The following is a 72,089-nucleotide window of genomic DNA, read 5'->3' as shown; positions in this document are numbered from 1 at the left end:
AAAGAACTCGATTTTTTTTGCATCATGATTATGATGGATAAATATGAGGTATTCAGCAAATCATGTGTATACTAAGACGTGTAAGCTTCTTGATAAGTATCCCTAAAGCCAGAATGCCTATCCACTCTTACGGTAAAAAGGAATAAGGAGGGAGACATAAGTTTTAGCAAGTAAAAGAAGCAAGGTGAAGAAGGGTACGAGGCACCCAGTTAATGAATATTATCAGTATTACAGTTCCGGCAGAAAAATTCAAGCATTATGAGTTACCCTTAACAGTAATAGAGGTATGTACAGTTGGCCACACCGATTTAAGTTATTCCCTATGGGAGCTAACAGAACTGGTATAAGAAAAGGATGGATATTAGGATCCGACTGGGGTTAGAGTAACCCAAACTGATGGATGGATTGTTTGTGTTAGTTGACATTTCTGAAGGATATTGCAAATGTGCTAATACATCTCCTCGTGAGATACCCAGATGATGCATTCTAAAATAGTATATCTAGATATAAGCATTACAAATATAGGCACTGGAAGCCTTGAACAGATAAATATTACCTTAGTATGGCTCCCTTCCCTAGTAAATGGAGAATGTTAGACAACCCGAAGAGCTAGTAGGTGGGGCAAGGGGAGGTAAAAGAAAAAGAATGTCTTGTAAAAATTTTCAGAATAATGTGATAGATAGAAATATTAGAAGGGAAGTACAAAGAGGGATATCGAAGCATTATGAGTGAGATGTGATACATGGATGACAGCGGTAGAGTGTGACAGAATCTATAGTCAAATGAAGAAAGAGACGAAAGGTGATGGGCATTAAGACAACAAAAGAGTATAGGCCATACAATCACATCCTCATTTCGAGAAATAAGCTTGCAACTCTAACGTGATTAATAGAAGGAAAAGTTAGACCTCGGAGTAATAGAAATCAATATGGACTGGTGAACAAGATAAATTAAACATGAATTAAGGACTGAGTGATTTGATAATATTCTGTATCATGAGAATTTTAGATCGCATTCCGACAATAATAGAATGGACAATAGAATAAGAACCGTGATGAATTCAATGAATGGTCATTCAGGAAGACGCTTCCTTAAAGCAACCAATGCGAGCAGAGTTAAGCTTAAGGGACTATATGTGCCAGTTACACTAAGTGTCGCCATCGGAGTAAGGAATTTTTTATCATTAGTACAAAATGATCACCACAAGGATATTAAGGGTCATGGATGATGTAAATGGACGCCAAAGATAAAGAGGAAAAACATCTATAAGCAGATCGTCATAGCTCCAACTCTTAGTACTCCCCTAAAGGGGGGAATATGGAATGAGGTGGCATTAAGTCAGAATTAAGTGGATCTAGTAACTATGGAATGATAAATGAAGAATGCGATAAAAATAAGAAAGGGATGAGATTGCACTTATTCAAATGCTACAGATATGCTATGATTCCAGAACATTATGTAAGCACGACGTCAACAAAAGGAAGTAAGGATTCCTGCCCGGGATGTTATTGAAGATAAGGAGCCACTACATGAGGTAAGTTAAGGCAAAGGAAATAACCCAAGAAAGATACCGCGGAATATTGATATGAGAATGGTCCAACGAGTAGTTAATAGTTGAGATGAGATGATTTAGACAAATCAATAGATTGTGAAAGATAAACATAGTAAACCCTAACATAGTGAATCCAGTATCGTAGATAATGATATCATGATCCTAGAAAAATATTCAGATAGAAGTTAGGATAGTTAAATATTTTGTATGAGTGATAAGAAAATAAAAGTGAATGCCACTAGGAAATAGTCAAAAATTAAACACATGAGCAACCCTACAAGCTCAAGGGCGTGGAATTAAGCAACTACGGATAATTATAGGCAAGGAAGGACATCACAAGGTCCGTAATAAGCTCATAGCTTTACAAGAGTGAAGGGTTCTCCCTAAGTACTTCAACGAAAGACTAGTTGAGGAACTAAGGAAGAAGACTTCAACCTAAGCACAATGACCTAAAGTGGAAATGGTCGTGTAACAATAGTCTCACAACAACATTGTAAGTACTCCAAAGGAAAGTGGCACCTACCATGGCTAAGGAACTGGAAGAAAAATCAAAAGTAATATTCGAGACCATATGAGTTGCACAAAAATTTCGGCATGTGTGAGAACTAAGATAAGCTAAGTATATACACAACAGAGGGACAGAAAGACCAGGAAAAATAATAGCTTACGTTTAAAGTAAGCTCAGAGGGAACAAAACGGATTATGCACTTAAGACTTTAGAGTGATATCTATGCACCATATATATTGTTATTCATACAGACGTAGAAGACTCCGAAATAAGTTAAAAGAAAAAACAAATTGAGCCCACGTAATAGACAAAGGATTGAATTATTAAATAATGGAATCATGAATATTCCAGAGGATCCATGAAAGGATAAAGTAATAATTAATACCATGAGCCGCAAATTGGAAGATAGCTTAAGCCTAAAGATTGTTCAGAAGGAAGAAGAAAATAAAGAGTTACATGAACGAAGTAAATCAGGAGTCTAATTATTGGACCTAGAAAATTATAGACCTCATGATTGAGAATATTGCAGGATCACTCTTAATATCATATGTATAAGACAGATAGTACAACAACCATATTCTATAACGGCTCTACAATAAAGCTAGTTAGAAGAGTACCAGCCTCATCAGAAGTCAGTATGAAACTTCTATCGAATTGTGTATACACCAGAGGTGCAAATATTATAATAGAGCTTCAAGTTGTTGATGTGAATTATATCTATATGCAAGGGAGGTCATGAAAGAGATAGAATATGTGGTGTGAGATTTTAAGTTAAGTAAGATAAAGCTAATCAATGTACGAGATACTCAAAGGCCGAAGGTGGTGAATAATCTATACTTTAGGTAAAAGGCTGAAAATGCTGGGATTCAGTATCCAGGAATGATAGCGGCATCACCAGTGGCATATCTTCCAACCTATGGATTTTAAATAGCAAGAGGAATAGCTAAGGGAGTGAAGGAGAGTTAGAGAGGATGCGATGTCTCGCTTGATGTTCCAAAATAACACAAGAAAATCTATGGTGCAAGGAAGTTGAAGGAATGCTGCGAGTAGCATAATGGATATGTATGGGTCACAAGCTAAAGTATGGTAGAGCGACAAGATTGTAGGAAGACAGGAGTATTGATAAGAAAGGGAGAGCGAGAAGGTGATGAAATGGATAAGTCCTCAGGATTAAGCCTATGAAAACAATAAGATCTGATGGTTTCTCTAAGTCATACAAAGCTCAGTATAGCCTGAATGAACTCAAAGGAGTCAAAGACAAATGGCATTTAGAAGAGGTAGAATGTTGCCCTGGTAATAGAATAAGGGTGTAATTGTTGTAAATAAAGGATAACGTTCGGGCCTTCGATTGAATAATGATTTGAATAGGATTTCACGAATTCTACGGAATTAAAATACCCACGTAAGGTGAATCACATTGGAATGCTATAAAATATGATTATTAAAGTATAGTATCACCCCCAAGTGGATTAGGAAAATCACCTCAAATATTCCTCGATGCAACATAAGCCCTAGTGGCAATGTATTACGTAGGAAGTTTGAAGTTATCAATGGAAGATTGTAGATCAATGTTGAGGTGAATCGGCAATGGATGGTTAAAAGTTATAAAGTACGAGATGAGATTTGGTCATAAGTCTTAAGATGGATAGTAATGTAGAAGCGTTAAAAGACTTAGCTTTATGCATATAGGATAACCAATGGGAGTAACCTAGTGTTTGGTCGTAGACCTTAGTAACAATAAATAGAAGTAAGTGTCATTGTATAGTATGACCCATCTAGATGCAGTAAAGTCATACGGATGGATAAACGGATCTGTGAAATAAGGTATAGCAATATTCGTAAGTTCAACAAAGTACCGAGCGAAGAACTTCAATATACCTATAGATGCCTAAAGAGGCATCATATTAAGCTTTGTATATGTTTACAAAGCAAGGCCTAGAGATTGGCTAAATGTTGGAGGAAAAAGGAGAGAAGAGTCACATAGGCACACTGATAATGTCAGTATCGTAGAGGTTGCATGATAGGAGGTAGCAATAGTTACGAGATTGGAAGGAATTCGATCGCAAATCATGACCTGGGAAAGAGGCCCAAGAGGGGGAATACCCTGGTCTTTGGATTTATTCACATAACAACTACCTAAATGGCAAGGAGAGTACTAAGGTATTCACGCAAGCTATAAGTAATGAAAATGATAAGAGCATTAGTTAACATTCGAGGATGAATGTTACAAAGGGGGTAATGATAGTACGCCCCGTAATATTAAAGATATTACGTCCCGTAGTATTATATTACGATGATGTTACATTTTGCAATATTATATTACGATGATGTTAAGCCTTGCAGAATTACATTACGATGATGTTACGCCTTGCAGTATTATATTACGATGATGTTACGCTTCACAATATTAAATTACTATGATGTTGCACCCTGCAGTATTGTACGTTGAATTTGTCGTACGGTAAGTGACATCAGTCCAAGGAAAAGATTATTTGGAGATTATAAGGATTTTGCTATTTCACAAGTGATGAGTAAATTTGTGAAGATGAGATGGAAGCAAGTCAAAGAAAATGAATTTTTGTCCAAGTTTGGTATTTTGGGATAAAATACGGCCCGAGTTAAATACCTGGTATTTATAGACTAGTACCATGCAAGGTACCACATGGACATGATAGTAAGGTGTATAAAGTTTATTAAAAGTTAGTAGTATTTTAAGTAAATTGACATAATTCTTAATTATGTGAATATTTGGTTAATTGTGGATTTTTGGTGGAAAATTAACCATGCAATTAAGAAAATGGGTGGATAAAATTTGGGTAGGTTTAAACCCACCAAAACGTGGCAGCAACCCATGTCTTAAGTGATGACTATTGAATTACAAAGCAATGTATCATATTTGGAGGAAATTGTTAGCCAAGTAAGCCACAAAGTGTGCCCCATAATCTTACAAATTTAAGAGACTTTCTTACTTTATCAAGATGGTATACAAAATTGCTATGTTAAGGACGAGGGTTGAAATTTTATGTTTGAAACTTCATAAAATGTCTAGAACGTGAAATAGCATTTTGGATTATTTGAACTTTAGACATTCAAGTAGTAATTTGACAATGATTTCCTATTGAAAAGGTTACAAAACAAAGAGATTCAAAACATCAACCAAAATTCCAACGAGATTTCATAGCACCTTAGCAACGTGAGATTTTGTGATTCTAAGGGAGTACGGTGCAACCTTTTCCAAGAATATCATACGGATTTTTCCCTATTCCAGGTATTTTAAGACTATCCCTTCATTCTTTTAGCATGATCTACACAACACAAACGAAACGAGCAAATGCACAACTTCCATAAATTACTCTATTCATAGAAATGCTAGAGGTGCATATGTTCTTAATTCCCCATGTATCCTATTATTCTATCATTTGTTCATGGGTATCTGAAAATACTTAAGTTGATAAAGTTTATTCCATGATATTAATCAAAGTCATAATGGTCTTATGACATTCCAAGAGATTTTATTGACGTACTTCTCATGCATTGCATTCATGTACATTGACCCATGACAAGATGGAGTTATATACGCGTATATATATATATATATATGGGATATGGGAAAAGGTTACGGAGTTATATACGCACCACCACCTAATCAGCTGGTATACGTTGATGATTTGCCCACAGTGGTAGAAATGAGATGATGGGATGCCCTCAGAGGCTTGATGATGTTATGAACACATATACCTATGCACGACGTGATATTTTTATGCATATGCATGGAGTTATACAAATGCATGGAGATACTTTTATACAAATGCATGGAGTTATACAAATGCATGGAGTTATGCATATGCATGGAGATATTTTTATGATTCACAGAGTTATTCAGACTTACATGTCAAATCCTTTACTCGATGTTTCTCTCATGTCAATTATGTACTGATTTTCATTCCTTACATACTCAGTACATTATTTGTATTGACGTCCCTTTTGACTGGGGACACTGTGTTTCATGCCCGCAGGTCCCGATGGATAGGTCGAGAGCCCTCCATGTAGACTATCAACTCAGTGAAGATGTTGGTGAGCGCCATTTGCTTCAGAGTTGCTTGTTTTGTTAGTATGATTTTGATGTGTATTGTTTAGTATGGCGGGACTCTATCCCGACCTTTATGAAAATTATGTATTCATAGAGGCTTGTAGATAGATGTCATGTATGTAAAGGATTGCATGGCTTTGTCATCCTATATTCAGTGCACAAGTGGTTATTTTGGTCTTAGAGGCCCATATGTCTTATGTATAAGTTTGTATTATATGTTGTATTCCACCTATTTCACGAAAGCCTCTCCGGCTTAATTATCTATGATAATATGACACGAAAAGATATGTTATGTTGGTACTCGGTTGAGTAAGGTACCGGGTGCCCGTCGCAGCCCATCGGTTTGGGTCGTGATAGGGATGATGCATATTTGGGGTATTAAATACGGAGAGGCATACATCTAAAGAACCGTCAGAAGCCTTTCAGATGAAATCATAGTAGTTCCCGCCAAAAGAGTATTTCTAATAACTTCCTGGTGACACAAAGTCATATCACCGGAAAGTAGGAGGACTATCTGTATAAGGTAAAATATGCTATGCCTGGTAGCCGCTCAAAAGAATGACATGTGGAACCTAATGCAACTATCTCACTAGGTACCGGGAGGAATGAAACTCATAAATAAGCAACAAATACCCTCCGTCTAGTGGAGTTTAATGAAGAATATTCCACAACATTTAGTGCACTGCCCGTTATAAGGAATTTGTCATTAATGCTAACCGTTACACCTTCATCAATTGCTCTAATAATTGACATTATAGAAGGGAACTATCCTAGGACCTTTTTTCCCAAGATGTAGCTATAAATAGTGAGCTCTGTTATCATTATAAAGGGGGAATTTTCTGGGAAACTGATACTATATTCTATACAAAGCTCTATACAATTTTATCCTCTTGCTTTTTGTTCTTATTACAGTTGTGCCCAGAGGCCTCACTACCGGAATCATTATTTCTGCTATTTCGTCTTCATATGAAGGATAAGTGTTACATATTTCTTCAATTATTTCATTATTTCAGGAACAAATTAATTCACTTGTTTAGAAAGCACGTATATATTCAACTGTAACATTCTATGGGTAAACACTTACGAAGGAAAATAAGGTCAAGAAAAACAGTTCTCCCAAGATCCATATAATGTTTTTCACTAGTTTCGAAATAATTACATGTATAAACACGAATAGTAAAGATTAATTATTCCAAATGATTTTGTGGAAGACTCATTCTTCTTATGAATTTACCGAGTGTATTTGAAGGGGATAGGTGAACAAACTAGGAATTGGGATTCGAAGGGTCTTATAGATACGTAGGATGATTTTAGACTTGGGCATATATTCAGGTTGATTATCGGGTGGTCCGAGAGCGATTCGACACTTATTGTCGAAATTTGCATTTTGAACTGCAACATTTGACTTGTAGTGGACTTTGGTTTTATCGGGCTCCGGGTGGAGTTTCGGACCTTGGATAGGTATTAGTTGATTGGAACTTGTGTGTGAAGTTTGGTCGTAATCTTATGTCTAAGTGTGATTCGCACGCGTTCGGCAAATTTTGAAAGTTTAGAGAAAATTTTTTCTCATTGACTCTTGGTTTTGATGTTATTTGTGGGTTGTACGGGGTCCCGAGGGCCTCAGGTATGTTTTGAGGTAGTTTCGGACACCGTCGGAGTGTTTTGCTACTGTTGGTTGTTGATTCTGGTTTTGTTCTTCGCGAACATGACGAGAAGAACGCGTTCCAAATGAAGGATTTGTGTTGGAGGTCGTTTGTTCTTCGCATTTGCAATTTGTGAGCCGTATTTTTGAAGGCTTGGGGCAGTGGTGCTTGGAGCTCCTGGTAGGGAGGTGGCATTCATAAAGAAGAAGCTGGGACTAGAGGGTTGATCTTTAGTTTGAGAAGGGGTTTTCACGTTTGCGTAAGGCAGGCCTAGAAAGGCATCGCATTTGCAGGCTCTTTCTCGCGTTTGCGAAGAGGACTTTTAGGAAACAACAGAATTGGCCTTCACGATCGCGCTGGTACTTCCGCAACTGTGAAGAGGAATGAATGGGTTGCCTACTAGTTGCAAAATCGGGACTTAGCTCATTTCTATAATTTTGAGGTGATTTTTGGATGACTTGGATAGGCTATTTTTGTCATCTATCACATGGAACGTAATCATATTTATTGAAAACTAAATACATGGATTACATATGGATTTAAGCATGAAATTTTGTAGAAATTTTGAAATTTTAGAAGAAAACTAAGATATAGCATTTTTGAGTTTCGACCAGTAAATTGGACTTGGGATAAATTATTTATTTGATTTTGTGGTGCTTTGAGTAACATTAATTTTCAAGAATTTTTAGAATCCAGGCATGTGGGCATGGGTTTGACTTTTCGTGTAGAGGTGAGAATTGTTTCAGATTGTTAAATTACGTGTCATTGAGTATATTTTGATTGGTTTGCACGTTCTTTGGCTAGTTTCAGATCATTTAGCATTAGTTTGAGGTTTTAGCAAGGCATTGGAGCCGATTATCGAACATCGGAGCAAGGCAAGCCTCCTTTCTAACCTTGTAAGAGAGAATGTATCCCTGTAGGTTCTATATTGGATACGTGCTATGTGGTATGGGAGATACACACAAATGAGGTGACGAGAGTCTGCGTATACTAGATCCTTGATTATGTCCAGTAAACTTGGACTCACACCATATTTTAACTGTACTTCTTGAGTTATTATTGTATGTTTAAATAATTTATTTTATATTTTAGCCAAAAACTAGATTGCATAGAGTAACGAGCTTTGCTATTATAGGAGCTTGGCAAGCCACTCGATTAGCCACAAAAATTATGCTTTTTGATATGGATTACTCCCACGTTGTACTTATTTGTTTGAACAAGCCTTGGCCACTTTGTGTCTCTAATTTTACTGATAGCGAACATGATGTACGATACATCGATGTTGAAGTTGTATTCCGACAAAGAAGGTGCCTCCTTCAGCCATGTGTACCTATCAAACCCACCTCTGTTGACGAGTCCCCGAGGGTTCTGGCATCGGTCCATCCTTCGATCGTTGCGGGGTATGTTATGTCTTAGGGCGTTTCTCCTGTCTTCGGGGATATGGCTAGTACCTTTCTTTGTCTGGCTCTGGCTCCTTTGCCAGAAGCCTTCTTGGGTATACCGAGCCCGAGGGACTCCTAGTTGGCCATCCTTGACCCTGATTTTCAATTGATATTTGTTGTGAACATCCGACTAGGTCACGACGAGATATTCAACGAGATTCTCTTTCAGCTGCTTCGAAACCACCGAGTTTCATTCATTCAGACCTTGAGTGAAGTCCTGCACTGCCCAGTAGTCGGAGACCGGTGGTAGTTCCATTCGTTCCATTTGAAAGCGAGATACGAACTCTCGCAGCATCTCATTCTCCCTCTGCTTGATCTTGAAGACGTCGGATTTCCTTGTTGCCACTTGATGGCATCGGCGTGTGCGTCTATGAAACAATCTACTAGCATGGCAACTGAGTCTATAGAGTTAGGAGCTAGGTTGTGATACCACATCATGGCCCCTTTCGAGAGTGTTTCCCCGAACTTCTTTAGAAAGACGGACTTGATCTCGTCGTCCTTTAAGTCGTTACCCTTCACTGTGCAAGTGTAGGCATTGACGTGCTCGTTGGGGTCTGAGGTTCCATTGTACTTCAGAAGCTCGAGCATTCTAAACTTTTTCGGAATGGATTTTGGGGCCGCTTCCTACGAGAACGGCTTTTGCACGAACTTCTTTGAGTCTACCCCTTTTAGGTTCGGTGGTGTGCCCGAAATTCATTGACCCTGGAATTGTAGGTCTCTACTTTTTTCTCACCCGGCTTGATCCTCTTTGTGAGGTCCTCGAGCATCTTTACGATGGTGGGGTCAGCTGCTGACCTGTTGTTGCTTGACCTCTTTGGTATCCGCTCGGTTGGGGGGTCCTTCCCTAGTTCTACCGTGCTGGGCATTTTCTGGTTAATTTGTAGCTGAGAGATCGCCAGCTGTTGTGCCTATAACATTTCAAAAATAACGTGAAGGCTAACCTCTCGTTCTTCCCTAGTTGGGGTTCTCTGAGCTTCTTGTTGGTCTCCTTGGTGCACGCTCATGTTGGTGTGGGAGCTTATATCGACATGTTAGGCGTCGCGTGAGACTGTATCTGCGGGAATTGGTTCTGGTGCATTCTCAGGGTTTCGTGGTGGCACACCAATACGTGGAACATCAACACCATTCTCTCCATGGTTCTCAAGATTGTTGTTCACTAAGTTATACATTTTGAGCTGAAATCGAAGATCTTGAGCAAGAAAAAGTGTGAAAGATAACTTGCATTATGTAGTAAAACCATCAAGAAAATAATCATTATTATTTTTAGCCCCACGGTAGGCGCCAAACTGTTTACCGTGAAAATGGTAATGACTATTAAATTTGATTTTGTGGTTCTAAAAATACGTGATCTATTTTTATGCTAGTTTAAGGGCAATAGATGCTAAGCGAGGTTCTTGGAATCAAGATATGAGCTTGAAATAAGGTGTTAACCAAACCGAGTGGCTATCGATCGGGGCCTCGAGGTCGAGTCTAATGCCCCGCCAAGTATAGTCGATGGAGACTAACAGTTATAAATAAATGAATTACGGTTCTTTATGGCCAATAATAAGCGATAAATGAATTACAATAAATAGCACACAATGAATATAAGCAATAAATGAAGAAATGAGATCAAGAGAATATGTTAGAGAGCAGAGAGAATGTTCTTGTGTATTTAGTATTGAGAAACAGATTTTACAAAATGACAAGGATCCCCATTATATATGAGGGAAATCCTAAAATAGTACAAAAAGCATTAATTACAAAGATATGGAGATGGTACAACTAGTTAATGCCTTGATTCGTTTTTGGACTAGTCTACTAGACTTTGTTAGCCCTATTTATGCACCTTGGGAACTCCCCACTTTCTCTCCATAACCGTCGGTTTGTACTGCTCTGAGGTCGAGCGTCTATGGCTCTCGAGGGATGAAACTCAACCGCGGTCTCGAGCCTTCGAGAAGTGCTTTCAAGAAGTCGTAATGATGGAAGATTGGACCCTCCGATTTTACCGTATACACCCTTGTTTATTTTAGCATGACCCAAGTAACGATACGTAAACGTAATGTTATTCCATAAGTGGCTCTATTCTTCACAATTAAGGACGTCTATGATATTCATTCTTGTAGAATGATATTCAAGCATGTCTAAGCCTGTTCCTAAGTCTCTATTGAGGTATTTGATAAAGGTGTTAATGTTTGTAATACTCTGAAAACACTTCGTACCAATAGTTTTCTTTTCTCTCTTGACTATTGATTCAGATAAACATTAGACTTACGATTTATGAGAAGAAAAGATGTGTATAGTTGTGTGGAAAAAAATAATTCAATGGTCCAACAATTTGGCAAATTTCGTGTATTAGTAATTACTTTCAAATTATATTCTGAAAAAACTTCGTACCAATAGTTTTATACGCATTAGAAAACAACTATACGTATCACCATCTGATCTGCTAGTGTACGTTGATGATTTTGCCCACTGTTGCCAATATGATGGGATGCACTAAGATGCTTGATGATGTTATGAACACATGTACCTATGCACGACATGGCATTCATAAGCATATGCATGATACTATAAATATTTCATGATTTACAGAGCTATCCAAACTTACAGGTTGAGTCCTTTACTCCATGTTTCTATCATGTCTTTAATTAATGTTGACTTACTGTTATGTTTTAGCTCTGCCTTATCTACTTAGTACATTATTCGTACTAACGTCCTTTTATTGGGGATGTTGCATTCATGCATGTAGGTATATATAATCAGTTTGATGATCCCTCACAGTAGACGAGATCGACATTCAGCGAAGGATCGGTAAGACTCTACCTCATTCAGAGTGCAGCCGAGTCTATGAGTCATCGTGTCAGAAGTTTGCTACAGACTTATGGGTAGACCGGCACCCTGTCCCATTTGATGTCAAATAATCTTAGAGGCTTTGTAGACAGAGATTTAGATTGTATTGTACGTAAGAGGCTTTGACGGCCCAGATGTATTCATATTTTAAACAAAAAGTGATTCAGTGATACAATAGTTTTCCACTTATAATTGTACACTATGAGTTGTGGCCATGTTGCCCATGATAGCTATAAAGAAAAAAAATGAAAGAGTTCTAGAGTGGTTAGTGCGGCAACGGGTGCCAGCCACGCCTCCCCAGGTTTGGGGCGTGACACACATTGAGAACATCGTGGCAAGGGCAGCCTCATCTAACTTGACTCACCCCTATGCTGAGAACCTGCCACCTCGGAACTCACCAGAATGACCCAAAGACCTCACTCTCTTATTCTGGGCCCTATCATGCTCATGATCGTCCCTCTGTTTCTGCTTACGCTCCTTTACACCCTGAGCATATGCCTGAGTCCGAGAAATATCCATGTTCGGCTGAAGTGAGAGCGACAGACAATCGTTAAGCATGTGCGGCTCTAATCCCATTACGAACACGTGAACCCGATCCTCCATCTTAGATACAATAGTAGGATAACACCTAGCCAATGAATCAAACTGAAGACTATACTCCCGAACACTCATGTTACCCTGCCGAAGGGTCAAGAACCTATCAACTCTGGCTCGTCTAAGCTCTGGTGGAAGAATATGACGAAGAAAAGCTTCTGTAAACTCCTTCCATACTGCTGGAGAGGCATCCTCACCTCTGGACATTTCCCAAGATTCGTACCAATTAACTGCAATATCTCGGAATCTATAGAAAGCTAGATCAACTAAATTAGTTGCAGTGGCCTTCATTACCCTTAACGTATCTGCATTCTTATATGCGGCAAAATCAGAAGGCCTAATTTCTTGCTATCGAGTCACTTCAGAAGAACACCTCGAGACCCCTAGGACGCAAAGCTATGACCGAGTTCCCTCCCTCAGGGCTCGTCGAGGTCCGACTTAAAGAAGATACAGATCGAGGCTAGAGTCAAATGGGGAACTTCCCAGGCACACAACTAAATCTGACAAAGCTGACCTACCCGGAACTTGTGCCAAGGCGTCACGTCTAGCCATCCCATCCCCCTGCCTTTATAATTAATGTATTTTGTACTATGACAGAATTCCCCTCCTATATAAAGGGGATCCTCATCCCTTTGTTAGGGGCTGATGTTGCTCCAACTGCTCTACACAAGACCAATAACAACTCTCTCTCTTTTCTCTCTAAGTGACACGCTCGAGACTACCTCCCTCATTTATTGCTCTCATATTTGTGATTCACTTATTACTTGATATTGGCCATAAAGAGCCTCTTTTTAATTATATCCTAACTGGTATTCCCTTCCCGGTTACCCCTAATAGCTTAGCTCGAGTCCAGGCATCGACCTCGAGGCCCCTCATCAGTCAGTCTGAGGCCCATATAACAAGCCCTCCGGTTTGATTATAACTCTGTTTTAGCTCGTGTTTTATCGTTAAATTTCACATATCTAGCATCCACTGCCTTAACAACTAGCATAAAATTAGATAACGTATTTTTTGAGTCCCGTCAACAAATTCAATTGTTATTACCATTTTCACGGTAAACACTTTGGCGCCTACTGTGGGGCTAAAACTAATAGTCATTATTTTCTTGATGGTTTCGTTAAACAACGCAAGTTATCTATCACACTTTTTCTTGTTGAAGATCTTCGATTTCAGGTCAAAATGTCTGGCTCAGTAAACAGTGTCGAGAACGACAACCTCGAAAACCATGAAGAAAATATTGTGGTTGTTCCAGTTGTTGGCGCACCACCGCAGAACCCTGATAATGCACCTAGACCGATTTTAGTAGACGCAGATACTTAAGACGCGTAGCAGGTCGACAAAACCTCACACACCGACAGGAGCATACGACATGGCGACCAACAAGAAGCCCAAAAAACCCCAGTCGGGGAAGAACATGAAATTAGTTTTCATGTTATTTTTGAAATGCTGCAGGCACAACAGTTGGCTATCGCTCAGTTTCAAAGCCACTCGAAGACCCCTAGCACAGTAGCATCGGAAACTTCTCCCCCAGCCGAATAGCTAACGGAGAGATCGAGCATCAACGGATCAGTAGCCGATCCTGCCATAATGAAAATGCTGGAGGACCTCACCAAAAGGATAGATTCAGATGAAAAAATGATAGCAGCCAACGACAAGAAGGTCAAAACTTATAACTTCAGACTCGAACAAATCCCGGGAGCGCCCCCGGTCCTGAAGGGTGTAGATTTGAAGAAGTTCGTACAACGGTCGTTCCCAGAGGAAGCGGCTCTGAAACCCATCCCAAAGAAGTTCAGAATGCCAGAACTCCCAAAGTACAACAGGACATTAGACCATGATGAACGTGTTACCGCCTACACTCGCACGGTAAAGGGCAATGACATAAAAGACAATGAGATCGAGCCCGTCTTAGTAGAGAAGTTCAGAGAAACACTCTCGGAGGGGTCCATGATAAGGCATCATAGCCTAGCTCCCAACCCCATAGACTCACTTACAATACTAGCAGATTCTTTCGTAAAGGCACACGCCAGTGCCAACAAAGTAACGACAAGAAAGTCCGACGCATCCGAGATTAAGCAAAGGGAGAATGAAATGCTGCGAGAATTTGCATCTTGTTTCCAGATGGAATGAACAAAACTACCCTCGGTCTCGGATGACTAGGCGGTGTAGGCCTTCACTCAAGGCCTGAATGAACGAAGCTTGGCAGCTTCAAGACAGTTGAAACAGAACTTGATCGAGTATCCAGCTAAGACCTAGTCAGACGCCCACACCCGGCACCACTCACAAATTAGGGTCTAGGATGACCAGCTGGGAGCCCCCTCGGGCTCAATATACCCAAGCAGGCACCTGGCAAAGAAACCGAAACAAAACAAAGAAAGATACTGGTCGTACGCTGAAGATAGGAGGAATGCACGAGATGCAACCGACCTCGCAACGATCGGAGAATGGATTGAGGACAATATCCTCAAGGACTCGTCAGTAGAGCCAGATTCTACGGACACACAAGGCCAGTAAGGGCGCCTCGCCAATCAGAATACAACTTCAACATCGTTTTATCAGACATCATGTTCATCGACAGCAAAACCAGGGACGCCAAATGGCCTAGGCCTATTCAGTTGGATCCTTCCCAAAGGAATCACAGCTTGGTATGTGTGCTATATAATACGCATAGCCACAGGAAGAACGAAACAAATGGGCTGCGACATATTACCATGATAGTGGAGGAGCGATGATACTCTCCGGGAACTTGTAAAGAGGAGGAAAAAAATGTCTATCACCATAGAAAAATGGACCCGGGGATATGTATTTGAAGATACCCTCGGATTCGGTGAGGAAGGCTCTGAAACCTCACCCTAACCTCGTAACAATGCTCTTGTAACCTCTTTCCTCATTAGATCAATTCTAAATAAAATATGTGCTCATGAATTCAGGTGGCTCGACCGACATTATCGAGTCAAGGATAATAGAGCAGCTCAGACTGCCAGGTCAAATCACGCCTGCCTCTCAAATCTTTGGTGGATTCAACGCAGCGATCGAAATGACAAGAGGAGAGACCATTCTCTGCCAGCATGGCTGGCTCAGATCGGAATGCCAAGTTCCATATTGTCAAAGGAGACGCAAGGTATAAATGCCCTATTCAGACGGCCATGGATGCACCGCGTAAAGGCAGTATCATCCCCTGTTTACCAAATGATGAAATCCCCAGTAAGGGAAGGAATTAAAACCATCACCGAGGAGCAGCACACGGCAAGGGGAGTGTCCGTGTTACGTAACGTAGCGCGGGCACCGATATCTCTACTCTCAAAAGAGTCAAAGGGTAATCAAACCATGTCTTCGGCTAAGCCCGACTAAACACAACGGAGGGCTGTAAAGAATCCTCGCTCTAAAACAACAGGGACACGCGGACCTTGGAACATTGCCTGCGTACCCCGCGATAAGGTAAGACCACCGCCCTCCTTCGTTATTTTACACTAACCCATATGCAGGCACCCAGTCAGGGAATTCGTAAGTATTAACTCGACCCGAAGATCCCAAGGCCTTAATAACACCCATTGCACTTTTTCCCCTGGACTGAGCTTTCGTCCCGAAGAGGGTTTTTCGCCGGCAAGGTTCTTAATGGGGTGACACGCCGCCTAAGGAAGATCCGACAAGATTGCAGGGCTTCTTTTGCAATCAACCCCGAACACTGGAGGGCATCCCCTTTGAGAGGCCATCCGCTCGGAAGAGCCGGGGAACGACAGACTATGTTCCAATAGGAAACAATGTACTTATGCCAAACAATCAAAGAATACCCTCCGCCAAAGTGTCTCGTACTCCAAAGAAAGTTCAACATTTTCATAGCAAGGATTCCCCCGCCTAGAATGCTCTGAAATACTCGGAGACTAGCATCAATAACTCGGTACCCACATGACCCCAGGGTCAGAATCTCCAAAAATATAAGCCCTCAATTAGGCAATTTCGTGCTCATGAGTAACGGCCTTCGAGCCTAAGCCAAATCAATGACTCGGAGACTATCGCCAATCGCCATTCACTAAAAAACCCAAGGCCGTAAGACCCCGAGCGGGCAAACTCGATCTAGGTAGATGTATTTTACATAACAACAAAAAACTGTAAGACCTCAACAGGATGAAAAATAGTAAGACCTCAACGGCATGAAAAACCTATAAGACCTCAACGGCATAAAAAAACTGTAAGACATCAACGGCAAGACAAAAATGTAAGACCTCAACGGCATGAAAAAACTATAAGACCTCAACAGCATGAAACAACTGTAAGACCTCAACAGGAATGACAAAACTGTAAGACCTCAATAGGCATGGAAAAACTACAAGACCTTAACGGCATGACAAAACTGTAAGACCTCAACGGCATGACAAAACTGTAAGACCTCAATAGGCGTAACCAAACTGTAAAACCTCTACAGGCGTGACAAAACTGTAAGACCTCAACATGCATGAAAAAACTGTAAGACCTCAACAAGCATAAAGATTTTGTAAGACCTTTCTACAGGCATAAAACTCGATCCCAAAGTTTAGGCTATATGTCGCATTTGTAAGACTCCCGAAAGGGCATACCCTCGATGTAGACGCCTAAACTACCACACTTGGGATCAAACGTGGCTCCGGCCAAACACAAATGACTACGGTCAATATGGCTACACCAGCCAAATTAACGCGACTCGGGGATGCTTGATCGTTACTACAAAATCACAGGCCATTACTTCGAATCTACTTCGAAAAGAACCGGTTAAAATAGGCTACCCTTGACAGGAAGACGAGATTCGACCATATCAGCTCCAAATCATAAGGATTTGAGCTACTCAGCCTACGAGCTAAACCTCTTGAGGTGCTCGAACATCGCCGCTAACGACTTGAAATTGAGGTTCTTCCCGAACTGACGACGGGTCAGGAAAAATCATTTCAAAAAGACCTTAACGAGAGGAAAACAAAGCATACATATGCCTAAGGGCAAAAGTGTAAGAGCCATTGTCGCCAGCCAAATGAGCCTCAGGGCCACACACTAAAAGGTCGCAATGACCAAAGCGTAAAAGCCATTGTCGCCAGCTTAAAATTTGAAAACTTGAGGATTAAAATATGCTCGAGTCGTAACCTGATTCGGAGACCGGATCCAAAATAGTTAGATATACATTCCTAAGAGCATAGCGTAAGAGCCAACATCGCCAGCTTCACGAGCCACAGGGCCACATACCTAAAAGGTCATTTCTATCCAAAGTGTAAGAGCCACTATCGCCAGCAAAAAAATATTCAGGGTCAATTGAGCTCGAGTCGCAACCCGGCTCGGAGACTGAACCAAATATAGTTAAAGTGCAAATGCTCAAGGGCAAGGCGTAATAGCCATTGTCACCCGCCCATACAGACACAAATGCTTGACTGTTGAGTAGGCTAGAGTCAAAACTAAGACTAAACCCAAAATAGTTTAGCAAAGCATAAGAGCTGTAACGCCAGCTTACGCTAAAGGTCGCATCAACCGAGCATGTAAAAGTATACGGGCCTAGCTGATGATCCCCAGAGCCATATTACGAATCTAAGGATTCTCGCAAACTTTGAAACCAGTCCACCTGGTTAGAAGCAAGGCAGAAAGGGATACATAGGAAATAAAGCTTCAGGATTTCTTTTATACACAAAAAAGTGCATTGTCCATCTACAAACGCGCTCTACGAATAACACATACAAAATGGCAAAGTCTACACCCCGCTCCAGAAAGCTACGGCCTACCAGCCTCATCTTCACTCTCTATGGAGTTAGCCAGAAATGATTGAGCATCACGCTCGTCCGCCCTCACTCGAGCCAGCTCTTCCGAGAGAACAAAACCTCTGGCGCCGATCTCTTCAAATACCTCTCTTCGGGATCCGCAACGAACATATTCCCTGATCACTTTCACCTTCTCAATAGCTTGGTGAATCAAATCTGGCCCATATAATTCTGTTTCACCGACTTCAAACCATCCAACTAGTGATCTACATCTCCTTCTATATAGTGCCTCGTATGGTGCCATTTTAATACTAGAATGGTAGCTATTATTGTAGGCGAATTCTATGAGTGGAAGATGATCATCCCAATTCCCTTTAAAATCTAGAACACATGTTCGTAGCATATCTTCCAGTGTCTGAATGGTACGTTCAGCCTGTCCGTAAGTCTGCGGTTGAAATGTAGTGTTGAGATTCACTTATGTGCCTAAATCCTTTTGAAAATACCTCTAAAAGTTAGCCGTAAATTGAGCTCCTCAGTCTGATATAATAGATACCGACACACCATGAAGCCTAACAATCTCCTTGATATACAACTTCGCATAATCTTCAGCCGTGTAAGTTGTCTTAACTGGCAGAAAATGGGCACATTTTGTAAGTTGATCAATTATCACCTAGATGGAGTCAAACTTATGATAAAAGCGAGGTAATCCAATAATGAAGTCCATATTAATCACCTCGCACTTCCAGGTCGGAATCTCTATATTCTGAAGCAATCCACCGGGTTTCTGATATTCTATCTTTACTTGTTGACAATTGGGACACTAGGCTACAAATTCTGCAATAGACTTCTTCATGTTATCCCACCAATACTGCTCCTTGACATCATGATACATCTTTGTCGAGCCGGGATGGATGGAATATCAGGATTGATGAATCTCATTCATAATCTTCTCGCGCAACCCTACCACATTAGGCACACATAATCGGCCCTAGTATCTCAGTGCCCCATGTCTTTCGATATCAAAAGCCATACTTTTACACTGTTGAATTCTCTCTCTTAATCATACTAAGATAGGATCTTCATATTGTCGTGCTTTTACCTCGGCTACCAAAGATGATTCTGATGTATTCTGTACAATAACACCTCCATCATCAGAGTCTAACAATTTGATTCTCATATTGGCTAGTTGATGAAGCTCTTTAGTCAACCCCCATCTACCTGTCTCAATATGTACTAAGCTTCCCATTGACTTACAGCTGAGTGTGTCTTCCACAACATTGGCTTTACCGGGATGATACAATATCTCGACATCGTAGTCTTTTAGTAATTCAAGCCACCTACGTTGCCTCAAATTCAACTCTTTCTACTTGAAGATGTATTGTAAACGCTTGTGATTTGTGTAGATGTCAACATGGACGCCATATAAGTAGTGCCGCCATATCTTCAAAGCATATATTACTGCAACCAATTCCAAATCATGGGTTGGATAATTCTTTTCATGCTTCTTCAATTGTCTTGATGCATAAGAAATCACCTTCCTACACTGCATCAATACGCACCCCAAACCTATACCTGAGGCATCACAATATACAACATAACCTTTTGTTCTTTCAGGGAGAGTGAGCACTGGTGCGGATGTCAATTGATTCTTCAACTCCTGAAAACTACGTTCACAAGTGTTAGATCAATGGAACTTGGTAGCTTTCTGTGTTAACTTAGTCAATGGTGCTGATATAGAGGAAAACACTTCTAAACACCGCCTATAATATCCTGCTAGCCCCAGGAAGCTGCGAACTTCTGATGGTGTTGTAGGTCTCGGCCAATTCCTTACTGCATCGATCTTCTGAGTGTCGACACTAATACCCTCGTCAGATATCACATGGCCAAGAAACGCTACTGAGTTCAGCCAAAATTCACATTTGGATAGCTTAGCATATAACTTACGATCCTGAAGCTTCTGTAATACTATCTGCAAGTGGCCCGCATGTTCCGCTTCCGAACGAGAATACACTAGAATGTCATCAATGAATACAATCAGGAACACATCAAGATAGGGCCTAAATACAGTATTCATGAGATCCATAAAAGTTGTTGGGGCATTTGTTAGCCCGAACGACATCACCAAGAACTCAAAGTGCCCATATCTTGTACGGAAGACCGTCTTTGGAATATCCTTCTCCTAAACCCTCACCTGATGATACCTTGAACATAAATCAATCTTGTAGAAATACTTGGCACCCTGGAGTTGGTCAAACAGGTCGTCAATTCTTGGAAGTGGATACTTGTTCTTTATAGTAAACTTATTCAACTATTGATAGTCGATACACATCCGTAACGACCCGTCTTTCTTCCACACGATTAGGACTGGTGCACCCCAAGGTGACGTGTTAGGCCTAATGAAGCCCTTATCCAGAAAGTCCTTCAACTGCACCTTCAACTCTCGCAACTCTGTCGGGGCCATTCTGTATGGAGGGATAGAGATCGGTTAAGTGTCAGGCAACACATCAATGCTAAACTCACTCTCCCTTTCAGGAGGGAGGCCTGGGAGTTTATCTGGGAAAACATCTGGAAATTCGTTGACCACGGGGATTGATTGTAGAGTAGGCGGCTTTGCCTCCGCATCCCTAATGCAAATGAGATCCTATCGACCTACTAGAGCATAGGTTTGATTTTGAGTACCACTCAAACTCGGCACTGCACCTCTACCTCTACCACGACCTGTCGACTGCTGAAAATCCCGTGCTGGAGGTCAAACTGATGAGGAAGAAACAGAAAAAAATCCAGTTGGCTGAGCCATACTATCACCTCCTCTATTAGGACAATCCCGCATCATATGGCCAGGATGTCCGCAAGAATAACATGAATCAGAACCTCGACGGCACAGTCCAAAGTGGGCCTTGCTGCACTGATCACAACATGGTGTTGTGGGTCTCGTCTGACTAGTATCCCTGTGATGTTGCAAGCCTGATGCCCGCGAACTCTGACCCGGACCAGAATAGGTAAATCGATCATATTGAGGCCTCTGAAACTGTGGAGGAGCACTAGCTACAGGTGGCACCGAACTCCTCGAAGACTGGAGCCTAACGCTACCTCTGAAGTCATCAGAATACCCTGCAAATCTCGCCCTCTTATGTTGGCCCCTATCCTGCTCCCTATCAGCCCTCTGCTGGCGTTAACGATCCTTTAGGGTCTGGGCATAAGCCTGAATACAGGAAATATCCATGCCCTCCACCAAGGAGGCTATCATACACTCATTTATCAAATGTGGTCCCAACCCGTTCACGAACAGATGCACCCTATCACTCATCTCGGCCACCATATGGGGAGCATACCTTGCCAAAGAATCAAACTGCATACTATACTCTCACACACTCATATTACCTTGTCGAAGGTTCAAGAACTTATCAGCTCTAGCTCGTCGTATCTCAACTAGCAAGTAGTGACGAAGAAAGGCCTCAGAAAATTCCTTCCACACAGCTGGAGGAGCATTCGGACCCCTGGATCTCTTCCAACTATCATACCAGAAAACCGCTAAATCCCATAACCGATAAGAAACCAACTCTACTGCCTCCATATCACTAGCATGCATAACCCGTAGTTTACGATGAACCTGGTCAATAAAAGTCTACGAGTCCTCCTTGGGGTCTGATCCGGTAAATACTGGAGGATCTAAATTAATAAAATCACGAACTCTCGTACTAACTGGTTTATCAGCAGCACCTGTATTCTGCCTCTGAGCCTGATTAGCTACCAAGCTAGTCAACAACAGCAAAGCACTCCGCATATCCTGGTCTGTAGTACCAGTCGAAGGAACTGGAGGTGCTAGGTGCCTCCTAATATCCTCTGGAGGAGACGGAGTTGAGATATGAGAGGTCATATCACTCTGAGCCTCACTTTGTCCTGCTCTGGCCTGGGGCACCTGACTGGTACCCTCTCCTGCTGCTGTATCAAGCCGTCTACAGATCGTTTGCTTCCTAGTCGAAGGCATCACTAAACGAAAACAAGGTGAATATTAGAGACGAACACTTACGACTCAACTCTACGCACGATCTATATTCAAGAAGAAGGTAACAAACCTAGATGTCATGTAGCCTCTTGATTATAAATGTGGCGCGCTACACATCCAAAATCAAGACTCCACTAGACACGGCTCATAGACAACCCCTAGGACACAATTGCTCGGATACCAAGTTTGTCACTACCCAAACTGGAGGTCCATGATTAGAACCCAGCCATACTTGCCGAGAACCAACGTACATTTTATCTAACCTTCTTTATTATCTTTCAGGGCCGACGAGATCAATATAATTGGTAGACATGGATCATGGACAACTAACAACAAAAGATGATGACATAAACATACATAACATGGGATGAGCAGACAATCAAGAAACTATATATAAGGTACGAGCTACCACGCTACCATGAAAGACTATAAAACAAAAATCAACCGACAAAGCGTACCAAACTATACATGAGTCGACACCTGTCTATGAGCCTCTAAAGGAACATAAGTGCTGCAACATTGCCGGAACAGGGCCCTGACATGACCATAATGTCTATAACAAAAATGCATACCAAGACCACAGCAAGTCCGAAGAAGGGATCTCTCCAATCACTACTGAATTGGACTGCCTACTGTGGTGGGGGAGCTGCTTCTGGCTGTCTATCAGGACCTGCAGCACGACATGCAGCATCCATAAATAAAAGGACTTCAGTACGAATAAAGTACTGAGTATGTAAGGTTGTGAACCATAAGTATGAATAGTAATATAAGCAGGGATAGAGAATATACAACCTGTAACGTCTGGGTACCTCTGAGGGCTACTGACACGCAATGCATGATACATATGTATATATGCATAAACTTTTAAAACATATGCCGCTATGGCCATTATCATCATCATATCATACCCGGTCATAATAGGCTCGGTAAAAACATACCCAGCCATTATAAGGCTCGGTAGAATTGTACCCGGCCACATGGAGCTCGGTAAAACCCAACTGATCAGTGGTTTCACAATAGGTGTCGTACCCGGCCAACTATAGCGCGGCTCGGTAGAGTAAAATAGATACATATATAATACTGCATGCTCGACTCATGGAATCATGTTCTAAACCTTTCAGAGTGACGTAAGGTCGGTATCCTCTGTACACGTTATTAGGACTAACTCTTCATTATGAACCTTATAAGAATTAGGAAGTACCAACAACATTGATAATATAAGAATAAGAGAAGCAACATCAACATTAATCGTTCCATAAGAGGGGAAATAATGTAAGTACTGCTAGCTTCTAAGAGTAGAGTATCTTTGGAAGCTCGTTCATTACATTATGTATAATCGGAGTCGTGAAAAAGAAGGAAAGGGATAGCCTCACATACCTTGTATATACTGCCCAACCTAAAGCTATGCAAATGTTAAGACTCCTTAGTCTACAATAGGAGAATTGACATTATCGTTAACGCTTACGCGTTGTAACTATTATGTACCGACCACAACCTATTTTATGATGAATCGGACAGAACCTCCCATATTTATATGACTTTAGCAAGTGAAAACAATCACCTAACAGACCAAACAACATCAATGTTAATCATATTGAACCTCCCAAAACAGTCCACCAATCGATAACATTACTACCAAGCCTTTCGATATATATTACACAAGTTCTAGCTTCAATGACTTAGACGCAACTTGGATAATCTTAAATACATATAGAGTAAGAGGTTCCTTACCTTTATACAGAAAGAACAACTCCAATTTGTCCTTAATTTTCCATGAAATATTCCTCCAATGTTGCCACAACAACAAGAAAGTGAAACTAGCAATCAATTAGTGTTTTTCGGCAATAAAATCACTTTAGAAAGGTTGATATTAAGAACTTGAGGGAGTATTTACAGAACATAAACCTTTTAAAACAACCTCAAACACAAGCTGGAACAACACAAAAATGAACAACAACTAGAAGAAAAAGAAACTTACTAGCACTACGGGATTGCCCTTTGCTTGGGTCTTAAATCTTTAGAGAACCTTGAGAGGGTGTTCCTAGGGTCTAAGGTCTGAATATCGTGAAACAAATGACTTAAAACGGATTGGAGGCATCATATATATACCCAAATGTCTTATACCGGCTAAGTGGGCCCCATAGAGAGGTGCTTGGCACAGTCTCACGAAAACGTGAATATCTCTCTACTCCGAGATCGTATCGATGAACGGTTTAATGTGTTGGAAACTGAACTCATAGATCTTCAATTTGGTGTGTATATTACCCCATAATTCTATGTAAATTGAGAGAAAAGTTTAGTAACATTTGACCTAATGTTTATGAAAAATTATGAACCTAAGTTGTGACAACTTTTGTCGCCTTTTGTCGCATAACTCGTTTGACTTCATGACTTATAATACGGATATTATATGATTCAAATACCTTAAAACACTACCTCTTGAGTGTATTAAGCACCTCTAGATTTATCCGCAAATACGGCTGACAACATCCTTGATTCGTTTAACTTCTAATACTTGTGAACCACCCTTATACACATTTGTATCATTTAAGACCAATAGGATTAACTTCTTATCATCTTAAAGATGATCTCTTCATGGATTTATGTTGACTACCTTATGGTACGAGCTAACATAAGTGAATATGGGTTGTTATATATATATATATATATATACACACACATATATATACGCGTAGATAATGCCATCTACTAATGGGTCAATACACATGTGTAAATGAATGAAATGCATGAAAAATATGTAATAATCTCAATATTCCTTCCAGATAAACTATTTCAACTGCGTATTATTCTGAGACCCATGAACAGAAGATATAATAATATGTCACAATGGGAAATCAAGAACACAGAGACCCCTAGTTAAGACCCAAAATCTAACCACGTCGTTATGACGCCTATCGTGATACTAGGCCAGCCAATTATTACCCATTCACTCCGTTTTCCAATTTAAGACATAAGAAAAATCATATTGTTAAACAAAAATCCAATAAGATAAAAATAAAACTCAAATCCAGCAGAAAGAAATACACAATCCCGACCTCGGGTGTCACTAAGTCATAAGCAACATACTACAACTGTCTGAAATATAAAAGACTACAGTCTGAGAATTTCTATATAAAAGTACTATAAGGAAGATAAGGAAGGAGAAGGCAGAACTGCGGTCGCCAAGCAGATACCTCGTAAATCTCGACAGAAAAGTCCTCAACTGGAAAGATCAGCAATCGCTACTATGCCCTAAGATACCTGGATCTGCTCATAGGGGTGCAGGGGGTAACGTGAGTCCACCAACTTGGAAAGTAAACAAGTCCAAACTATGGACTGATGGTAGTGACGAACCGAACCCCATACGGGTTGCAACAGATAATTGTACGGAAAAGTAGACATGCTTACAGTTCATGTAGTTTCTCAGAAATAACCAAACACAATATGAACAGTACACAGTATAAAGCTCAGGAAACTCTAAGTATCAATGCACAGATAGCATGATCAATGTCACGTATGATACTTCCACTCACAGTGCTCAACCACTCAATACTGTATATGGCCCACTCGGCCTAAGGAAGATTCATCCCGGAATGTACGTACATCATAGACTAAAAGTCACCCAGTACCGAGGAAAATAGGCCAATCTAGCCTCATGGAGAAGATCCATCTCCATACCGATAGTTCGGACAAGATCCATGTCCAGGGAAGATCCATCCCTCAATATTATCAACTACTACGCTCACTGGGGGTATAAAGACTCCGGAGGGGCTTCTCTAAGCCCAAGCGCTATATCAATGCCAGCGAAGGCATGACCAATATCATTGTTGCGGCATGCAGCCCGATCCCATACTGTCAATCCATATCCGGCTCTGGGCTCACTCAGTCAATACTCTCCATTCTCATACACATGGGCTAAGATGTCATGATACAAGCCCAAACAATGATATGATATGTCAAATAGCAATAATCGAGACTGAGGCATGATATAATATACATGAACTGGACTGAGTATTCCAATAACCCGACCCCCAAGCCCACACCTCGGCTTCCGATAAAAATCACAAAACTAGAATCCTTACACTCTCACGAGTTCATACATACCAAGAATACCAAAATTTGAACATAAATGATCCCTCAAATCCCTAGATTGAGGTCACCAATTTCCAAGCCCTAACTCCTAAATTTTAGGCTTCAAATCCCCCAAATTTCATGTTTAATTAAGTAAAAATCACAATAGAATCGAGTATTAAGTCCAAAATTCTTACCTCCAAGAAGTTCTCTTTGATTCCCTCTTCAATCTCCCTCAAGAAGCTCCAAAACCAAGTTAAAAATGGTGAACTTAGGCCAAAAATCGCGAAAATACCCTTTTAAGCATTCTACCCAGCTATTAAAATTACTTAATTGCGATCGCGGGAAATCTATCGCGATCGTGAAGCACAAACTTCGTTGGCCCACAATTTACCTTACGTGATCGCGTAAACCCCCTCGCGTTCGCGAAGCTCAATCGTCCAAACCTACGCGATTGAAAAGAACAACCTGGATGCCCCCTATACTGGCTCTACGTGATCGCGAGCCTCCTCAAGCGACCGCAAAGAGGAAATACCTGCAACAGAACTAAAGTAGAAACTGCAACTTTCCAAACATAAATTTGATCTGTTTAACCACCCAAAACTCGCCCGAGACCCTCAGGACCTCAACTAAACATGCCAACATATCCCATAACATCATTCAAACTTGTTCCAACCTTCAGAACACTCAAATCAATATCAAAACACAAAATTTACATTGGATTGAAGCCTAAGAATTCCAAAAACTTCTGAATTCCGCTTTCGATCAAAAACTCTATCAAACCTCATTCGAATGACCTGAAATTTTGCACATACGTCACAAATGATACAATGGACCTACTCCAACTTTATCCATTCTGACCCCTATATCAAAATCTCACCTATCAACCGAAAAATGCCAAAATTCCAATTTCGCCAATTAAAGCCTAAATCTACTCCAAACCTCCAAAACATATTCCGATCATGCTCCTAAGTCTCAAATCACCTCCCGAAGCTATCTGAACCATCAAAATTCATATCCGAGCCATTTTTCACATAAGTCAACATCCGGTTGACTTTTCCAACTTAAGCTTACTCAAAAGAGATTAAGTGTCTCAAACCTTACCAAAACCTTTTCGAATCCAAACCAACAAACCCGATAACATATAATACAGGTGAACGAGACAATAAGAAGCAGAAATGAGGAAAATGGAGTGGTAACTCATGAAACAACCGGCCGGGTCATTACATCCTCCCCCTCTTAAACAAATGTTCATCCTCGAATTGGTCAAGAAACATACCTGAAGCCTCAAATAGGTGAGGATATCTGCTCCGCATCTCCCGCTCGATCTCCCAGGTAGCCTCCTCCACGAGTCGACATCTCCACTGCACTTTCACTAAAGCTATATCCTTTGACCTCAACTTGCGAACCTGATGCTCCAAAATAGCCACTGGCTCCACACCATAAGTCAAATCACCATTAAACTAAACTGTGCTGAAATCTAAAATATGAGATGGATCGCCAATATACTTCCGGAGCATAGAAACGTGAAATACCAGATGCACACTCGATAAGCTGGGTGGCAAAGCAAGCTCATAAGCCACCTCCCCAATCCTCTGAAGCACCTCAAAAGGCCCAATGAACCCAGGACTCAATTTTCCCTTTTTCCCATATCTCATAACACCCTTCATAGGTAAAACATTCAATAGAGCCTTTTCACCAACCATGTAGGACACATCCCGAACCTCCTGTCAGCATACCTCCTTTGTCTCAACTGTGCTGTACGACGCCTCTCCTGAATCACCTTCACCTTGTCTAAAGCATCCTGCACCAAGTCTATACCCAAAAGTCTGGCCTCGCCCGGCTCAAACTAACCAATTGAAGATCTACACCGTCTCCAATTCAAAGCCTCACATGGATCCATCTGAATACTCGACTGGTAACTATTGTTATAAGAAAACTCTACGAGCGGTAGAAACTTTTTTTTTAGTCCGCTAGGCAATTGCCTAGGGTTAGTTTTATATATAATCATTAAAAATACGAAATACAACATCATGATATCCTACTAACTGATTGAAATAGAGTTTGAACTTAACAAATATCCTATTATCAAAATTGAGTGATGCACTCAACATTGATATCACATTAATGCTATTAAACTTTGAAATATAATTCAGCATCCCTGAATGTGCATTTAAAAGGCATAATGCAATGTTCCTTCTATTAATTGCGTGCACTCCATTTGCAAGTGTCATTTTGTATCCTCCGATGTACTTTTGTATGTCATTTGTGTTCCTCCATGTTTTAATACATTTCCAGCATACGTTCTTGAGGTTCCACATGCTGTTGGGAAACCAGTGCACAGTATTAAGCTTGCACGCCATCTGCTTTGTGCTCGACGTCTGTTCTTGAAGCAGCAGACATCTGCTTCGTTCTTGTTGCATGACAGCGCTGAAGCCGAAGAGTGAAGATACCTTTGCTCAACAACATGTGTTGTTTGCCATTCCTTTCACATTAAACCATGTGTGCACATTAAAATATTCAGAATTGCGTGCTCTTTGTCCCTTGGCATTTTCCGTTGCTGTGTTTAATTACCTTCGCGCGTGCATTAATGTTGTTAATGTCGATCTTCTGTAGCCATATGCTTGTTGTTCTTGCTGTAAATTCCACTCCAAAAAGTGTACGTCTCTCGCACAAATTCAGCATAATATTTGAATCTCTCCCACATGCTGATCTCGTGAAGTTTGACAAACATTATCGTGCATGGCAGCTGCACCTTATTTCCCTTTGTTGCGTTCCTATTTCTTCGTCCATTGAGCAGAATACAGCTTTATGTTGGAAAGCACGTGAGCTCCACCTATAGCAGCATGTGTTGTCTGCCAGGCCTTCCCCATTAAACCTTGTGTGCATATTAAAAGATTATTTAATCTGAAAGTGGATTGAAGCATGCTAAGTAAAACACATTGGCCTTTGTTGCCTGCTTTACTCGAAAAATTATTTGTTGCACATGCTAGTTTTGTTTCCAATGCCATTTGCTTCATGTTGAGCTCGAAATTAGTAGGAATCATTTTTATATTCCAATATCCTGCTTTTAACTGAACCATGTGTGTGATATTAAGCATCTTAGTGTCACCTGCAGTAGATAAAAGATAGTTAGAAATAGCAACCATTATATCCTCCTCCCTTAGGATTTGAATATATTGGTCGGTTAAGATGACATGCCTCCTACTCTTCCTTTTCTCTTTGCTTCCTATCTCCTGTTCACCTTCACCCTTAGATTTGGACATTGCAACTTATCTTCATTAACCAACCTCCTTCCCTGTGCATCTAGATGCCAGAATTGTTGGCATTCTATTTCTCCATGATCTAAAGCATAATTAGCCAAGTGATCTGTCAACTTGTTGCCCTCCCTGTGAATATGAGTAACTGTGTAATTTCCCCCATTCATTAGTTGCATCATTTCCACTACTTGCTCATATATGATCCATGGTGGTTTCCATATCTCATCCATTATCTTTTTTAATAACATTGAGTTAGTTTGAAGCCATACATGAGAGTATTGTTTAAATCTGCAGAACCTTAGTGCTTCTACCATGGCCTTCGCTTCAGCTACTATGTTTGTTGTCTCCTGAATCTCTTTCCCTACTGACTTGACTATATCACCATTTTCATTTCTTATACAAAAACCTATTGAGCTCCTGCCTGAATTTCCCCTCGATACACCATCCGTATTAACTTTTAGCCATCCTGCACTTGGAAATTCCCACATGACTTTTGTAACCTTAAGTTTAAGAGTGAAATTTTCCATCACAGCTAATAGATCTTGCCATTTGTGAGGTACCATGATCATCCCAGGCTTTCTCAATTTCACCAAAGCCTGAAGATTTGATGAAACTTGATAAATCACCCTGCTTGTTGTCACTCCATCACCATACTTCATACTATTTCTTCTTTTCCAAAGTTCCCAGACTATGCATGAGGGGAGTGCTTGCATTATTGGTTTTAGACTTAAGCACACATTTGCAGTCCAACATTTTGTGATTGCTTGGTGCATTGTAAGTCCCTCCACATCTATTCCTGCCCTCGATAGAAAATACTTCCAAGTTGTCTTTGCAGTTTCTGATCTAAAAGACAAGTGCTGAAGAGATTCCTCATCAGGCTGTACACAACACCAACATTTTGATGGCATGCAGTAGCCTACCCTTTTCAAGAAATCATCTAAAGGTAGCTTTGCTTTCCACACTTTCCACATGAAAAATGATATTTTAAAAGGCAGTCCCTTTACCCAAATCATTCTATAAGCTGTTCTTGGTTTGTCTCTTCGTCTCGTATACTCCCATTCTGACTTAACTCTGAAATATCCCATTGTTTCCAGCATCCAACAAGGCCTGTCAAGAACCTGCGTCGGTGAAGGTGTTTTGATTTTCTCCATAATGTGTACTGCTAAGTCTTCAGGAAGTATTTCATATAGCCTGTTCACATCCCACTCACCATCTAAGGTAACATCATTTACATTATGTACATTTTCATCAATGCCAAAGTCCTGAGGAACTAAAAAATATAGTGCCCCAAGACCTGTCCAATTTTCATACCAAAATAGTGAGGATCCCATTATTGTTTGCCAAAGGATTTGATGTTCAATCAGATCTCTACATTCCAACATTTTTCTCCAGATGTGAGACCCCTTTTCCACGGAACAATTACAGGATTTAATTTTTTACAGTATTTCTGACATACGAAAGAGCTCCACAGGCTCGGTTTTGTTCTGAAATTCCACCACAACTTACTGAATAATGCCTTTGCTACATCATGCAGTGACCTGAAACCTATTCCTCCTTCCTCAATTAGCATTCATAAGGTATTCCATGAAGCCCAATGCCTACTAGTTCCTCCTACAGTGCTACTCCAAAAGAACTGAGCAAACAATTTGTGCAACCTATTTATCACATACTTTGGAGGGTTTACAGCTGATAGTAGATGCATAGGCATGCTTTGCAATACATGGGATATGAGAACTGCCCTGCCCCCTACTGATAATAACTTGCCCTGCCATGATTGCAGTTTGTCCATTACCTTAGTAATTAGGGGCTGATAGAATTCCAGCTTTCTCCTTGCATAAAATATCGGACAACCTAGATATATGATAGGGAAATCATTCCTATGAATGCCTGTGATCCTTTCTACCTTGCTGACCACTTCCATGTCTGTTAAATGATGTAGGTACACAGCTGATTTGGTCTTGTTAACAAGCTGCCCAGATGCATTTTCATATGCCTTCAGCACTTGCATAATCAGCATCAGAGATGTTTCATCTGAGGATGAGAAGATAATCATGTCATCTGCATACGCCAAATGATTGATCTTTGGACTCCACTTTGGCATCCCAAATCCACAAAAATACAGGTTAGTGTATAGTGCATTGAGACCCCTAGATAATGCTTCTGCTGCCAATATAAACAAAGTTGGAGATACAGGATCACCTTGTTTTATTCCCCTCAAGGACTTAAAGAACCCATGAGCTTGACCATTTATTAGAATAGAATACCAAATATTTGAAACTAATCCAAAGACAATCCCTATCAACCTTTCTGTGAATCCCATCTTTCTCAATACCTTGGTTAGGAATAACACAATGACCCTCCAAAATCAATGTCACAATCACACAACATGTCCTCCAATATTTGAATAGTGCGCTTGGACTGCCTATGCTTCTGAGGGTGAAAAGTTGTGCTAAACTCTACCTTAGTACCCAACACCCGCTGTACAGACCTCCAAAATTGTGAGGTAAACTAAGTACCTCTATCTGAAATGATGGAAACTGGGACACCATGCAATCGAACAATCTCCCAAATATATATCTCTGCCAACCACTCTGAAGAATAGGCAGTACACACAGGAATGAAGTGCGCGAACTTGGTCAGCCGATCCATAATCACCCAAATAGCATCGAACTTCTTCAAAGTCTGTGGGAGTTCAACTAAAAAGTCCATAGTGATCCGCTCCCACTTCCACTCTGGAATATCTATCTGCTGAAGCAAGCCACCCGATCTCTGATGCTCATATTTCACCTGCTGACAATTGAGACACCGAGTTACAAATTCTACAATATCCTTCTTCATTCTCCTCCACCAATAATACTGTCTCAGGTCCTGATACATCTTCGCGACACCCGGATAAATAAAATACCTCAAGCTATGAGCCTCATCTAGAATCAACTCCCGAAGCCCATCTATATTAGGCACACATATCCGGCCCTGCATCCTCAACACCCTATCATCACCAATAGTCACGTCTCTAGCATCATCGTGCTGAACTCTGTCCTTTAGGACAAGCAAATGAGGAGCATCATACTGGCGCTCTCTTATGCGATCAAATAAGGAAGACTGATAAACCACACAAGCCAATACCCGACTGGGCTTCGAAATATCTATCCTCACGAACCGATTGGCCAAGGCCTGAACATCACTTGCAAGAGGTCTCTCCCTAACTGGAATATACGCCAAACTCCCCATACTCACCGCCTTCCTACTCAAGTCATCGGCCAACACATTGGCCTTCCCCGGATGATACAAAATAGTGATGTCATAGTCCTTTAGCATCTCCAACCATCTCTGCTGCCTCAAATTAAGATCCTTCTGCTTGAAGAAATGCTGGAGGCTACAGTGATCAGTAAACACCTCACAAGACACACCATACAAATAATGCCTCCAAATCTTCAATGCGTGAACAATGGAAGCCAACTCTAAATCATGAATAGGGTAGTTCTTCTCATGGGGCTTCAACTGACGAGAAACATAAGCAATAACTCTACCCTCCTGCATCAACATACACCCGATACCAACTCTCGAAGCATCATAATACATGGTATATGAACCTGAAGTTGATGGCAAAACTAACACTGGAGTTGTGGTCAGGGCAGTCTTGAGCTTCTAAAAGCTCGCCTCACACTCATCCGACCACATGAATGGATCATCCTTCTGAGTCAACTTGGTCAAGGGCAATGCTATAGATAAAAATCCATGAACAAACCGACGGTAATAACCCGAGATACCAAGAAAACTATGAATTTCTATGGCTGAGGAAAGTCTAGGCCAACTCTGAACCGCCTCTATCTTTCGGATCAACCTGAATACACTTACTAGACACCACGTGCCCCAAGAAAGCCACTGAACTAAGCCAAAACTCACTCTTGGAGAACTTTGCATAAAGCTTCTCCTCCCTCAATCGCTACAACACAACTCTCAAATGCTCCGCGTGCTCCTCTTGACTACGCGAATACACCAGAATATCATCAATGAAGACTATGACAAACAAGTCGAGATAAGGCCAAAATACGCTCTTTATCAAATGCATGAACGTTGTTAGGGCATTGGTCCGCCCAAAAGATATCACAAGGAACTCATAATGACCATATCTGATCCCAAAAGTTGTCTTAAAAAAAACCCAAATCCATGATCTTCAACTGGTGATAACCTGAACGGAGATCAATCTTGGAGAACACCCTCGCTCCTGAAGCTGGTCGAATAAATCATCAATGCGAGGTAAAGGATACTTGTTCTTAATTGTAACCTTGTTCAAATGCCTATAATCAATACACATCCTCATAGTGTCATCCTTTTTCTTCACAAATAGAACAGGAGCACCCCACGACAAAACACTGGACTGAATAAACCCCTTATCAAGGAGTTCCTAAAGCTACTCCTTTAACTCCTTCAAGTCCGTTGGTGCCATACGATACGGTGGAATAGAAATGGGCTGAGTTCCTGGCACCAGATCAACACCAAAATCAATATCCATGTCCGGTGGCATGCCTTGAAAGTTTGTAGGAAACACATCGAGAAAATCACTCACAACTGGAACAAAATCAATGTTGGGAGTCTTTGCACTGACATCCCTCACAAATGCTAAGTATCAAAGACAACCATTCCCAACAATCCGCTGGGCCTTTAGAAATGAAATCACCCTACTGGGAACATAATCATTCGAACCTCGACACTCAATTCATGGAAACCTGGGCATAGCCAACGTCACTATCTTAGCATGACAGTCCAAGATAGCACGACACGTAGATAACCAATCCATGCCCAATATCACATCAAAATCAACCATACTAAGCAACAAGAGATCCACTCAGGTATCCAAACCCCTAGTAGTCACTACACACGACCGATATACACGGTCCACAACAATAGTATCACCCACCAGAATAGATATGTGAACAGATAAAATAAGAGACTCATGGGGCATATCCAAATAATGGGCAAAATATGATGACACATAAGAAAAGGTGGAACCGGTATCAAATAATATAGAGGCATCTTTGTGGTAGACTAAGATAATACTGGTAATCACAGCATCTGAAGCAATAGCATCTGGTCTGGATGGGAGGGCATAGAAACGGGCCTGAACACCACCTGATCGACCATCCCCTTTAGGGCGAACCTAGCTGACTGACCTCCACCCCGAGCTGATTGAGCGGGTGGGGAAGTAACTAGTGTTGAAGCCGAAGGCTAACTCCTCTGCTGGGATGAACCTCCCGTAAGATGGGGACAGAACCTCTTGATATGACCCAAATATCCACACTCGAAGCAACCCCTCGTAGCAAGTGGTAGTGGGGACTGAAGGGAGCCTCGTGCACCGGGATGCCCACTAGAAGAACTAGGCATAGATAAGCCCTGAACTGATGGTGCCTGAGTCGAACTCTAAGCTTAAAGGGCACTGAGAGATGAGTGACCCTGATGTGAATTGTAAGGACCATGGCCAGATGACCCACCACGGTGACCTAAACAGGCAGGCTGACCATGCCTAAAGGAACGTCCTCTATCGTGCTAAAACTGGCCTCCCAAAGAAGAACCCCCAAAACTACCAAATCCACGAGGCCTCTTGGCCTCCCTCTCCTATCGCTCCTAGCAACAAACTGACTTAATCTTTCTAGCAATGTCAACCACCTCCTCATAAGAAGCACCAGATAGTCTCTCTGTAGTCAGAACAATCTGTAGCTGATAGTTGAGGCCATCAGCGAACCTCCTGATCCTCGCCCTATCTGTGGGATCTAGCTAGATGGCATGACGGTCCAGCACGGAGAATCTAATCTCATACTGCGTCACGGACAGGCCCTCCTAACGTAGCTGCCCGAACTCCCTGTACAGCAACTCCTTGCGAGAACTGATGTTAGGTAAGGGGAGGTGCACCAATAGTCGTACGCCTCTCATAAGCCTCCCACCAAGTGAAGGCAATACCAGAAAACTGAAAAGTAATAAATGAGACCCTACTAGTCTCCAGAATACCTGATGTATGCAACATCCTTTGACACTTATCCAAGAAACCTTAGGCATCCTTTCCCTCTGCATCACTGAAAGTCGGAGGCTGAAGTCTACCAAACCTCTCCATTCGACGTTGCTCGTCATCAAGCATAATTGGAACCACAAAATCCTAAGCAGGTGCAACCGGCTGGGCTAGTGGTGCCTCTAGTGTCTAGAGTCCCTGAACAACCTGCTCGGGTGTACTGATGGCAGGAGTTTGAGTGCCTCCCCCGGCCTGAGAAGTAGCTGTTGTAGTAGAAACTGCGACTGCCTGAGCAAGACTGGTGTACACAGTCAGAATCTAAGCCAAAGTCTCCTGGAGACCCAGAATAACAATAGGCACTCCGTTTTCCAATTTAAGACTTAAAAAAATCATATTTTTAAACAGAAATCCAATAAGATAAATATAACTCAAATCTAGCGGAAAGAAATACATAATCCCGACCTCAGTCATCACTAAGTCGTGAGCAACATATTACAACTGTCTGAAATATAAAAGACTACATAGTCTGAGAATGTTTGAATAAAAGTACTATAATAAAGATAAGGAAGGAGATGCCGGACCTGCGGTCGCCAAGTAGCTACCTCGCAAATCTCCACAGAAAAGTCCTCAACTGGCTAGATCAGCAACCGCTACCATGCCTCAAGATACCTGGATCTACACACAGGGGTGCAGGGGGTAACGTGAGTACACCAACTCAGTAAGTAACAAGTCCAAACTATGGACTGATGGTAGTGATGAACCAAACCCCATATGGGTTGCAACAGATAATTGTACGGAAAAGTAGACATGCTTACAGTTCATGTAGTTTCTCAGTAATAACCAAACACAGTATGAATAGTACAAAGTGTAAAGCTCAGGAAACTCTAAGTATCAATGCACAAATAGAATGATCAATGTCACGTATGATACTTCCACTCACAATGCTCAACCACTCGGTATTGTATACGCCCCAATCGGCCCAGGGAAGATCCATCCCAGAATATACATACATAATAGACTATAAGTCACCCAGTACCAAGCAAAATAGTCTAATCCAGCCTCATGGAGAAGATCCATCTCCATACCAATAGTTTGGACAATATCCATGTCCAGGGAAGATCCATCCCTCAATATCATCAACTATTACGCTCACTAGGGGTATAAAGACTTCGGAGGGGCTTCTCTAAGACCAAGTGCTATATCAATGCCAGCGAAGGCATGACCAATATCATTGTTGGCCCGTGAAGCCCGATCCCATACTGTCAATCCATATCCGGCTCTTGGCCTCACTCAGTCAATACTCTCCAGTGTCATACACATGGGCTAAGATGTCATGATACAAGCTCGAACAATGATATGATATGTCAAATAGCAATAATCGAGACTGAGGCATGATATAATATGCATGAACAGGAGTGGGTATAGAATATACATGAAATTAATGACATGACAGCAAGAAACGACCTCTCGGGTCTCAAAAATATCGGCGTGATGCCTTAACATGATTTGCATCTTATCAACTTAATCACATAATTACAACACAATATCAACACAAAGAGTAACTAAGTTGTGCCATGGAATGATCCAGGCCGCATTTCTCATGGTGCACGCCCACACGCGATCGCGAAGAACAAACTGGATGCCCTCTACACATGCTCTACACGATCGCGAGCCTCCTCACGCGATCGCGAAGAAGAAATACCGTCAACATAACTGAAGTAAAATCTGCAACTTTCCAAACATAAATTTGATCCATTTAACAAACCAAAACTCGCCCGAGGCCCTCGGAACCTCAACCAAATAGGCCAACATATCCCATAACATCATTCAAACTTGTTCCAACCTTCGCAACGCTGAAAACAACATCAAAACACCAAATTTACATCGGATTCAAACTAAGAATTCCAAAAACTTCCAAATTCCTCATTCGATCAAAAAGTCTATCAAACCTCGTCCATTGACCTGAAATTTTCCACACACATCACAAATGACACAACGGACCTACTCCAACTTCCGGAATTCGATTACGACCCCTATATCAAAATCTCACCTATCAACCGGAAAACGCCAAAATTCTAATTTTGCCAATTCAAGCCTAAATCTACTATGAACCTCCAAAACACATTCTGATCATGCTCCTAATTCCCAAATCACTTCCTGAAGCTATTCGAACCATCGGAATTCATATTCGATCCCTTTTCACATAAGTCAACATCCGGTTGACTTTTCCAACTTAAGCTTACTCAAAAGAGACTAAGTGTCTCAAATATTATCAAAACCTCTCCGAACCCGAACCAACCAACCCGATAACATATAATACAGTTGAACAAGACAATAAGAAATAGAAATGGGGCAAATGGAGCGGTAACTCATGAACGACCGGTCGGCTCGTTACACCACTAGTATTTCTATGAATAGAGTCATTTATGAAAACTGTGTGTTTGCTCATATCATGCCAAAAAGAAAGAAGGAATAACTTTAACATACCTGGAGTAGGGAAAACTCCGTATAATATTCTTGGAGAAGATTGCACCGTACCTCTTTAGAACCGCAAAATTTAACGTTGCTACGATTCTAACAATTCTCGTTGGAATTGTGTTGCTGCAAAAATTTCGTTGGAGCCTTTGTGAATTGAATTTAGCTTCTGTTCTTGAAGAATTTTGAACTAGTAAGAGTGTTATATGGTTCTTACTTAAGAATTAAGGACGTTCTGATTCTTTTTGTCCAAATGAAAATGTAACAAGACATGTAAAAAGTCTTATTTGTTAAATTCTTATAAATCTTAGATAGCCACCTAATCATAGAATGACTAAGAGTCATTCTCTTAGTTTGTGGCTTTCTACCACATTTTTTTTGGGGGGGGAGGTATTAATCTTATCCACTAAATTTATTAATTAACTAGGTAATGTTCCGTTACCCGGTAATTAACCACTTACCCGGATAATTAAGATTATCTCAAGTTACCTAAATATACTACTCATTTTTAATGTACTTTATGCATCATACTATCACGGCCATATGGTAACTTGTATGGTACTAGTCCATAAATATCTGGTAGTATCGCTCGATCCGTATTTTATCCCAAATCGGCAACCTTCAAAAAAACTCGTTATCTTTAATTCGTGTGCCCTTTATCCTTCATGAAACTTACTTGTCGCTTGTTATAAATAGCATAAATACGTTAACCTCAAGATAATCTTATCCCCGAGTCTATGCCAATTAACTGAAGACAAAACTTTTAACATACGAAAATCCGAGATGTAACAAAAAGCAACTCAAACCATCAAATAATATCATAGGAAACTAACCCAAACGATAAAGGTCGAATCTTTAATCAAATACACAAAGTCAACAAAAAAAGTAAAACTGGGACCGCACCCTCAAACCTGACAAAACTCATAAATTCCGACAACCCATTCGAAAACGAGTTAAACCATATTAGTTTCATTCAAATCCGACTCTGAATCAATGTTCAAAACCCAATTATTCACTTTGGAAAAGTCTTGACAAAAATCCCCTAATTTCCCTTTTAGATTCATCAATTAAATGCCAAAATCAATAATGGAATCATGTAAAATAGTCAAATCGGAAGGAAGACCAAGGCCTGAATATCAACTGCAAGAGGTCTCTCCCCAACTGGAATATATGCGAAACTCTCCATACTGAATGCCTTTCGGCTCAAAGCATCGACCACCACATTGGCCTTTCCTGGATGGTACATTATAGTGATATCATAATCCTTATGCAGCTCCAACCATCTACGCTGTCTCAAATTAAGATCCTTTTTCTTGAACAAATGCTGAAGAGTGCGATGATCAGTGAACACCTCACAAGATACATCATACAAGTAATGCCTCTAAATCTTCAATGCGTGAACTATGGCAGCCAACTCCAAATCATGAACGAGGTAGTTCTGCTCATGGGCTTCAACTAACGAGAAGCATAAGCAATAACTTTACCCTCCTACATTAACACACAACCAATCCCAACTCTCGAAGCATCACAATACACAGTATATGAACGTAAATTTAATGGCAAAACTAACGCTGGAACTGTGGTCCAAGCTGTCTTGAGCTTCTGAAAGCTCTCCTCACACTCGTCCGACCACACAAATGAATCACCCTTCTGAGTCAAATTGGTCAAGGGTGTTGCGATAGATGAGAATCCCTGAACAAACTAGCAATAATAACCCGCCAAACAAAGAAAGCTGCGAATCTCTGTGGTTGAGGACGATCTGGGCCAACTCTGAACCGCCTTTATCTTCTTTGGGTCAACCTGAATACCCTCGCTAGACACCACATGCCCCAAGAAAGACACTGAACTAAACCAAAACTCACACTTGGAGAATTTTGCATAAAGCTTCTCCTCCCTCAATCTTTGCAACACAACTCTCAAATGCTCCGCGTGCTCCTCCTGACTACGCGAATACACCAGAATATTATCAACGAAAACTATGACAAACGAATCGAGATAAGGCCAGAACATGCTGTTTATCAAATGCATGAATTCTGCTAGGGCATTGGTCAGCCCAAAAGACATCACCAAGAAATCATAATGACCATATCGGGTCCTGAAAACTATCTTAAAAATATACGAATCCCCCCCCTAATTTGCTTGTGTGGTTTCTCGGTCTTCCTTCCGATTTGACTATTTTACATGATTCCATTATTGATTGTGGCATTTAATTAATGAATCTAAAAGAGAAATTAGGGGATTTTTGTCAAGACTTTTCCAAAGTGAATAATTGGGTTTTGAACATTGATTCAGAGTCGGATTTGAATGAAACTAATATGGTTTGACTCGTTTTCGAATGGGTTGTCGGAATTTATGAGTTTTGTCAGGTTTGAGGGTGCGGTCCCAGTTTTACTTTTTTTGTTGACTTTGTGTATTTGATTAAAGTTTTGACCTTTATCATTTGGGTTAGTTTCCTATGATATTATTTGATGTTTTGAGTTGCTTTTTGTTACATCTTGCATTTTCGTACGTTAAAAGTTTCGTCTTCAGTTAATTGGCGTAGACTCGGGGATAATATTATCTTGAGGTTAACGTATTTATGCTATTTATAACAAGCGACAAGTAAGTTTCATGAAGGATAAAGGGCACACGAATTAAAGATAACGAGTTTTTTTGAAGGTTGCCGATTTGGGATAAAATACGGATCGAGCGATACTACCAAATATTTATGGACTAGTACCATATAAGGTACCATATGGCCATGATAGTATGATACATAAAGTACATTAAAAATAAGTAGTATTTTTAGGTAATTTGAGATAATTCTTAATTATACGGGTAAGTGGTTAATTATCAGGTGACGGGACATTACCTAGTTAATTAATAAATTTAGTGGATAAGAATAATCCCCCCCTCCCAAAAAAAGTGGCAGAAAGCCACAAACTAAGAGAATGACTCTTAGTCATTCTATGATTAGGTGGCTATCTAAGATTTATAAGAATTTAACAAATAAGACTTTTTACATGTCTTGTTACATTTTCACTTGGACAAAAAGAATCAGAACGTCCTTAATTCTTAAGTAAGAACCATATATCACTCTTACTAGTTCAAAATTCTTCAAGAACAGAAGCTAAATTCAATTCACAAAGGCTCCAACGAAATTCTTGCAGCAACACAATTCCAACGAGAATTATTAGAATCGTAGCAATGTTAAATTTTGCAGTTCTAAAGGGGTACGGTGCAATCTTCTCCAAGAATATTATATGGAGTTTTCCCTACTCCAGGTATGTTAAAGTTATTCCTTCTTTCTTTTTGGCATGATAAGAGCAAACACACAATTTTCATAAATGACTCAATTCATAGAAATACTAGGCGTGTAACGAGCCGACCGGTCGTTCATGAGTTACCGCTCCATTTGCCCCATTTCTGTTTCTTATTGTCTTGTTCAACTGTATTATATGTTATCGGGTTGGTTCGGGTTCGGAGAGGTTTTGGTAAAATTTGAGACACTTAGTCTCTTTTGAGTAAGCTTAAGTTGGAAAAGTCAATCGGATGTTGACTTATGTGAAAAGGGATCGAATATGAATTCTGATGGTTCGGATAGCTTCAGGAAGTGATTTGGGAATTTGGAGCATGATCAGAATGTGTTTTGGAGGTTCGGAGTAGATTTAGGCTTGAATTGGCAAAATTGGAATTTTGGCGTTTTCCGGTTGATATGTGAGATTTTGATATAGGGGTCGTAATCATATTCCTGAAGTTGGAGTAGGTCCGTTGTGTCATTTGTGATGTGTGTGGAAAATTTCAGTTCAACGGACGAGGTTTAATAGACTTTTTGATCGAAAGAGGAATTTGGAAGTTTTTGGAATTCTTAGGTTTGAATCTGATGTAAATTTGGTGTTTTGATATTGTTTTCAGCGTTGCGAAGGTTGGAACAAGTTTGAATGATGTTATGAGATATGTTGGCCTATTTGGTTGAGGTTCCGAGGGCCTCGGCAGTGTTTTGGTTTGTTAAACGGATCAAATTTATGTTTGGAAAGTTGCAGATTTTGCTTCAGTTCTGTTGACGATATTTCTTCATCGCGATCGCGTGACGAGGCTCGCGATCGTGTAGAGCATGTGTAGGGGGAATCCAGGTTGTTCTTCGTGATTGCGTAGTTGGAGATGCGATCGCGTAGGTTTGAACGATTGAGCTTCACGAACGCGAGGGGGTTTACGCGATCGTGTAAGGTAAATTGTGGGCCAGGGAAGTTTGTGCTTCGCGATCGCGATGGATTTCCTGCGATCACGATTAAGTAATTTTAATAGCTAGACAGAATGTTTAAAAGGCCATTTTCGCGATTTTTGGCCTAAGTTCACCATTTTTGACTCGGTTTTGGAGCTTCTTGAGGGAGATTGAAGAGGGAATCAAAGAGAACTTCTTGGAGGTAAGAATTTTGGACTTAATACTCGATCCTATTGTGATTTCCACCTAATTAAACATGAATTTTTGGGGATTTGAAGCCTAAAATTTGGGAGTTAGGGCTTTAAATTGGAGACCTTAATCTAGGGATTTGAGGGGTCATTTGTGGTCGAATTTTTGTATTCTTGGTAAGTATGAACTCGTGAGAGTGTAAGGATTCTAGTTTTTTGATTTTTATCGGAATTCGAGGCGTGGGCTCAGGGGTCGGGTTTTGACCAATTTTAGGATTTTAATGTAATTTGATTATTTTTGAGTGGGCTTTGTTCCCTTAGCATATTTTGATGGTTATATACTGATTTTTTTTAGATTCGGAACATTTGGAGGCCGAATCAAGAGGAAAAGGCATCGCAACCTACGATTTGGCTTGGCTTGATGTAAGTAATGCTTCCTAACTTGGTTCTGAGGGTTCGAAACCCCAAACTATGTGTTCTATGATTACTATTGAGGTGACGCAATGCCAAGAGACGGGCGTGTGGGCGTGCACCATGAGAAATGCAGCCTGGATCATTCCATGGCACAACTTAGTTACTCTTTATGTTGATATTGTGTTGTAATTATGTGATTAAGTTGATAAGCTGCAAATCATGATAAATATCATGTTAAGGCTACACGCCGATATTTTTGAGACCTGAGAGGTCGTTTCTTGCTGTCATGTCATTAGTTTCATGTATATTCTATACCCACTCCTGTTCATGCATATTATATCATGCCTCGGTCTCGATTATTGCTATTTGACATATCATATCATTGTTCGAACTTGTATCATGACATCTTAGCCCATGTGTATGACACTGGAGAGTATTGACTGAGTGAGGCCAAGAGCCGGATATGGATTGACAGTATGGGATCGGGATGCACGGGCCAACAATGATATTGGTCATGCCTTCGCTGGCATTGATATAGCACTTGGACTTAGAGAAGCCCCTCCAGAGTCTTTATACCCCAGTGAGCGTAGTAGTTGATGATATTGAGGGATGGATCTTCTCTGGACATGGATATTATCCGAACTATTGGTATGGAGATAGATCTTCTCCATGAGGCTGGATTAGCCTGTTTTGCTTGGTACTAGGTGACTTATAGTCTATGATGTACGTATATTCCGGGATGGATCTTCCCTGGGCCGATTGGGGCGTATACAATACCGAGTGGTTGAGCATTGTGAGTGGAAGTATCATACGTGACATTGATCATTCTATCTGTGCATTGATACTTAGATTTTCCTGAGCTTTACACTTTGTACTATTCATACTTTGTTTGGTTATTTCTAAGAAACTACATGAACTATAAGCATGTCTACTTTTCCGTACAATTATTTGTTGCAACCCGTATGGGGTTTGGTTCGTCACTACCATCAGTCCATAGTTTGGACTTGTTACTTACTGAGTTGGTGTACTCATGTTACCCCTTGCACCCCTGTGTGTAGATCCATGTATCTCGGGGCATGGTAGCGATTGCTGATCTAGCCAGTTGAGGACTTTTCTGTGGAGATTTGCGAGGTAGCTACTTGACGACCGTAGATCCGGCATCTCCTTCCTTATCTTCATTATAGTACTTTTATTCAAACATTCTCAGACTATGTAGTCTTTTATATTTCAGACAGTTGTAATATGTTGCTCACGACTTAGTGATGCTTGAGGTCGGGATTATGTATTTCTTTCCGCTGGATTTGAGTTCTATTTTTATCTTATTGGATTTCTATTTAAAAATATGATTTTTTTTATGTCTTAAATTGGAAAATGGACTGCCTATTGTTATTCTGGGTCTTCAGGAGACTTTGGATTAGATTCTGACTTTGTGAACCAGTCTTGCTCAAGCAGTCGCAGTTTCTACTACAACAACTACTTCTCAGGCTGGGGGTGGCACTTAAACTCCTACCATCAGTACACCCGAGCAGGTTGTTCAGGGACTCCAGACACTGGAGGCACCACTAGCCCAGCCGGTTGCACCTGCTTAGGATTTTATGGTTCCAATTATGCTTGATGACGAGCAGCGTCGATTGGAGAGGTTTGGTAGACTTCAGCCTCCGACTTTCAGTGATGCAGAGGGCAAGGATGCCTAAGGTTTCTTGGATAAGTGTCAAAGGATGTTGCATACATCGAGTATTTTGGAGACTAGTAGGGTCTCATTTTTTACTTTTCAGTTTTCTGGTGTTGCATTCACTTGGTGGGAGGCTTATGAGAGGCGTAGGCCTATTGGTGCACCTCCCCTTACTTGACATCAGTTCTCCATTCTCTTTTTAGAGAAGTATGTACCACATTCTCGCAAGGAGTTGCTGCACAGGGAGTTCGGGCAGCTACGTTAGGAAGGCCTATCCGTGACGCAGTATGAGATTAGGTTCTCCATGTTGGCCCGTCATGCCATCTAGATAGATCCCACAGATAGGGCGGGGATCAGGAGGTTCGTTGATGGCCTCAACTATCAGCTACAGATTTTTCTGACTACAGAGAGACTATCTGGTGCTTCTTATGAGAAGGTGGTTGACATTGCTAGAAAGATTGAGTCAGTTTGTTGCTAGGAGCGATAGGAGAGGGAGGCTAAGAGGCCTCGTGGATTTGGTAGTTTTGGGGGTTCTTCTTCGGGAGGCCAGTTTTAGCACGACAGAGGTCGTTCCTTCAGGCATGCTCAGCCTGCCCATTTAGGTCACCGTGGTGGGTCATCTAGCCATGGTCCTTAAAATTCACATCAGGGTCACTCATTTCTCAGTGCCCTTCTAGCTCAGAGTTCGACTCAGGCACCATCAGTTCAGGGCTTATCTATGCCTAGTTCTTCTAGTGGGCATCCCGATGCACGAGGCTCCCTTCAGTCCCCACTACCACTTGCTATGAGAGGTTGCTTCGAGTGTGGATATTTGGGTCATATAAAGAGGCTCTATCACCATCTTACGGGAGGTTCATCCCAGCAGAGGAGTCAGCCTTCAGCTTCAACACCAGTTACATCCCCACCCGCTCAATCAGCTCGGGGTGGAGGTCAGTCAGCTAGGGTTTGCCCTAAAGGGGATGGTCGATCAGGTGGTGTTCAGGCCCGTTTCCATGCTCACCCAAGCAGACCAGATGCTATTGCTTCAGATGCTGTGATTACAAGTATTATCTTAGTCTACCACAGAGATGCCTCTATATTATTTGATATCGGTTCCACCTTTTCTTATGTGTCATCATATTTTTCCCATTATTTGGATATGCCCCGTGAGTCTCTTATTTCATCTATTCACATATCTATTCCGGTAGGTGATACTATTGTTGTGGACCGTGTATATCGGTCGTGTGTAGTGACTACTAGGGGTTTGGATACCTGAGTGGATCTCTTGTTGCTTAGTATGGTTGATTTTGATGTGATATTGGGCATGGATTGGTTATCTACGTGTCATGCTATCTTGGACTGTCATGCTAAGATAGTGACGTTGGCTATGCCTGGGTTGCCATGAATTGAGTGGCAAGGTTTGACTGATTATGTTCCCAGTAGGGTGATTTCATTTCTAAAGGCCCAGCGGATGGTTGGGAAGGGTTGTCTTTCATACTTAGCATTTGTGAGGGATGTCAGTGCAGAGACTCCCAGCATTGATTTTGTTCCAGTTGTGAGTGATTTTTCTGATGTGTTTCCTACAGACTTGTCGGGCATGCCACCGAACATGGATATTGATTTTGGTGTTGATCTGGTGCCAGGAACTCAGCCCATTTCTATTCCACCGTATCGTATGGCACCAGCGGACTTGAAGGAGTTAAAGGAGTAGCTTTAGGAACTCCTTGATAAGGGGTTTATTCGGTCCAGTGTTTCGCCGTGGGGTGCTCCTGTTCTATTTGTGAAGAAGAAGGATGACACTATGAGGATGTGCATTGATTATAGGAAGTTGAACAAGGTTACAATTAAGAACAAGTATCCTTTACCTCGCATTGATGATTTATTCGACCAGCTTCAGGAGCGAGGGTTTTCTCCAAGATTGATCTCCGTTTAGGTTATCACCAGTTGAAGATCAGAGACTTGGGTTTTTTTTAAGACAGCTTTCAGAACCAGATATGGTCATTATGCGTTCCTTGTGATGTCTTTTGGGCTGACCAATTCCCAACAACGTTCATGCATTTGATGAAGAACGTATTTTGGCCTTATCTCGACTTGTTTGTCATAGTCTTCATTGATGATATTCTGGTGTATTTGCGTAGTCAAGAGGAGCACGCGGAGCATTTGAGAGTTGTGTTGCAGCGATTGAGGGAGGAGAAGCTTTATGCAAAGTTCTCCAAGAGTGAGTTTTGGCTTAGTTCAGTGGCTTTCTTGGGGCACGTGGTGTCTAGTGAGTGTATTCAGGTTGATCCGAAGAAGATAAATGCGGTTCAGAGTTGGTCCAGACTTTCCTCAGCCATAGAAATTCATAGTTTTTTTGGTTTGGCGGGTTATTACTGTCGGTTCGTTCAGGGATTTTCATCTATAGCCTTGCCCTTGACCAAGTCGACTTAGAAGGATAATCCATTCATGTGGTCGGATGAGTGTGAGGCGAGCTTTTAGAAGCTCAAGACTGCCCTGACCACAACTCCAGTATTAGTTTTGCCATCAGCTTCAGGTTCATATACCGTGTATTATGATGCTTCGAGAGTTGGTATCGGGTGTACGTTGATACAGGAGGGTAGAGTTATTGCTTATGTTTCTCTTCAGTTGAAGCCCCATGAGAAGAACTACCCTATTCATGATTTGGAGTTGGCTGTCATTGTTCACGCATTGAAGATTTGGAGGCATTATTTGTATGGTGTGTCTTGTGAGGTGTTTACTGATCATCGTAGCCTCCAGCATTTCTTCAAACAGAAGGATCTTAATTTGAGGCAGCAGTGATGGTTGGAGCTGCTAAAGGACTATGATATCACTATTTTGTATCATCCGGGGAAGGCCAATGTGTTGGCCGGTGCCTTGAGTAGGAAGGCGGTGAGTATGGGGAGTTTGGCGTATATTCCAGTTAGGGAGAGACCTCTTGCAAGTGATGTTCAGGCCTTGGCCAATCGGTTCGTGAGGTTAGATATTTCGAAGCCCATTCGGGTATTGGCTTGTGTGGTTTCTCGGTCTTCCTTATTTGATCGCATCAGAGAGCGCCAGTATGATGCTCCTCATTTGCTTTTCCTAAAGGACAGAGTTCAGCACGATGATGCTAGAGATGTGACTATTGGTGATGATAGGGTGTTGAGGATGCAGGGCCGGATATGTGTGCCCAATATAGATGGGCTTCGGGAGTTGATTCTAGATGAGGCTCATAGCTTGAGGTATTTTATTTATCCAGGTGCCGCAAAGATGTATCAGGACCTGAGACAGTATTATTGGTGGAGGAGAATGAAGAAGGATATTGTAGAATTTGTAACTTGGTGTCTCAATTGTCAGCAGGTGAAATATGAGCATCAGAGATCGGGTGGCTTGCTTCGGCAGATAGATATTCCAGAGTGGAAGTGGGAGCGGATCACCATGGACTTTGTAGTTAGACTCCCACGGACTTTGAAGAAGTTCGATGCTATTTGGGTGATTATGGACCGGCTGACCAAGTCTGCGTACTTCATTCTTATGTGTACTACCTATTCTTCAAAGCAGTTGGCAGAGATCTATATATGGGAGATTGTTCGTTTGCATGGTGTCCCAGTTTCCATCATTTCGGATAGGGGCACTCAGTTTACTTTGTAGTTTTGGAGGTCTGTGCAGAGAGGGTTGGGTGCTCAGGTGGAGTTGAGCACAGCTTTTCATCCTCAGACGGACAGGTAGTTCGAGCGCACTATTCAGATATTGGAGGACATGTTGCGTGCTTGTGTCATTTATTTTGGAGGTTCATGGGATCAGTTTCTACCGCATACAGAGTTTGCTTATAACAATAGCTACCAGTCGAGTATTCAGATGGCTCCATATGAGGCTTTGTATGGGAGGCGGTGTAGAACTCCAGTTGGTTGGTTTGAGCCCGGTGAGGCTAGGCTATTGGGGACAGATTTTGTGCAGGATGCTTTGGAGAAGGTGAAGGTGATTCAGGAGAGGCTTCGTACAGCGCAATCGAGGCAAAAGAGTTATGCTAACAGGAAGGTTCGAGATGTGTCCTACATGGTTGGCGAGAAGGTTCTATTGAAAGTTTCACCCATGAAGGGTGTTATGAGATTTGAGAAGAAAGGGAAATTGAGTCATCGGTTCATTGGGCCTTTTGAGGTGATTCGGAGGATTGGGGAGGTGGCTTATGAGCTTGCTTTGCCATCCAGCTTGTCGAGTGTGCATTCAGTATTTCATGTTTCTATGCTCCGGAAGTATATTGGGGATCTGTCTCATGTTCTGGATTTCAGCACGGTTCGGTTGGATGATGATTTGACCTATGATCTAGAGCCAGTCGCTATTTTGGGTCGTCAGGTTCGGAAGTTGAGGTCAAAGGATATAGCTTCGGTGAAAGTGTAGTGGAGAGGTGGGCCCTTAGAGGAGGCTACTTGGGAGACCGAGCGGGAGATGCGGAGCAGATATCCTTACCTATTCGAGGCTTCAGGTATGTTTCTTGACTCGTTCGAGGACGAACGTTTGTTTAAGTTGGGGAGGATGTGACGACCCGGCTAGTCGTCTCATGAGTTACCACTCCGTTTCCCCCATTTCTACTTCTTTATGCTTTGTTATCCATGTTTTGTGGTATCCGGTTGGTCGGATCGAATCCGGAATGATTTTGGTAAGATTTGAGACACTTAGTCTCTTTTAAGGAAGTTTAAGTTGGAAAAGTCAACCGTATGTTGACTTATGTGTTAGAGGGCTCAGATATGAGTTACGATGGTTCGGTTAGCTTCGGGAGGTTATTTATGACTTAGGAGCGTGGCCGGAATAAGTTTTGGAGGTTCGGAGTAGATTTAGGCTTGAATTGGCAAAGTTGAGATTTTGGTGATTTCCGGTTGATAGGAGAGATTTTTATATAAGGGTCAGAATGGAATTCTAAGAGTTGCAGTAGCTTCGTTGTGTCATGGTATGTGTATGTAAAATTTCAGGTCATTCAGATATGGTTTGGTTGGGTTTTTGATCAAAAGCATATTTCAGAAGAATTTAGAAACTTAGGCTTGAATCCGATGTGTTTTGGGTGATTTGATGTTGTTTTAGGATGTGTTGGTGCCTTTGGTTGAGGTCCCGGGGGCCTCGGGTGAGTTTCGGGTAGTCAATCGGATCATTTTTGGAGTTTAGAAAATTGCAGAAAAATCTGTTCGACTGTTGCAGGGAATTTACCCTTCGCGTTCGCTAGTGGAGCCTCGCATTCGCAAAGAGGCAGTTGAGGAAGGCAAGGATTAAGTCTTCGCATTCGCGAGAAGGGATTCGCGTTCGCGGAGGGCAGGGAAGTGGTGCATCGTGTTCGCGAGAAGGTCTTCACGATGCGTAGAGGAATTTGGGTCAGATGAGTTCGAGGTCAAGTGTTCATCGCATTCGCGGAAGAAGCGCTTTCGCGATGGGTAAGGTAGAGGAAGCATCGCGTTCGCAATGGTCGTGTCGCGTTCGCATAGAGGAAAAGTTGGTCAAATGGAGTTTGTGCATCGCGAACGTGAGGGTTTTACAGCGTTCGCGAAGAAGGAAATTAAGGCTTGGGCAGAATGTTTTTTAACTAGTGTTGTCCGCGATTTTGGGGCTCATTTCCTCCATAGTTGGCCATTTTGGGAGATTTTTGAAGGAGATTTAAGAGGGATTCGAGAGGAATCGTTGGAAGGTAAGATTTTTGGACTTAAAACTCGATTATTAGGTGAATTCTACCTAGAAAATCATGGAAACTTAAGCTAAAAATGGAAGAACTAGGGCTTGGAATTTTGGACTTATGATTGGGGATTTGGAGAACCATTTGGGGTCGGATTTGAGAACTTTTGATACGTATGAACTCGTGGGAAAATAAGGAATCTATTGATGCAAAAATTTCTGAATTTCGAGATGTGGGCCATGGGGTCGGATTTTGGTAATTTCGGAATTTGTGCCCTTTATTGATTGTTTTCACTTGGGCTTTGTTCCCTTAGCATATTTTGACGTCTTCGTTCTAATTTTGGATAGACCAACGCGTGTGGATGCCGATTCAAGGGGAAAAGGCATCGTGAGCTAGAGATTTAGCCGGTTCGAGGTGAGTAATGATTGTAATTGATGTTCTTAGGGTTTGAAACCCCAGATTGCACATCGTAGTGCTATATTGAGGTGAGGCACACGCTCGATGACGAGCGTGTGGTCGTGCACTATTGGAGATTTGACTTAGTCTGTCCCTATTGATGATTTTACCGCGTATTTGATTGAAAACTATTTGCTATAATCATTATTTGGGTTGAATGACATATTTGGGCCTAGTGCCAACTCGTTGAACCCTTCGGGGATTTTTTTTGATATTTCTTCACTGTTTTGACTTTATACTTGAACTCAGTCATGTTATTTTCCACTGTTTTACTACTCAGCCATGTTTACTCAGTTTTAAGGCTTAAATGATATTTTAAATGATGTTTGGGATGAGAAACACTGTTTTACCATTACCCGAGGGACTTGTGAGGATTTTTGACTAAGTAAGGCCGAGGGCCTATATTGTGAGGAAACACTGATACTGATTTGAGGCCGAGGGCCTGAGATATGTATTCCATGAGGTGGCTTGATTGATATGAGGCCGAGGGCCTAGTTTTGATGCCATGAGATGGCTAGTTATTATGCTTGGGGCGTAAGGGGCCCCTCCAGGAGTCTGCACACCCCCAGTGAGCGCGGGTACCCATTGTGATATGAGATTGAGCCCGAAGTGCTGGTATTGTTTTATGTGATAGCTCGAGGGGCTGGTACTATTCTGAGAGGTTGCCCGAGGGGCGGATTTGTTGATACTATGCCCGAGGGGCGACCTTTATGTGTTTACTTTTCATAAATTAACTATCAATTACCCGCTTAATTATTGGAAAAGGCTTTTCATGAAACTACATTTTGAGTTAAAGAATTTTACCTATCTTTCACTGATTTACTGTTTTAATTGTTTTACTGCTTCATTATAGAATGCTTTGTGCCTTACATGAGTTCTTGCTTTCAGTCTTTATTTACATTTGTTACTAAGTTAGAGTACTCACTTTACTCCATGCACCCCTGTGTGCAGATTCATGCATTGAGGATCCTGCTAGTGTGAGTTGAGAGCTCCTGGCAGATATCGGTGTCCATGAGGTAGCTGCTTGACGTCCACAGTCCCGTGTTTCTCCTCTTTTATCATTTCGATCTCTTTTTAGACATTTGTACTAGCCTATAGATTTAGCAGATTTGTATTATGACTTATAGATGCTCATGACTAGTGACACCCCGGTATCGGGCTATGTTGGGTTGTTCTTTCGCGTATTTATGACATTGTATGCTACTTTGGATTATTTTATCATGTTTCGACTATTTATACATGCTTAACTGTTAATAATTGGAAAAAGGGGAAGTGTCGGCTGGCCTTATCTTTACGAGAGGCGCCATCACAATTGGGTTCGAGTTTGGGTTGTGACACTTAACATACCTTATCACAATCTTTCCAATAACCAAATTGAACTCGCCTCTTTGCACATTAATCTACAACAATGATAATAATACTATCATCAAGTGATGAAAGGTATAACTATTGCACAACGGACGACAAGCCTATTTTGTATAAAAACAGCAGCATCTCCCCTATAATCCTTACTTCCTCTAAATTCAAGATAACTCCAAAAACACAATAACACAACAATAAAAACATAGATACACCATCAAATACTACAAAACAGCTCAACACACTCCAATCTTTTCATACACAAAACGACCACCTTACTAGTATCAAACGACCCAGAAATGTTACGATGAACGACCAGAACACCACCCTAAATCTATATGGTGTTTTTCCACACCCTTACTCCTCCAAAACTCCACAAAATAGTAGTAAAATACGCAGCCCAACAACAACACAAAACAGTCCGCTACAAGTGAATAACTCAAACTCACGGCTTTCGATCACCATCCCGAGAGTTCTTACACGTATAGAAAGACTTACCATGCATTTACAGCAGAAAAAAATGGATGAAAGAGAGAAGTAAACTTACCTTATTTGTTGGATAACTCAGCCCTTATCTTGATTCTTCAAACTCTAGTTTTTACTCCCAATTAGAATTTGAAAGGGAGAGAAAATTAATTAGGGTTTGTGGGTAATTTTTGGGAGGAATTTTGCAGGGGTTTAGGTCTGGTTATTCGTGATATACAAAGAGGTTTGTATTTTAGGATATAATCCCTTAAGGCTCTTTGGCTGACCCGAAATTACCTCTTTTTGGGCTCTCATTTAACTAAGTAGATGACACACCTACTTTTCACCTAGCAGCCTGTGCAGTCTTGCAAAACTGCATATATCTCTCTACTCCAATGTCGTATTGATAAAAGGTTTAATGCTTTGGAAAATAGACTGATAGATATTCAATTTGATGGGTGGAACACCCCATAAATCTAAGTATATTCAGAGAAAATAGCAGTTACATTTGACCTAAGTTTCAACACATTTATGAATATAACTTGTGATAACCTTTTTTAACTTGTATTCCACAACTCGCTTGACTTCAAATCATAACACATGTCTATCATACGACTAAAATAACTCATAACATAATCTCCTTATAATTTTAAACACCCTATTCTCTCCCCAAAAATTACATGTTACAATATTCCCTACTTGTCGACTTTCGACGAAACTTATTTTCTTCAATTCATTTAGCTTCTAAGCCTTCAAACCCTCTTGGTAATTGGTATTCATGATATTAAATATTTGTAACCTCCATTGTAACATGATTAACTTACTTTATTTACTTTCAAATTTGATCTCATTTCTGTGCTTACATCAATTGACTTACGAATACTCTCATGTACGAAAATATGGGGTGTAACATCATTCCCTCCTTTGGAACATTCGTCCTCGAATGTTGACTGATGCGCCTATTAGTCTCATAACCCATAGCTCTTACGAATATTTTATTATTGTCCTTGACATCTAGGCAACTGTTTTGTGTATGAATACGAAGGCTAGGGCATTCCCCCTTTAGGTCTCTTTCTCACACCACCACTTGTCGTCGGAATTCTTCAAATCTCGTAGCTGTTGCGACCTTCTATCATGCAGCCTGTATGTGCGCCTAAGAGACTCTTCTCTCCTACTTTCTTCAACTTTTAGCCAATCTTTAGGCCTCACTTTGTGAATATATACAGAACTATGTCAAGTTGTTCCTTTAGGCATCTATAGGTATACTGAAGTCCTTCGCTTGGTACTTTAACAAACTTACAACTATTGCTATATCTTGTTTCATAGCCTTATATATCTATCCTTATGGATTTACTACATATAGGTAGGTTATACTATACCATAACACTTACTTCGGTTTATTATTACCGAGGTTTGCTACCCAACTCCAAGTTACTCTCTCACTGCTTATCCTATATGTATAAATCTAAGTCCTTTCGTGCCTTCTCATTACTATTCATCTTAAGAATAACAAACAAATCTCATCTCGTACTTTGGAACTTGTACCCATCTATTGTTGATTCACCTTAATGTTGATCTATACAATTCATGAAATCCCTTTTCTTTGAATCATCACCCAAACAAAGGTCTAAACGTCATCCTCTTATCTATCACAATTACACCTTTATTCTACCATTAGGGCAGCATTCCATCTTTTCTAAATTCTCCTAGTCTTAAACTCCCCTGAGTTCACTCATGCTATACTGAGCTTTTTATAACTTTATGGAAACCATCAGCTCTCTTGTTGTGATGGGTTTAATCCCGAGGACATACCTATTCTCGTCACCTTCTCATTCACCTTTTCTTATCCTTACTCCTATCTAGCTAAAACCTTGTCGCTCTACCATACTTTCGCTTGCGACCTACATATATCTATTTATACTACTCACAACCTTCCTTTAACTTGCAAGCACCATATATTTCCTTATGTTATTCTGGAACCTCAAGCGAGACATCATATCACCTCTAACTCTTATTTAATCTCTTAACTAGACCTCTCTATATCTGGAAACAGCATGCTGAAAAATATAACACCGACGACACCACTATCATTTCTTGATACAGAATTTTGATGCTTCCCGCCCTCTATCTGATATCTAGATTATTCGTAACCTTTTGTACTTAGGCATCTCCTACCTTTTTCACACATACCTTACTTACCTTTATAGCATGCATTGTATCTTCTATCTCTTTCATAACCTCCCTTCTACATAGGTGGAATTCACATCCACACCTTAAAGCTCTACTATAATACTTGCACATCATGTGTACACACAATCTGCCGAAAGCTTCATACTGACATATTATGAGGTTGGTACTGTTCTAATTAGATTTATCGTAGATCCGTTATAGAATATGTATGTTGTACTATCTCTTTTATACCTCTGATATTTAGAGTGATTCTACAATATTCTGAATCACGGTTTCTATACTCATCAGGGTCTAATAATTAGACTCTTAATTCACTTTGCTGATGTAACTATTTAGTTTCTTTCTCTATCTCAGCCTTTATGTAAGCTTACTTTATCTTCTGATCTGTGGATCAGGGTACTAGTTATTACTTTAGACACTCGTCTATGCTATGGAACTTCCATGATATAACCTTCTAGCAATTCAAGCTTTTGTATGTGACATGGAGTCAATTCTTTCTTTTAACTTATACTGGAGTTGCCTATAGTTGTATCATTGTCAACATATATGATGCATGGATAATACTCCGAAATCTTAAGGTTCCAGATAGTCCACAATCTTGGGAGTCCGTCAATCAGGGTTTGTCTGGGTATGTTGTGGGAAATGTAGAGGAAGAGGATAGTAGTTGGGCCAAAAGGAGGAAGGTAACTAATAAAGATATGAAGATTTTACTTTGAAGTGTGCCTGATTGAGGCTCTCATATAGGACGAGGCAAGGACCCTCTACTGTAGACTTCCTCCAGATTTCAACTTTTGGTTGGTGAGTTCCACCTCTTCTTGGAGTATTACCAAGTCAGGATTCTGAATGTGTTAGGTTGTTTTATAAGGAGGTAGGATGCCCTGTCCCGACTTGTATATATTATGGTTTTGTTTTTTTAGAGATTTTGCATATATTATCCTGTATATAGTTTTGGGTATGACATGTCTACGTCCTTGTTAGCCCTTATGTATCCATATAAACCTCTTTTTTTTAATGATCTCTGAGAGTTAAATCCTAATATTGTTACGTATATATATGTATATATATATATATATATGCATGTAATAGTTCGTGATAAGTTTGATAACAAATAAGGATAAGGTACGTGGCGCTTGGTTGGGTAGAATCTGATGTTATAATGGGTATGAATTTATTGGCTTCTTTTTATGCTAACGTTGAATGAAGATCAAAGGTGGTTCCATTCTAATTTCTAGGAGAGACTGTTTTTGGAGTAGAAAGGTAATACGCCATCGCCGAGAGGTAGATTTATTTCCTGTCTTAAGGCAAGGAAGATGATCAGAAAGGGTTATGATTATCACTTAGTTCGGGTAAAGACTGTGAAAGTAGAGTCACCAACCATTCAATCTATCCCTATGGTTAATGAGATTCCCGATGTTTTTTTGTAAGCCTCCAGGTCTTCTGCTAGAGCGATAAATTAAGTTTGCTATTGAATTACTACCAGCTACTCAACCAATATCCATTTCTCCCTACAGAATGGAACCCGCAGAGCTAAAAGCATTGAAGGAATAACTAAGGGACTTGCTTGAAAAAGGCTTTATCAGACCTAGTACATCACTATGGGGAGCACCTGTGTTATTTTTGAGGAAGAAAGATGGTTCCCTGCGGATGCGTATTGATTATAGACAGTTGAATAAGGTGACAATCAAGAATAAGTACCCCCCCTCCCAAGGATTGATGATTTAATTGGTTAGTTGCAAGGTGCCAAGTATTTCTTGAAGGTATACGTGAGGTCCGGGTACCCTCAGATAAAGGTTAAGGAGAAAGATATCTCGAAGATAGCATTCAAGACCAGATATGGGAACTTTGAGTTTCGTGTTATGTCATTCGGTTTGACTAGTGCCCCAACAGTATTCATGGACTTGATGAACCGAGTGTTCAGACCCTTTCTAGATCTATTCGTGATTGCATTATTTGATGATATATTGGTGCAATCTAGTTCAGAGACTGACCACGCAGATCATTTGCATATTGTGCTCAAAGTTTTACAAAAAAAAAGTTGTATGCAAAATTCTCTAAATGTGGATTCTAGTTGAATTCTGTAGCTTTCCTTGGGCATATTATTTCAGGTTAAGGTATTCGGCTTAGTACACAAAATATTGAGGCAGTAAAGACTTAACCTAGACCCACGACACCGACGGAGGTTTGTAGCTTTCTCCATTTGGCACGTTATTACAGGAAACTTGTAAAGGAATTTTCTTCCCTTTTAGCACCTTTGAAAAAGGTGGTATGTGATGTTTTGCTTGATATTCCAGAATAACATAAGGAAATTTATGGTGCAAACAAGTTGAAGGAAAGTTGCAAATAAGTATAAATAGACATTTGTAGGTCACAAGCTAAAGTATGGTGGATCGACAAGGTTTTAGGAAGATAAGAGTAAGAATAAGAAAAGGTGAGTGAGAAGGTGACGATAATGGATGAGTCCTTAGGAATAAGCTCATAACAGAGTTGATGGTTTCTCTAAGTTAGAGAAAGCTCAGTATAGCCTGAATAAACTCAAAGGAGTCTAAGACTAGTAGCATTTAGAAGAGATGGAATGTTGCCCTGGTAGTGGATTAAGGGCGTAATCGTGATAGATAAAGGATGAAGTCTGGGCCTTCGAAAGAGGGAATTTCATGAATTGTAAAATATTAGAATACCCATGTAAGTTTACTTAGAAGGGAACTAAGTTTCAGTGGACTGATGTTTGCAAGCAGAGTTTCTAGGAGCTTAAGAACATATTGACTTTAGCGCCAGTTCTAGCACTTCCAGAGGGTCTAGATGGTTATGCCATGTATTGTGATACCTCAGGTGTTAGGTTAGGATGTGTCCTGATGCAACATGGGAAAATAACTGCATATGCTTTAAGGAAATTAAGGAAGCACGAGTGGAATTATCCGACCCACTAGCTCGAATTAGTTGCAGATCTCCATGCACTTAAGATATGGTGGCATCATTCATATGGCATTCATGTTGATGTATTTATATATCATAAAAGCCTACAATATATCTTCAAAAATAAAGAATTGAAATTCAGACAGAGGCTATAGCTTGAGTTATTGAAAGATTAGAATGTTAACATTCTCTACCATCTATGCAAAGCTAATGTTGTAGTAGATGCCTTAAGTCGCCGATCTATGGGTATCTTAGCACATGTAGAGGCCGAGGAAAGACAATTAACTAGAGAGGTTCATCAATTGGCTTGTTTGGGGGTACGGTTAGTAGACTCTGGCGTTGGTGGAGTCATACTTCAAAATACTGCAAAATCATCTTTCATAGCTGAAGTAAATGAAGGGTAGTACGAGGAGCAAGAATTGATCGAGTTGAGAGAGAAAGTTCCCCAGCAGAAGAAGTCGTTGTTAATGCTCAAGGGAGCTGGAGTTCTCAGATATAGGGCTCATCTGTGTGTTCCAAATATAGCAGGTCTGCGAGACAGGATTATGTCAGAGGAACATTATTCGTGGTACTCCATTCACCCTGGGACAACGAAGATGTATCATGACATTAAGGATGTGTACTGGTGGAACTATATTAAGAAGAACATTGTTGAGTTTGTCGCTCGGCGTCCTAGTTGTCAGTAGGTGAAGGTAGAGCACCAGAAGCCCGGAGGGCTAATACGGACTATGGAGATTCCGACTTGGAAATGGGATGTAACCAATATGGATGTCATCGTAGGCTTACCTCGTAACCAGCATAAGCTCTATTCTATACGGGTGATTGTTGATAAGCTTACAAAATCAGCTCATTTTCTACTTATTAGGACTACATATTCCACAGAGGATTATGCAAGACTTTATATTAAAGAGATAGTACGACTGCATGGTCTCCCTGTATCTATTATCTTGGATAGAGGAGCTCAATTTACAGCTAACTTCTGGAGGTCCTTCCAAAAAAGGATTGGGGACCCAGGTAAGTCTTTGTACAACATTTCATCCCCATACAGACAGACTAGCTAAGTGTATTACTCAAACACCGAGTATATGTTACGAGCTTGTGTGATAGACTTCAAAGGTAGCTGGGATGATCATCAAACGCTTATTGAGTTCGCATATAATAATAGCTACCATTCCAATATTCAGATGGCTCCATACAAAGCTCTTTATGAATGGAAGTGTAGGTCGCCTATAGGATGGTTCGATGTTGGGGAAACTACATTAGTAGGACTAAAATTGGTTTAATAGGCAATTGAGAAAATTAAACTTATATAGGAAAGGCTATTAGCAGCTCAAAGCCGTCCGAAGTCTTATGCGGATAATTGATGGCGAGACTTGGAGTTTCAGGTTGATGACTGGGTATTCCTAATGTTATCACCGATGAAAGGTGTTATGAGATTTGGAAAGAAAGGAAAACTTAGCCCTCGGTACATTGGACCATATACAATCATACGCGCATGGTAGGCCAGGTAGCATATGAGTTAGACTTGCCTCCGAACTTAAAGTCTGTACATCCAATTTTTCATGTGTCTATGCTCTATAAGTGTATCGGAGATCTTTCCAGAATTGTGTCAGTTGATGACGTTCAGGTCACAGAGCAGCTATCATATGAATAAACTCCTGTTGCTATATTAGACAGATAGGTTCGGAGATTGAGAACTAAAACGGAGCTTTGGTGAAAGTACTTTGGAGAAACAACAATGTGGAAGAAATAACTTGGGAGGCCGAGGAAGACATGAAGTATAGATATCCCTACTTATTTTCTACTCCAGAGAAGGGTCCGACTGAGAAATCACAACCTTAAGGTACGCGTATGGATTCTTGTATTAGTTATTGTCATTGGTCATGTGAGGCCATTGTCGTGATTGATGATTATGGTCCTATGTGGCGTTGAATTAATAAATTTATACAGGAAGAGTTGGTAGTAATATTGTTACAAAGGCGACTCTGCCAAAGTTATATAGATACCGGGGAGTTAAACATTCGAGGACGAATGTTTCTAAAGGAGGAAGGATGTTACATCTCGCGTTTTCGTATGTTAAAGTTGCAATCTTCAGTTAATCGAGATAGACACGGGGATGAGGTTATCTTGAGGTTAACGTATATATACTATTTATAACAAGCGATAAGTAAGTGCCATGAAGGACAAAGGATACAGGAATTAAAGAAAATAAGTTTCATTGAAGGTTGCCGATTTGGGATAAAATACGGTCCGAGCTATAATACCCGATATTTATGGACTAGTACCATACAAGGTATCATATGACTGTGATATTATGATGCATAAAGTGTATCAAAAATAAGTAGAATTTTAAGTAACTTGAGACAATTCTTAATTATGTGGGTAATTGGTTAATTACCAAGTAACGGGACATTACCTAACAACTTAATAAGTGGATAAAGATTTAAATTTCCCACCCCCACCCCCACCCCCACCCCCACGTGGAAGAAAGCCACCTCTTAAGTAAATGACTTAATACCTTAGGTGGCAACCTAATACCTTAGTGTCAAGACACCTCAAATTCCAAGACTTTCCATATAAACCATATCACAAATATATGTGATTTCTTACAAAATTCCTACAAAATCCCTACAAGTAGAACGTTAGAGATTTTTACAAAACTTCGACCAAACTTCTTGCAACCAAACAATTCCAATGAGAATTGTTATAATCGTAGCAATGTAAAATTTTGTGGTTCTAAATTAGTACGGTGCAACCTTTTCCAAGAACATCATACAGATTTTTCCCTACTCCAAGTATGTTAAGGCTATCCCTTCTTTCTTTTTGGCATGATCTATACGACACAAGCGAAACGAGTAAATGCACAATTTTTATAAATTACTCTATTCGTAGAAATTCTAGAGATGTGTACATTCTTATTGTCCCATAAGTCTTATTATTCTATCGTTTGTTCATGGGTCTCAGAAAATACGTAAGTTGATAAAGACTATTTCATGATATTAATCAGAGGCAAAATGGACATATGACACTCCGAAATATTTTATTGACGTATTTATCATTCATTGCATTCATTTACACTGACCCATGACCGAATGGTGTTATATACGCATATATATATATATATATGGGATATGGGAAAAGGTTACGGCATTATATACGCACCACCACCTGATCAGTTGGTATACGTTGATGATGTTGCCTATAGTGGTCGAGACGATATGATGCCCTTAGAGGCTTGATGATGTTATGTATACCTATGCCTATGCATGACACGACATTTATATGCACGTGGATGACATTATAAATGTTGTAGAATTTACAAAGTTATTCAGACTTACAGGTGGATTTCTTTATTCCATGTTTCATCTATGTCTTTTATGTACTGATTTTCATGCCTTACATACTTAGTAAATTATTCGTACTTACGCCCTATTTCCCAGGGCCTGCATTTCATGCCCACGGGTGTAGGTAGGCAAGTTGACGGTCCCCCTTCTTAGGATCCTTGATCAGCAAGAGTTAGCATGCTCCACTTGATCCAGAGCTGCTTTTGATTTAGGTATGATATGCTTGTATACAAATATGGGTATGACGTGGTTCTGTCCTGTCTTTGTACAGTTGTATTTCTGCTAGAGATCTATAGACAGTTATATATAGTTAGATAGTATGTGGCCTTGTCGGCTTCCAATTTTGGATATGTAGTTGTCTATAGCAGCCTTGTCGGCTCTCCCTACGTATTCTGCACGTATATGTATAAGCGTCTTTTGGACAGGCTTTCTCACGCACGTTATTCCCGTAATTCAGCATATGTTATTCATATTTATATCCTAGTCGCATGCTTATGGGTGTTCGACGGGTATGACTCCGGCACTCATCGTGGCCTATCGGTTTGGTTCGTGACACTAGCCTATCCCCATAACACCAAGAACACATCTCGAAACACATTCGTGACATCACAAGTCGTCGATTTGCAACTGGTACAAAGTGCTCAACATGACGTATGAGTGGATGGAAGGAAATCAAAGATATACGATTCAAACTGAATAAATGATGCACGATAAAGAAAGAAAGATGGAATTTTTTTCCTAGATGCCTTGTAGCCTTTCGAAGATAAGTATGGACATCATCATACCGATCCGCAAGACTCTACTAGACACTTGCTCATGACTTGTAGAACCTATGAACCTAGGGATCTGATACCAACTTGTCATGAACCGAAATCTTCTCAGTCGTGATGGCACCTATCCCAACCTGCTAGGTAAGCCAAACAATAATCAATACAATTATAATGAAAATGATAAGAAAATATATAAATGAAATAACTGAATTTCCATACATTAACCCAAGGATTTGGTAGTACAAGTCATAAGCCACTAAAACTTGGATTTATAAAGCTGGTATGAAAATAAATACAACATATGTTTAGAATATACATAAACAGATTACAAATCTAAAACCACCAAGGATAAGAGGTAGCTATATCCGGAAAGCAGGTACATCTTCAGTGCCATCTTCCGTCATCCACAACATCTCAGCTCTAAGATCTGCAAGCGAGGTGAAGAAGTGTAGTATGATTACAACCAACTTCATGTACTCAGCAAGTACCATAATTAACCTTGGCGAGGTAATAGAAGCAAGAATTATAAGTGATACTCGCTAATCACTTGTACAATTAATAATACTAACAAGTATAGAACAATAATATGATCAAGTCATGAATCACAGATAAAACCATCTTGGTGCACATAATAATTTAATATACCTTGCTCAGTCAGCAATCCAGCATATAAAGAAGATATGCAATTAAATCAGGTAAACAGTCAAGAAATTTGCAAGTAAAGATAAAATACAATAACCAAATCAAAAGCTGGCTAGTCTTTCCTCAAAGATACCATAACCGAACCAAACCACTGGTCAGATCTCTTCATACCACATTAACCAAAAGCCCGTCAGTTTCTCACAATCCACCTGTACACCATCAAGAAGGAACATGAGAGGGTGACCATAGGGGGATGAATCCATAACCACATGATGCACGTACAACTCATGTTCTAATAATAATAATTTCTCGGATGTGCACGGACAACTCACGTGCTCAATAACACAATCCACCCGGCGTGGTCACAAGCTAAATATGACAATCCGCCCGGCGTAGTCATAGACTCAACATCACAATGCATCCGATGTGGTCACGGTCTCAATAACTCAATCTGGCCGGCATGGTCACAAGCACAATATCATAATCTGCACAGCATGGTCATGTGCTTCCAGTCCAACCCATATCACACAGAAAGTATATATACAAGAATACATGTACATGATCAATGAACATCAGATTTCATAATCCTAGACTGGTATAAGTGACATGCTAAGGTGTATGTATGTGCAAACTGCGCTATCATAACTCAAAACAGGCAAATACATCACGAAAGTAGCAATTATTAGATTCAATCGGGAGATTAACATCTTTGTAACCTCAAACATGGCTCAAGTAGCTCATAATAGAGGTACGAATATAAAACCCATATAGCATGAATCTTATCAATCAATCAAGAATATATTGTAGCCTAAACACTACCCTGAGCATGAGTAATACCCTGGTGCATGCACATGGGCTCAACCACACATATGTGTGCCACCCACAGCGTGTAGCTATCACAAATAACTCATGAAACTAGCTCCTCAATCAAGTTTAGATAAGATACTTACTTCAATCAAGCCAAATCGATACTCTAGAAGCACTATCCCAAACAAATCGACCTCCGAACGACTCGAAACTAGCTAAAATCAACTCAAAACATCAAATAATGTCGTAGGGAGCAAACTCAAACAATAAAGGTCGAATATTTAATCAAATACACAAATTCAACCAAAAAGTAAATTTGGGCTCGCACCCAAAGAACCCAACAAAACTCATAAAATTTGACAACTCATTCGAACACGAGTCCAACCATACTAATTTCATCCAAATCCGACTCTGAATCGATGTTCAATGCCTAATTATTCACTTTAGAAAAGTTTTGACAAAAATCCCTAATTTCTCCTTTAGATTCATCAATCAAATGCCAAAAGCAATGATGGAATCATGTAAAATAGTCAAATCCGATTACAAAATACTTACTCCAATCGAAATCGTGAAAGCCTCCTCAAAATTTGCCCAAACCCGAGCTCCCAAACTCAAAATGTGATAAAATGAGTAAAACCCTCGAAATATATATTAAGTTGACAAAGAATCCGAATTTACAATCAAAAAGTCGCATTTGTGACACTGCTTTTGCGGTACAAATCTCGCATATGCGAGTACCCTTCAACATGCCACCTATCGCATCTGCGACAAATCAGCCGCATCTTCGGCTCCGCAAGTGCGTCCCTTATCTGCATGTGCCCTTCGCATCTGCAACCAATACTCTGCAGAAGCAAAAATCTCCTAGGCACCTCATATAAACATAAATTAGCCTTCCCTCGCATAATCGTATCCACACTTGCAACCAGATATGTGCAAGTGCAAAGAACCAGAGCTAGAACAGCCCATCATGATCAAAATTATCCGAAACACACCCGAGCCCCTTGGGACCCCGCTCGAAAATACCAACAACTCCCAAAATATAATACGGACCTACTCGAGGCCTCAAATCCCACATAATAATATCAAAAACATGAATCGTACCTCAAATCAAGCTTTATGAACTCTTTCAAATTTTAAAATTCTAAACATACGCCAAACACGTCTAAAAAACTCGGAATCTCCTCAAATTCTGAACACAAGTTCCAAATAACATAACAAACCTATTATGCCTCCCATAGAAACAATATGAACCAGATAACATTGAAGTCAACTGCCGGTTAAACCTATGAACTTTCCAAACTTTCAAATTGGCAACTTTCGCCAATTACAATCAAAACCTTCTAGAAACACCCAAATGTAAATACGAGAATATGCCCGAGTCAAAATCACTATCCGGACCTAACAGAACCATCAAAACTCTGATCCAAGGTGAAATACATTAAAGTCAATCTTGGTCAACCCTTCAACTCAAAGCTTTTAAATTGAGAATCATTTTTCCTAATCAATCTAGAACCACTCAAAAGCCAAAACTGACAATACAGGAAAGTCGTAATACCTCATATGAAGATACTTAAGATCTCAATCCACTAATTGAAATGCAAATGCTAAAAAAGACCAATCAGGTCATTACATTTACCTTCATGCTTATATGTTGATCACCCATCATTATTTCCCTATTGATGTGAACTTGCTGGGCAGATTGTTCAGGCATTGGCACAAGGTTACTGATGTGTTATTATTATTATTGATATTACACATGTGGCGAGACAAGGTGGGCTATATATCGGGTTTGCACATGTGGAGAGACAAGATGGGTTATATATTGGGTTTGCACATGTGGCGAGACAAAGTGTGATGATTTGTCAATACGCATGTGTGATGATTTGTCAATATGCGTGTGGCGAGACAAGGCAATCATTTATGTTGCTATTGCCAATGCAGTGAGATAAAGGTGTCTATCTGGGGATGATATGCAATGTCCTAGGGGAGTTTTATTGCTGATGTTTGCATGGTGGTGAAAAAGGGGTACTCTTGTTTGAGCTTATAACTTCTTTGTGTGTTCAATGCATTTTTGCATGATTTATTGTGTGATTTCTAGCATGCCAATCTATGCATCTGTTATAACTTGATGATTTGGTTCCCATGATAGATTTACCTACGTGGAATTGCTATTTCATATCTGATTGAATTGTCAGTAGTGTAACTTTTTGAAATAAAAATGAAGTTGTTATCATGCATTACTATATTGATTCTTGAAAGGTTCTCTTGAACGTGTTACTTGGCAGTTGATACGGAATCAGACTATTATTATGGCACGAGGACTTTGTCGTGCAAGTGTAACTTATATTATGGCATGAGGTCTTTGTCGTACAAGTATGACATATATTTTGGAACGAGGTCTTTACCATGTGGGCTATGACCTATGTTTTGGTCCAAGGTCTTTGTCGTGTGAGTGTGATTGATAATGTGGGAACGAGTGCCATATGTGTGTGATTCTATTTGATAAATCGTTGGTGACACTAATCCTTTACTTGTATTAAACTATTACCACTTGTTCTTATGAGATTATAGCAATTGCCTTCTGTTATTCCTCTTGTTGCCCATTTTGATATTTTGCACAGGTTAGTTGACTAGTGAGTGTCTTGACTTGAACCTTGTCATGTGATGACCTTGATTTACGAGTAAATTCTGTGTTCTGAGGCCTTAAAAGCCTCCTTTTTCCTCATATCGATTTGTGTGCGCGGTCCGGACGTATATCCGGAACGCTTTTATGTGGAAATGTGATGAAAATGTTAATTTGGCCTTTAAAATTGAATTTAAGTTTACTTCGAACAAAATTTTGGGTAAATGGACCCGGACCTGTGATTTGATGGTCCCGGAGGGTCCGTAGGAAAATATGGGACTTGGGCGTATGCCCGAAATCGAATTCCGAGGTCTCAAGCCCGAGAAATGAATTTTTGAAAGATATTGTTTTACTGAAAATATAAGAGTTTTGGGAAATTTAATTATATTTGAAATTTATGGTATCTCGTATTTTGGTTTCGGAGCCTGATACAGGTTCAATATGACATTTAAGATGCGTTTGTGAAATTTGGTAAGAAATGGAAGTCGTTTGATATGATTCAGACCCGTAGTTGTGAAATTTGATACTTTGAAAGTTTTGAGATTTTTCTTAGATATCTATGCTAAATTCGTTGTTTAAGATGTTATTTTAGCGATTTGATCGCACGAGCAAGTCCGTATGATATTTTTTAGACTTGCGTGCATGTTTGGTTTAGAGCCCCGAGGGCTCGGGTGAGTTTCGGATAGGCATTGGGTGATTCGAACTTAGAAAATCTGGTGTTTTTGCTGTTTATTGGTGTCCAGGTTTTTGTTCTATGCGATTTCATAGGTAGGTCCGCGATAGCATAGAGTTAATTCTGGGGGTCATCATTTGTTCTATGCGATTGCATAGGTAGGTCCGCAATAAAATAGAGTTAATTCTGGGGGTCATCATTTGTTCTATATGATTGCATTGGTAGGTCTGCTATAGCATAGAGTTAATTCTGGGGGCCACCATTTTTTCTATGCGAACGCATCCAATCGTGTGCGAATGCATAGGTTCTCTGCCCAATTATTTTAAAACAGTAGCAAAACGGGATTTCTTCAAAACTTCATAACATTTTCACTTAAACTCGAACTTGGGCGATTTTTAAAAAAGGATTTCACCACAAGACCATAGGTATGTGTTCTTAGACTTGTTTTCTTCAATTTCCATTAACCCCCATTAGATTTCTAGGACTAAATCATGTTCTTAAGGGTAGAAAATTGGGGATTTGGGTAGAGTTAGGCTTTTTGAATAATTGGAATTTAGACCTCATTTTGGGGTCGAATTCCGAAACTAATTACATATTCGGGCTCGTGGGTGAATGAGTGATCGGGTTTTGGTCTGAACCTTGTGTTTTAACCAACCAGACCCAGGGTCGATTTTTGACTTTTTAGAAAAAATGATAGAAAACCTATAATTTAGCATTGTGGTCGAATTATTTAGCATTTATTGATGTTGTTAAATTAATTTGGACTAGATGCAAGTAATTTGGAGGCGAATTCTAAAGGAAAAGTGGTGTTTGAGGCTTGAGTTGACCGTGGAAGTTTGAGATAAGTGTTTGGTCTAACATTAGCTTGAGGGATTAGGAGTTGTGTCTTAATTGCTACGTATTAATTGTGGAGTACAACGTATAGGCATGGTGACGAGTATCTATACGTCGGTGTCAAGCATGCCCGTGAGTCATATATTGTAATTTTTATGACTCCGTTGTGGTTTATTCGTGCTTCATATGAGAATTATATTATTGTTCCCTTGCCGGGATATTGTTGTAATATTATTGTTCCCTTGCCGGGATGTTGTTATTATGCTATTGTTCTCTTGCCGAGATTCTTTAATGATTTGTGTTGATAAATGAAATGGAAGCGGGTTGAACGCTTGCAATGGTAATACATGAAATGGGAGCAGGTTACAAGCCTGTAATGGTAATACATGAAATAGGAGTGGGTTGCACGCCTGCAATGGTAATATATGAAATGGGAATGAGTTGCACGCCTGCAACGGTACTATATGAAATGGGAGTGGGTTGTATGCCTGCAACGGTACTATATGAAATGGGATCAGGTTGCACGCCTGCAATGGTATTACATGTGTACTTGTTCTTCTTATTTCCTTATCTTTTGCTGGTTATTGATTTATGGTGTTCCTTACATTTCTCTGCTGTTATTCTGTTGTTATCTGTTACTCCTCGCACCATGTTACCCGCCTAATTTTAGTTGTAATTATCTACTTCTATTTTCGTTGTATATAATTTAACTGCACAGGTTTATTTGGTAGTCTGGTCCTAACCTCGTCACTACTTCGCCGAGGTTAGGCTAGGCACTTACCAGCACATAGGGTCGGTTGTGCTGATCCTACACTCTGCACTGTGTGCAGATACTGATACCGGAGCGTTTGGACCACAGTGAGGGTGCTATATTCAGTCCATTCATGCGACCCGAGGTAGTTCTGCAGACGTCCGTGGGCCTTGGCATCTCCTTCTATCTCTTCTCTTTCTTTTTTTACTTATTCAGAGACAGATTTGTGTATTTTCATTCAGACCTTATTTGTAGTATTCTTAGATAGTTCGTGACTTGTGACACCAAATTTTGGGTAGTATTGTATTTCAGATTATGTAACAAATGTTCGGTTAATGATTAAGTTTTCATCTTCCATATTTCTGGTTATTTAGTTTATTTCGTAGCTTAAATCACTTATTACTTTGAATTATTGAATATGCTTAATAAAAAGGGTAATAAATTTACAATACTCGGTTTGCCTAGATTTCACGAGTAGGAGCCATTACGACTCTTGAGGGTGGAAAATCCGGGTCGTGACAAGTTGGTATCACAGCTTTAGGTTACTTAGGTCTCACAATTCATGGACAAGCTTAGTAGAGTCTGAGAGATCGGTACGGAGACATCTGTATTTATCCCTAGAGGCTACAGAGTTAGGAACAATTTCACTTCTATTCTTCCCTGTCGTGCGATTTTGTTTTCTCAATACTAAATTGAAACCTCTACTCTTGTCCTTTTGCGAATGGCAAAGTCACGTACCGCTTCTTCAGCCGAGCAACAGCACATACCGGTGATAGATCAGCTATGTTTTCGGAGGCTTTGTAGAGGTTAGATAGGTTTCTCCAAGCTCTTCACTACCACTTTCAACGGTGCATCTTCTGAGGATCCCAGGGTTATTTAGACAGCTGTCATGAGGTTCTCAGGAATATGGGGATAATGGAGACCAATGGGGTCTACTTTGCTACTTTTTGCTTATCTGGATCCGCCAAGACTTGGTGAAGGGATAATTGTTTGGCTAGACCAGTTGGGTCACCAGCTTTGATTTGGGATCAATTTTCTCAGCTATTTCTGGAGAAGTTTCTTCCTATCACTCAGACAGAGATCTATCGGAGGCAGTTTGAGTGTCCCCATCAGGGTTCTATGACTGTTACTCAGTATGAGACCAGATTTATTGACTTGGCCCGTCATGCTCTCCTTATACTTCCTACTTCGAGAGAGAATGATGAGGTTCATTGAGGGACTCATTTAGCATATCCGATTGCAGATGGCTAGGGAGACGGGGAGTGAGATTTATTTTCAGGAGGCGGCCAATGTGGCCAGGAGAGTTGAGATGGTTCTTTCACAGGGAGGTGGTCAGGGGTCTGACAAGAGGCCTCGTCATTCAGACAGATTCAGTGGTGCCTCGTCTGGAGGCAGGGATTCTTTTGGTAGTGGCCATCCTCCTAGGCCTTTTCAGTCAGCACTTCAGGCTTCTCATAGTGACCCAGGTGGTCGTGGTTCTCACATATAGTATTCTGATCAGCAATCCTACAGTGCATCACCAACTCCTATCAGTGCACCTCCGCTTTAGAGTTTTCAGGGTCGTCAGCCCTAGCAGTAGAGGGCTTGTTTTACTTGTGGCGACACGAGGAACATTGCTAGATATTTCCCTCGAGCACTGAGCAGTTCTCAGCACCAGGGTTCCCATGCCATGGTTCAGGCACCGAGTGTTCCACCGCCCGCTCAGCCAGCTAGAGGTGGAGGTAGAGGTGCTAGAGGTGGATGTAGAAGTATTAGAGGTGAAGGTCAGGCCGCTAGAGGTGGAGGCCAGCCAGCAGCAGGCCATCCCAGAGATGTAGTTCAGAGTGGTGGGGCCCAGCTCTAATGTTATGCTCTTCTAGCCATGCCCGAGGTTGAGGCTTCCGATGCAGTTATCATAAGTACTGTTCTGGTTTGTAGTAGGGATGCTTCAGTTCTATTTGATCCCGGATCTACGTACTCTTATGTGTCATCTTATTTTCCATCATATCTGGTCATGCCTACTAATTCATTGAGTGCTCCTATATATGTGTCTACACCAGTGGGTGATTCTATTGTGGTAGATCATTTCCATTATTCTTGTAAAGTTATGATTGGGGGTCTTGAAACCCGAGTAGACTTGTTACTTCTGGACATGGTTGATTTTGATGTCATATTGGGGATGGATTGGTTATCACCTTACCACGCGATCTTGGACTATCATACAAAGACTATGACCTTAGCCTTGCTGGGGTTGCCTCGTTTAGAGTGGAGAGGGACTCCTAGTCATTTTACCCATAGTGTTATCTCATAAATGAAGGCTCGGTGCATGGTCGAGAAGGGGTATTTGGCCTATTTGGCATATGTTCATGGTTCTATCGCCGAGGTTCCTTCTATTGATTCCATGCCTATTGTTCGTGAGTTTCCTGAGGTATTTTCTTCAAACCTGCCAGGTATGCCACCCGACAGGAATATTGACTTCTACATTGATTTGGCTTTAGGCACTCAGCCCATTTCTATCACGCCATATTGTATGGCCCTGCCTGAGTTGAAAGAGTTGAAGGAGCAGTTGCAAGACTTGCTTGAGAAAGGCTTCATTAGACCTAGTGTCTCGCCTTGGGGTACGCCGGTGTTGTTTGTTAAGAAGAAGGACGGATCGATGCGAATGTGTATAGATTACCGGCAGTTGAACAAGGTTACAATCAAGGATAAGTATCCATTGCCGAGGATTGATGATTTGTTTGATCAATTCAGGGTACCAAGGTATTTTCGAAGATTGACTTGAGATCTGGCTACCATCAGTTGATGATTAGAGCATCCGATGTCCCTAAGACAGCTTTTCACACTCGGTACGGGCATTATGAGTTCTTAGTGATGTCATTCAAGTTGACAAATGCCCCAGCAGCTTTTATGGATTTGATGAACCGAGTGTTCAGGCCTTACTTGGATTCATTCATGATAGTCTTCATTGATGATATTTTAATTTATTTCCATAGTCGGGAGGAGCATGAGCAGCATCTGAGAGTGGTTCTTCAGACTTTGAGAGATAGTCAATTGTATGCTATGTTTTCGAAGTGCGAGTTTTTGTTGGGGTCAGTTGCTTTCTTGGGTCATGTTGTTTCAGCAGAGGGTATTCAGTAGATCTATTGAAGATAGAGGCAGTCAAGGACTGGCCTAGACCCGCATCAGTTATAGAGATCCGAAGTTTCTTGGGTTTGGCAGGCTATTATCGTCGGTTTGTGGAGGGATTTTCATCTATTGCAGCCCCGATCACTAGGTTGACCCATAAGGGTGCCCAGTTCAGGTGGTCAGACGAGTGTGAGGCAAGCTTTCAGAAGCTCAAGACAGCTTTGACGACGGCACCGGTGTTGTTTTTCCCCCCACAGGTTCAGGGTCATATATAGTTTATTGCAACGTATCTCGTATTGGACTTGGCGTGGTGTTGATTAAGGATGGCAAGGTCATTGATTATGCTTCGTGTCAGTTGAAGATTCATGAGAAGAATTATCCGGTCCATGATTTGGAGTTAGCAGCCATTGTTCACACGTTGAAGATTTGGAGGCATTATCTGTATGGCGTGGCATGTGAGGTGTTCATGGATCACAAGAGTTTGCAATACTTGTTCAAGAAGAAGGAGTTGAATTTGAGGCAGAGGAGGTGGTTGGAGCTATTAAAAGACTATGATATCACCATCTTATATCATCCGGGGAAGGCCAATGTGGTGGTCAATGCTTTGAGTAGGAAGTCAGCTAGTGTGGGCAGTCTTGCATATATTACGGTTGGTGAGAGGCCATTTGCTTTAGATGTTCAGGCTTTGGCCAATCAGTTCGTGAGATTGGATGTTTCTGAGCCCAGTCGTATATTGGCTTGCACAGTCACTCGTTCTTCTTTATTGGACCGTATTCGAGATCTGCAGTATGATGATCCTCATTTGTGTGTCCTCAGAGATACGGTGCAGCACGGTGGTGCCAAGCAGGTTATATTAAGAGATGATGGAGTTTAGAGGCTTCAGAGT

This window comes from Nicotiana tabacum, chromosome 1, assembly GCF_000715075.1.
Source record: "Nicotiana tabacum cultivar K326 chromosome 1, ASM71507v2, whole genome shotgun sequence".
NCBI lineage: Eukaryota > Viridiplantae > Streptophyta > Magnoliopsida > Solanales > Solanaceae > Nicotiana > Nicotiana tabacum.
The sequence above is the reverse complement of the archived record's forward strand: the minus strand, read 5'-3'. Positions refer to the sequence as shown.